The sequence below is a fragment of the Salarias fasciatus genome, chromosome 1 (genome assembly GCF_902148845.1).
Source record: "Salarias fasciatus chromosome 1, fSalaFa1.1, whole genome shotgun sequence".
In the NCBI taxonomy this organism is placed as follows: domain Eukaryota; kingdom Metazoa; phylum Chordata; class Actinopteri; order Blenniiformes; family Blenniidae; genus Salarias; species Salarias fasciatus.
The window spans coordinates 32370569-32442657 of record NC_043745.1 but is presented as its reverse complement, the minus strand read 5'-3'; the positions used below and the strand labels follow the sequence as shown (position 1 = coordinate 32442657).

General features: G+C 44.1%; 2 protein-coding genes across 2 annotated transcripts; both read right to left on the bottom strand.

Moving 5' to 3' along the window:
* Positions 1-7214: 7214 nt before the first annotated feature.
* Positions 7215-16960, bottom strand: LOC115387276 (para-nitrobenzyl esterase-like). Its single transcript, XM_030089972.1, has 9 exons — positions 16829-16960; positions 15316-15736; positions 11760-11867; positions 10868-11064; positions 9937-10136; positions 9798-9856; positions 8827-8994; positions 8134-8361; positions 7215-7997 (listed from the first exon to the last, which is right to left on the bottom strand). The coding sequence occupies exons 1-9, from the start codon at positions 16958-16960 to the stop codon at positions 7855-7857; spliced, it is 1656 nt and encodes a 551-aa protein (XP_029945832.1). The 3' UTR covers positions 7215-7854.
* A 29801-nt stretch (positions 16961-46761) lies between these two features.
* LOC115393933 (para-nitrobenzyl esterase) lies at positions 46762-64731 on the bottom strand. The gene is made up of 10 exons (XM_030099048.1): positions 64631-64731; positions 55914-56184; positions 52938-53358; positions 51306-51413; positions 50417-50613; positions 49486-49685; positions 49347-49405; positions 48376-48543; positions 47675-47902; positions 46762-47538 (listed from the first exon to the last, which is right to left on the bottom strand). Exons 2-10 carry the CDS (start codon positions 56175-56177, stop codon positions 47396-47398), a joined length of 1788 nt encoding a protein of 595 aa, XP_029954908.1. The 5' UTR covers positions 56178-56184; positions 64631-64731; the 3' UTR covers positions 46762-47395.
* Positions 64732-72089: the final 7358 nt, after the last annotated feature.

Sequence of the window (72089 nt, the reverse complement as noted above, 5' to 3'; positions counted from 1 at the left end):
TGCTTCAACATGTACTTCCCAATTGTCTCTTTCAAAACAATCTTTGCAGAAAGCTGCAGAAGAAACCAAAACGGCGGCTAAGCAACTCACCGTTCCCGTTTTAAATCGCAACTCGAGAGGAATAAGTGAAGTCTATGCGCAGAGGAAAGTAGACGCCCTCTCTGAGCGTCCCAAACTCTGTTTACAAAGGCTTCACGTCGTTGTGTCATTGAACCAAAAGGTTATTTAAACACCCCTCAATCTACACTATTTCCCTCATTTTTCCAACATTGACGATGAAATTCCTTCAGATGTTTAGTGGAAGGAGAGAGATTTTAACACATGGGGTTTTCATGGTGGTTGTTGTTCCTTAATGTTACTGTTTCTTTATTTGGCCACAAGGGAGAGTCTTCCTGTCCACAGACAGCAACAAAGGGACAATAGGCAATGCTGTATGCACACTGTGGCCGCAGTATATCTCAGCTTTTACCCAGCAAGCTATGGTTGACTGGTAACATTCACTTTCAAATGCAATATGCAACGCAATAGGCTATAGGAGAAGAGTGCCATAGCTGGGGAAATCACTTGTCATGGAGCATGGTAAGCTCTCAGTCAACCTTTTCAGTGACTACATTGTTATGATTCCAGAACCCAAAGGCACGCGGTAGAGAGTTAAGAATTGCCACGTTATGTCAGGCAGAGTGGCCGGAGGACCTAAATGCAAATCTGGTTCAACTCAGGACAATGTTAAATCCACTGGTCCTCTCTTATGCAAGGAAAACGCAGGAAACATGTCAAAGAGCACCGGCCGAGCGAGCAGCCGAGAGCACCAAGTGAGCGAGCCGACCAGCAGCACCAGGTTAATAATTGACCCTGTAACATCAGGCAGCGTGGTTACAAGTTAATTGTCAGAGGATATCTATCACTCAGAAGTGAACTGCCAGGGACACGTTCAGCTGGGCTTTCTGCAACATTTATTAAAGGAAAATGTCTTGTGTCGTCTCACTGCTCCCTTCAACACCCTAATTTCTCGTTTCTTGTGACCCAAACATGATTTTACACTTCACGAGTTGCTGTAACTGAATTACATATGCCATATGGCAAGAGAGTAAACGCACTAAACAATGTCTCTGACTATTGACTAAAGCTACTTTAAGCCGTACCGTCCTCGCAGGGTTTGACCATCTCACTGTTTTCACCATCTTCTGATAATAGAACAAAGAAGAAAGCTACAAGCAGGGAAAAGAGGAAAATATGCAACCGCCTCCTTCAAGGGCTGGAGTAGGAAGAAAAAAGTGGAACCTCTCTGCCCCGGAGGTATCGTCTTTAACCTGAGTGAGCGAAGTTATTATTGGGGATTTCCTGGGATGCAATTCCCCAGGTAGCTTTGTCAGTGCAATTAGACATAGATCCACATAGCATGCCACATATGTACAGTATAAATAATTGATTTGGTCCCCTTAGTCAACTATAAGGCAAATGTGAGATCTGTACAGGAAGGTAAGAACATTTGATTTTAAGCTTGAGACAATAGCAAATAGCAGCAAATCAATGAACAGCAGTCATGTTTTAATGCAACACATCTGAACCTGATGATGTGTTGTTGTCAGGATGTGACCTAAAAACATGTAGGACAGATTTACAGGACCCGGGCTGGACACCCCTGGTCCACAAGATGTCTTCAAAAGATGAGAAATTTCCAGGAGGAGTGAAAGGAGGAATGTCAGCAGCTGGAGGTTGAAGCTGAACCTCTGGATCTGGACCTGAGCAGGAGGAACAGTGAGGAGTCCTCCTGCATGAACTTCACGGCTCGTTTCCACACACACCTCATGACCTGCTCATTTACAGCTGGAAGACCCTCCTTCACTCTAAACGGACTCGTTTAGCCTTTAGTTTGTGCTGATCGTTTTGACAGACTGTGGCAGAGAACGAACTGCTTCAAAATATATCAAACCCTTCAATCAGGGATGTCAACGCTCACACCCTGAAAGTGAGACATGCACATTACAGTCCATTCACACACCCCACACCACACCTGACATTTCTCACACCAATAACATAATATAGAGATTTTTTTCATCATCATTATTATTATTTACTCTCTGCATTTCACGTTTGTGTAACAAGTTGCTGACTAAAGACACCAGCCACAGTAACATCAGGCTATTGTGTGGTTTTTCATAATTCAACCTAAAGTTTTTGTTTTTTGAGCTTTAGATAACGGACCTTTAAAAACCAACACATTTCTTAAATCATTCTTGTTCTGTTGAAGGTTGGATATTTTTGATCAGGATAAACACTTTTCTGGCGTCGATTATTTTATAGGTTTTATTATATGGCCACTTGACTCATTCTGACTGATTTTAAACTATTAAGTTCAACTTCATGAGTGAGCTCTTCTTATCCCCCGTACGTTAAGTCAGTTTTAAACCCTTAGTCATTGAAACAAAGCTCAATCTGAGAGACTTCATTTATCTCCAAACACTTTTCTGGCGTGAAATGAAAGTGGCTGCTTTTGCCTCTGTGCAGAAAAAAACCCCCCTGATTCTTCTCAAATGATCCCTTTAGCAGCAGTCAGGTCTCGCTCACAGTGAAATGTGGCAGCAGAGCAGGAGTGATTGCCTTCAGCCTGCTGGATGATATTAGCACGGATACAGAAACTTGTTTACTCTCCTGATACAAACATTCATCTACAGCAGAGAGCGAGCCGTGAGGTCTGAATTACACTGTGACTTATGAATGACAGCGAACTGTGTGTGTGTGTGTGTGTGTGTGTCCAGAGCAGAAGCAGATGAAGCCTTGCTGGAAGATATAAGAAGCACCATTAAAATCCCCTCCAGCCACAGTAAACAGAAGTGGTTCCAGGTCCTGATGCATCAGTCTGCAGATTACACAACAAGTTAATCTGGATCAGTTAGTCTCTCATGTCCTGCTCTGTCAGTGTTTAGTGCATAACAATCAAATATTGATTAATCTAAATTCTTCTCAGAAAGTTTCTATTGATCTACTGATGAATTCTGAAAAGGAGAATTTATTGCCAGTTCAATGTTTCATGAAAGATGACGAGTCTGATTTTAGAAGAAAATACGAATTTCAAAATTCTTTCAGCAACTACTTTAAAAACATGTATAAAGTCAGGAAGTTTTTAATAAAATGGACAACCCGGAAGACCTTCTTCTTCTTCTGGGTTAAAAGCGGGTAGACAGCAGTGCATTGCAGCTGGAGACACGTTTTTTTAAATGAATTGAAACAAGTCAGCAAATGAGAAAAAAAAAAAAACCCAACGTGAAGTGCTGACTGTAAAACCATTGACATGTTTCTATTTCACACTTCTATGTTTGATAGATACATTTTTATATTCACATCCACGTTCAGATGCTCATCTGGTTTATTTTGATGTTTCTTTTTGGATCTGTGTATGCTGATTTTGTGTGTGTGTGTGTGTGTGTGTGTGTGTGTGTGTGTGTGTGTGTGTGTGTGTGTGTGTGTGTTCTTGTATTTCTATCCTTGTCGGGGCCAAATGTCCCCACAAGGATAGCAAAACGTGGAACGACGTGCCTTGTGGGGACCTTTTTCCGGTCCTAAGTAGGAGAAACAGTGTTTTCTTGACCATGTTGTTGTTACTGAAAAAAGTAAAAGTGCAAAAACATTTCTTTAGGGTTAGGCTTTGTTGTGGTGTGGGTTAGGGTTAGGGTAAGGGTCAGGGTTAGGGGCTAGACATGAATGGGAGTCAATGGACGGTCCCCACAAGGATAGAAATACAAGACTGAGCGTGTGTGTGTGTGTGTGTGTGTTTTGAATCACCCACTGGAGACAAATAAAGTGGTGTGAACTGGACCAATGGTGGCTGGAATGAAACTCTTCTTTCTTTACCTCAACCAAACCTGAGGGGTCTTTTGAAGGAGATCGCACATGTGCAGCATGAAATTTTTGAACAATTACAACCTGCAATCAGTTGGAATCAACAAAGAAAAGAAGAAATTTGATGAATGAATTCATGATTCATTTAGGTTCATTTTTATTGAATAGTTTTTTTCAGTTCATCTTAATACAGTGCAGAAAAACACTTTGAGGAAGACAGGCAGCCTGGCAGACAGGCTGGTTCTCCTCGCTGCAGCCCCACCAGTCACACAGCAGCCCCACCAGTCACACAGCAGCCCCACCAGTCACACAGCAGCCCCACCAGTCACGCTGCAGCCCCACCAGTCACGCAGCAGCCCCACCAGTCACGCAGCAGCCCCACCAGTCACGCTGCAGCCCCACCAGTCACGCAGCAGCCCCACCAGTCACGCTGCAGCCCCACCAGTCACGCAGCAGCCCCACCAGTCACGCTGCAGCCCCACCAGTCACGCTGCAACCCCACCAGTCACGCAGCAGCCCCACCAGTCACGCTGCAGCCCCACCAGTCACGCAGCAGCCCCACCAGTCTCGTAGCAGCCCCACCAGTCACGCTGCAGCCCCACCAGTCTCGTAGCAGCCCCACCAGTCACGCAGCAGCCTCCTCCTCATCCTTTCTACTGACTGTGGTCAGGTTTCTTTCTTTTCCGGAACAACCGGCTCCAGAAACCCTTGGGCCGGCTGCCTTCCTCCTTGTCTGCTGTTTTCCCCACAGCCTCTTTTTTACAATCTGCTTCTCCTTCTTCCAGCACTTCCACTTCTGACGTAGTCATGTTTCCCTCTCTGGTGGTGACGACCTCCTTCATCCCAGAGCGTTTCTTTAAATGTAACACTGTCCATCTTCCAAATAAATCATTTTTCTCCATAACCACAACCTTCTTGGCCTCCTCTGTGGTGTTTCCAGCTTCCTTCTTCTCTCCTTTTCCACTGACCAGCTTCACGAAGCCTCGTGTTTTCTTCCTCCTGGCCTTTATGGTCTCCACCAAGATCCTGTATGTGTCTGTAACCTTGGCTTTCTCCTCCTGAAGAATCTGATTCTCTTCCTGAAGGAACTGCTTCTCTTCCTGCAGGGTCTTGTTCTCGTCCTTCAGGGTCTGCTTCTCATTTTGGAGGGACTGGATCTGATAATGCAGCGTCTTGGTCTCTTCCTGCAGGGTCTGGTTGTTCTTCTGCAGGGTCTTGTTCTCGTCCTGCAGGGTCTTGTTCTCGTCCTGCAGGGTCTTGTTCTCGTCCTGCAGGGTCTTGTTCTCATCCTGCAGGGTCTTCTTCTCGTCCTGCAGGGTCTTGTTCTCGTCCTGCAGGGTCTTGTTCTCATCCTGCAGGGTCTTGTTCTCATCCTGCAGGGTCTGGTTGTCCTTCTGCAGGGTCTTGTTCTCATCCTGCAGGGTCTTGTTCTCATCCTGCAGGGTCTTGTTCTCATCCTGCAGGGTCTGGTTGTCCTTCTGCAGGGTCTTGTTCTCGTCTTGCAGGGTCTGGTTCTTCTCCAGGAGGGAGTGGTTCTGTGTTTCGAGGAACTCGTTCCTCGCCTGGAGGGACTCGTTTTTCTCCTGGAGGACCTCCTGCTCCAGCGTTCCAGTTTTCTCCCTCAGTTCACTTTTCAAATTCATAATCTCCATTTCACGGTAACGAAGCGTCTCTAATAGTTCATCGATATGAGAGCGCATATCTAAAAGCTCCCGAGGAACGTTGAATCTCCGGGGAGGCTTTCTCGGAAATCCGCCTCTGAATCTGGGATCCTGACTCTGGGACATGTCTGAAGTGTTTGTCGCTAAATGTGTTTGAAATGTGTTGACTGTCGCTAAAGCTGCAGACCCACGAGATGCTTCCTTCCTCTCTGGAGCTCTGAAACAATGTGGACCAGATCAGCAGAGCTGAGCTGAAATGAGCAGAGCGCGTGATGATGTCATCAGAGCTGGAACCAGATGAGAGCCAGGCTCAGTGACGTCACACCCAGTGGTTTAACTAAGCAACAACCGCCGCAGAAAAGCTGTAATTGCGGGAAAATTCCAGCAGGGGGCGATGGTATTGGTTTCAACAAAAGCCCGCATTGGAATCCATTCAAGAATGCCGATTTTCAGAGTGCAAATAAACCCATACAGCGCCCGGTTTCAGAACATGTTCGGGCCTCCATCACTAGGTTCTACAGCCTTATTGGCTTTATCAGACTCTGATTTTCATATAAATCGTCTGTTAACTTTATTTTAGGAGTTAATTTTTTGCATAAATCGACCCGTCACAGCGCCTCATCTGTCCACATGATGCGGTCACGTGACACGCCGGGCCAATCACATTTATATCTGGTTTCAAACGCTCAGTATGGAGACGTCCTGCTCAAACCAACAAACAGGATTTCAGAACGCACATGCCCGAAATCTGATCATAAAATTAAGATCAGACAAATTTCAATACAAGACCAAGAGAATACCGTTAAAAAATGAAAGGTAAATTTTCCATTATTGAGGGAGGAATGGAATCCACACCTACATGGCCCTGTGTGGAGAAGTGTTCTCCCCCCAATCCTAATAAGTGGCTTTTTGGTTTAGTGTCATCTTGAAAATATAAAATTTTTCCCCCCTTTTCTAAACATTTTCCCCTATGTCTCAAGTTCGATTCAGGTAATGTATAAAAAAATAAATAAAACCTGAAAAATGCCATCAGCAGAGTGAGCACAGAGATACACACTGTCTCCCCCTCTTTCTGGGCTCTCCTCTCGTGACATCTGCTGGAAAGCTCCCGGTAGCGCAGCGATGGAGGCAGCAGCACACCGTCACTGTTTTATGACTTGGCAAGTAGAAAAGAATACAATAGAAATACTCCTTTCTTCCCTCAGGGAAATTGTCGTAGCACAGCTCTACACAGAAAAGGAAGACAGAATAAACAGCACCAAAGACAAAATACCAATATGACAGAATACATTTAAATAAGTAATATTGACTGTGAATACATACCGGACCAAGTGGTGACTGGTAAAAGAGATAAACAGAACAAACACTGTTCACGAGGAGGAGTGAAAGAGCCTGATGGTTACAGAAATAAAGCATCTCCTGTTGTTGACCAGGTGGTGAGAGACATTGTTCAGGATGAACCTCAGTGTGGACCGGATCCTGCTCTCTGAGACCACCAGCACAGACTTCACCCCCCACCATGCCACTGGACTTTCTGATGAGGTTTTTGATCCACAAATATTTGTATTCCTTGAAAAAGTCCACACACAGGGGACACACAAACCCCGTTCCTCTTCAGCTCCAGCGCCAACTCCTTGGTTTGAGCTGCAGCTGGTTCAACTCACACCAAGTGACAAAGTCATCATCACATTTTTAAAGAAAGTCTGCAACATGTGATGGATCAAACGCAAATTTATTTCTCTTTTAAAGTTCAACATATAAAACACAACACCCAAGTTAAAATCATCAACAATATATTGCAAAGCCAACAAAATATGAAAAACTGGAATTGGTTCAACATGAAGACGTGTGTAAATAAACACTTGGTGATTTTATTGACAGAGCTGCTTTTCAAACAGTGGAATAAGTCCGATAGCTTACGGTTACGAAGGAGGCGAGTTTGGCTTAACTCAGCAACTATGACTTCAAATACAGGAGTGAGAGCTTATGTTCACAGAAAAGTGCAAATATTTGGCAGGGAAAAGTCAAAGGTTGAGTCAGTGCAAACAGCAGATCTGGACAAGGAAACATCATGTGACACATCAGCTCCACAGGTTAAACACATTCAGCTCGTGTGTTTTCTGATCACATATCAAACATCCCCTGAAGCAAGTAAAGTAATCCCTTAAAAAAATCTTCACACAACTCAAATTAAGGCTTTTAAATACAGTTCCCATACCAATCACTCTGGTCAGCATGATCCCATTTTCACATGCAGCCACATACTTCCCTTCTAAATTACAAACACCAGAACTTTCCTTTCATTCCAATGTCGTTTGTTGCTTCCTGACCTTTACCTATTCAAGCTGCCAGATCAGTTCATCCACCCGTACTCAGACAGGCCATTCTTCTTCCACAGATCGCATCGAGCAGGTGAGTAGCTCTGGACCACTGTCAAGTTGTGTGACAGGAGAGCAGTGGCTTCTGGGAATTCCCGCCACGCGGCATCCATTTTACCTGTAAGATGGTCAGAAACTTTCAAAGCCTGAATGAAAGACCTGAATCACTGATGAGAGTGAAACAGTACAGATTTGAATTAGTTCTTCGATGTTTGTATTGATTGGATTCTAAAGTTTGCGAACACCATCCTCACCTGTTTTCACGAAGCTGAGGAGGTTCCGTTTGTAGAGATCCCAGAAACTCTGATCCTCGGTGGACAAAGTTTTACCCAGAAGAGGCTGCAGACCCCCGAAGAACGTCACAGCATCCAGGCAGTGGAAGGAGAAGCGACTGGGAAACGTCAGCAAGTCGCTGGTGGCATTGACGGGTCCTGATGGCGTGTGCGTCACGACGTAGCGATAGACTGGACTACTGAGAGCCGCTGGGGGAAGAAAAAGTATTGTAATAGACAAAGATTGACACAGCAGACACTGCTATATTGCAACGTTGACTTGGCCACAAAACAGATCAGATCAGATCACTTGTAGGCAAAAAAACAAAAATCAAAATTGAGTCAATTTTGCCTGCAGAGTGAACGGAGGCTTAGTTACTACAACTTTGTTGCTTATTGCTGAAACTGACTGAAAATAGACTAAAACTATCCCAGATAAAAATGACTAAAATGCAGCTAAAACTGAGAAGCATTTTCGTCCAAAACACTGCTACCTGAGTCTTGATGAACACCAAGAAAGTGGACCACATAGATGCAGTTCTCAGGTCTTTGCACTGGACTTGCAGTTTATGTTTTTATTTTGGAATAAATAAATAAATAAATAAATAAATAAATTCTGTTTTTGATTGAACATGTCTATGCACCCTTGTCATCATCTGAACTGCCCTCATTTACCTGCTGCCCTTTGGGCCACGTCGCTGAGTGGACAGCTGACCCTGAGGTCAGAGGTCATGGTGGTGTATGCCCTCTCGGGGCAGCGGTCTTTGGTGGGGCAAGGATCCGAGGTCGGGTACAAGCGCAGTGCTTCAGCGGGCAGCGTCTCATTGAAGGTTGAAAGTTTCTCTGAGAGGAGGCGGGACAAAGACGAGAATCGGTGACAAACACAGGAAAACGCAGCATGTAGAACATCGGCAGCAAACAGACGCAATTAAAATAGGTGCTGCTGAGGGAAAGAAAGTAACAAAAAGGTACAGAGACTACTAATACGGAGTAATAATTCATCCTTATCGAGATGCCAGTATGTGTATTATCCACATCGGAGAAGAGGGACTGAAATGTAATTGTGGCCCAAAAGAGTTTACATTCATGTTGTGCATGATCGCTGTTATTTCTGAAAACAAATCAAAGCAGTAAGAGAAGGACATGTCCTGCATGTTTGTATGTACTGCAAATCACTGCAATACTCAACAGTCCGAGCAAAAAATCATATTTTGTTCGTACAGCACTCAGACGAAAAGAGCTTCAAAGCATTTAAAACATAAAATCCTAAAAAAGGAAGCCTGTCCCTCGAAACCATCTGACCATATACAATACAGTAAAGCACACATAACACTACACTGACCGCACTCGCATGCGTGCACTCACACACGCAGCTGACAGTAGGCTGACATGGCATGGCACTGAAAATCATTGAGAACGGCACCATTGGGGCCGTCCACACTGGGAGAAGTCAAAAGACCTGGTTATCTTATGAATGTTTGTATGTACTACAAATCACATCGTCATTACAGTACTCAACAGCCCGACTGATAACCCGCGTTTCAGGATTTACAAAAGAAGCTCCTCTACTTTTTAAACTGAAATCAACTACTGCTTTTTGGTAACTTGCACAGCAGCGTCCTGAGCATCCACACAGCAGCTGGTACCTGTTACAAACCAGCGGTAGTCGTCCCAGGTCCATGAAGAGATGTTTTCAGCTGGAGGACTGGGGAGGAAACAGAAGTGAGTGAAGCCTGAGCTCAGCGTCTGTCAACCTTGAAGCACCTGAAACAGGACGCCTCTCACCTGAAGTCCGTCTCCTGCTGAGTCGACCCGATGAGGAACGGCACGTCGCTGTGACTCAGCTTCTTCTCCCACACCTCAAAGGGCGGCGCTTCCAGGAGGTAGCCGTCCACCGCCACCACCGGGCCGACGAAGAGCCCTTTAGTGGGAAGATCTAGTAAATCATCCGTCCCCCAGTAGGGGTACTCTTTCCACGGGATGGCCTGAGAAGAAGAAACGCAGGAATATGGGCCACCTCAGCAGGATGTTCGGAAAGGAACAATTTTTTTTCACAAATGCAAATTTTTTTAACAACCATGCAAAACCTTAACTCCACATTCACAAGTTTGCAATTTTCCACAGATTCTTCTTGCGGGATGGCAAAACCTCATTTACAAACACAAGCTGCAAAATTATGTGCAAACATTCATTTACAGATGCAAAATACTTATAGCCTAATAATGAGACCGTACGGGAACGCTGCCGTTTGTCGACACCCACACACTAACATGATTTTCGGCCATCGTGAGCAACAGCCTGAAACATTTACTGACATTTAAAATAACAGTGCTGTGATGCGTGATAACTGCAGCACTGATTATTCAGCCTCTCAGTCACAAACGTGGAATTAAAGCTTCTTAAAGCATTCCTTTTCTCTTCAGAGAATGGTCCGTCTGACATATTGGGACCAAGTTTCTGTATTCAGGTACACGACAAATGCATTCAAGATGTTTCATTTCTTTACTTTCACAGCGAAATTACACACATTTCTGTCCTCTGACGGTGAAATGTCACATTCAGCTGTCAAATTGATAAAAAAAAAAAAAAAGCAGCTTGTCTTCACTGACTGAAGATGAGTAACAACATCAGTATTTTATGAAATCTTCAAACATTCAGGGAGTTTAACCACTGGAGTTCAGTTAAAGACCTGCTGTGTCCTAATGTTCGGTCCTACCTGCAGGACCTTTTGGACAGACAGCCGTCGGAGGCAGGCGGCATCTTTGCAGCCCGTCTTGGTCAGAAACACTTTGTTGATTTTCTCGACTTCCTCCAGCGTTCCTTTCTGGACGGACGAGCCGCTCATGTCCACCGCCGCATGGAAAAGACCTTTGGCCAGCGGCGAGGTCATCAGAGTCCACACAGACGTCCCACCTTCGCCACACAAAGCAGAAGACATTTGAAAGAGCAGCTTTAACCAGGAGTTCAGGTTACCAATCACATGTCTTGGTTTCCAAGTTCTGCTGCAATTCTCGACTTCGATGAAAAATCACTGGGAAAAACTGAGGATCCCTTTAGTTTAAAAACACTTCTTGCAACAACTGTGGTAAAAAAAAAATCAGTTTGCAAATTAATCAGTGTTTAAGTTGGGATTTCACTTTGATCATTTCTGATTAACTTGTGGTTCTTTTTTTTTTGTCCCTTTAAAGTCATCATTGTCTCTTAGTTGTGTTTTGCATGTCTTTTAAGACCGTATTTGGATGCTATCACAGTAAACTTTGGGATTTTTGCCATCTTCTTCCTCCTCTTTTGGTTAATCTTTGATGATTTTTGTGATTGCATCTTTTTCTTTTAGTTTGTTGTCTTTTTGTGATACTTTTTGTGGTGTTTTTTTTTCATGTTTACTATAATTTCAAGGCTGGATTGTGTGGCGTTAGACCTTCATTAGTCTTTAGGGATCTGTGTCTCTGCCTCATAAGGCTTTTCAGTTTCTGCTCAATATGCATAGTCACTGTCCTCAAATATCAGAAAGCAACAACACCACTGAGCTAAGAAGAACATACACTTTTTTTCAGGGAAATGATTATTCAGCACAGACAAAACTTCAAGCAGTTTCAGTGGATTCATACCAGAGCTGTGTCCAACTATGGTGACTTTCTCAGGATCTCCTCCGAACGCTTGAATGTTTTTCTGCACCCACTGCAGAGCAGCGATCTGGTCCAGGAAGCCATAATTCCCTGGGGAGGAGGAGAAGGAGAAGGAGGAAGCAGGGAAGGATTGATGAGTGACGACAGCCTGCTTTGATGTGTCCTTGTTTCCGCCGTCCCATTTTCTTCATCAGAAACAAAAGTGGCTCTTCTGCAGTGGCTTTTCTGGCAGCCAAAACTAAATTTAACTCGTCTCCAGCTGAGGGAGCGAGGAAATGGGGCAGGGAATTAGGAGTATTCATAATTAGAAAGTGTGAGGAGTGCACGGGGAGGGGGACTCATCCATCCATCCATCGTGTCATGTAATGTCTAAACATTCACTGGGTCATTTCACATCAAGGCCACACTAGTCTGGTTTCCATGATGCAACAGAATTCACACTGCAAACATTCCTGCAGAACTCCATTCATCCAGATGGCATGAGCATCCATTAAGTATTCACAGCTTAATGGAAAGGTATGGACGTTTTCACAATTCAGTTCCAACACGAGCACAGCGTAAACACCATAAATATGAAAGTTCTGCTTAAATGGTAAACAGCTTGGCAGGAAATATCCAACATATCCATTATGAACTCTCACAGCGCACTGATGAAAGCTTCTAAAAGCTTCCACTATTCTTGATTTTCAGGGTCCAGATTAGTTTTTCTTAACTTTCCTCTATTCAAACTGTGGCGTTTTTTAATCACTTTTTTGCTGTAAATGCTGCAATATTTCACCTGTGCACAAACAATACCAATCCACGCAGAAAATCAAGCCTATACATCACTACAGTTTATAGGGTTTACATTTTTACTGCACAGCTGCAAAAGATTAGAATTCATACATAATCCACCTGTTTCCCATAATACTATTTCTGCCGTATTTATTTTGAAAACACAGGAGGAACTATGGTTGCAAAATTACAATTTTAACCACTGAAATGTTGCTGTCAATTATCTATACATAGTCCATAAATAATTTCTAGAAAAAGACACGTACAAATGAAGATTGTTGAACTTTAGCTCAGCAGTCTGGTTTGAGGACACAAGGAAAATCTTCAATGAAGGAGAGATAGAGCAACAAACATCTACAGTGTTGAATAACATGAAATTCTGTTCAACAGCCCTGTCCTCACTGTGGTGACAGTCAGAAAAACAGCTCTGCCATCAGGTGAGGTGCAGAGCTGATCTGAAAAGGGGGATTATTTCTGCTAGGAGGAGATACTGGATGCAGACTGAACACCAGCGTGAAACAGGGGGATCAGAACTGTTACCAGCTACAAACAAACCCCCTGCCCACCCTCCGCAGTCCACCCCTCCATCCTGATCAGCTGAACACTGCATGAGGCAGCCTGACACTGGATGGAGATGGTGAAGCATCAGGAAGGCTACTGGTTCAGACGGGGTCACAGGACTGCTTGTAAAAGCCAGTGCACACTGCGGGTGTCAACGTCTACATGTGTAAAAGCAATAAAGTAGGTAAAAAAATCATAACTTTTACTTTCTCTGTGAAAGTTTCTAGAAATGACTGTGCTGTATTTGGCACTTTATAAATAACGATGAACTGATATGAATTGAATGGGACCATTTAGTAAAATCAATAACTGTGCACGGGATTTTTTTCCCTCATTCTCCTCTCTGTCCATTTCTCACCTATATATTGTATTTTTAGGCATGAAAATGTTGCTTGAAAGCTTCAGATTCACTTTTTTTTTTCCTTTTGTTTGTTTGTTTTAAACCTGTCCTGTCCAGCATGGAAGCAGCAGAATGGGAGTCTGGCTGCTGTAATACACCTGACAGATTTGCTTTTCCAAGAGGAGTTTAAACTCCAGTGTTAAGAGGAGTTTAAAGCTCCTCTTATAAAAATGCTTTTTTTTTTTTTTTAAACTTATTTCGTTTATTTTGAGTGCTGATCCATGATATTGCTGGACCTGACAGGGGGACAGAAAGTGAAAGAAAAAGAAAGTGAAAAAAAAACAAATAAGTGTACAAGCAAGCTAACAACAACAAAAGGGGGCGAAGAGAAGGAAGAGAGCGCAAGGATAGACATTCTTTTTTTTTTTTAACTCCAGACAATGGGCTACTGCCCCTACATAAAGACACGACAGAGGGCATCTTCTGGACTTGTTGGAGAATTTAAAGGTGCCGTATCGGCAGGATTACCTTCGCAAGATGGCGATTTGACCAATCCAAGATGGCGATTTGAAACCCGGAGTCGTGCCCACCTCGGGGTGCCGAGCGGGGCCGGCAGTGTCACGGCCGGGTTTGATTCACCTGTGACCTTTTCACGGCGGGACTGGGGTCAAAGCCTTTTTTTTTAAGAATTAAGTAGAAACAGACAGTGTGATCCGTGGTGTTTTGATGACGTTATGTCCGACGAGGCAGGTAAATGTGCGGGCCTGGACTTCCTCATGCGTGTTCACGAGAAGCAGAGCTTTGAAGCGTGGCCCCTCGATCAGTCAGGATTGAGCTTCAGGGGCTCTTCTGATTGGTCAAACATACCTGGAGCGGTCGAGAATCCTTTTCAGCTCAGAACAGAGACAGATGGAAACGCTGCTACCTCGCGGTAGTGCAAATATACTACACTCCTAAAGGATTATCAATGGATACTCTAACATTTAATCCAAAGAAAACACAAACAAATTAGCATTGACTAGCAAAATCCTGCCTACAGCACCTTTAACTGGGGCATGCAAACTGAGGATTCAAGTATGAAATTACACCAAAGCATAAGGAGAGGCCTTCTACAGATCACCATTGGTCTAACCCACCACAAGAAAACAAGTTAACCGAGTCCACAGGTAGAATGTGAAAAGCAATTAAAGATCAGCACTATCATGAAAATATGTTAGTGGATAGTGATAGTGATCATGCATATATGACCCCTGACCCCTGAGAAGATTAGAAGGAGGCCAGAGAGACCCTCAGGACCCAGATAACCGGCAGCCACCCCAGAGCCCAGATCCGAGTCACTCCTCCAGGCAGACACCCACGCGCTGGTCCAGAAGGGGGTAGAGGAAAGCCTCGGCCGGGACCCCCGGTGGCCAAGACCGGCAGGAGCTTTTTATATTTTACTGGGCTCTTACTATGTTTATTTGCACTATGAAAATTTTCGGCATTTTTGAAGGGTTCCAATGAGACTTGGGTTCTTTTTGAAACCAACATCATCGCCCCTTGCTGGAATTTCCCTGGCATTACAGCTTTTCTGCACTGCTGCATTAACTTCATTTTTTACCAGTGGAGGTTGGTGTTTGTGTAGAACCAGGTACATGTAGGTTAGAAGTCCGTGTTACACATGGAGATTTTTTTTTTTTTTAACTTCGACCCTCCTAGTGCACACCGAAGAGTTTGTCTTCTTTTATTAATTACAGTAACATAAAAACACCTGTCTGACCTTTCATTGACGGACCTTCATTTTAAGGCATGAAAACCAGAAGCAGACAACCCCACAGACGCATACAAACTGTTTCCTGTAAGTTGGGATTCGGTGTTTCATACCCGACGTGTTCCTTGGAGACCCTTCCCTCAGCACCTCCAGAGCCAGGAAGCCAAAGGCGTTGACTCTGTAGTTGAAGCTCACGTAGACCACTCCCGTGTCGGCGGCCAGCTCCTCGGTGGGCGAGTAGCCCGGCTCGTTTCCGCTGAGCATGTGCAGGTAGCCCCCATGGATCCACACCACGACGGGCAGCCGGGCGCCAGGCTGCAGCGTGGGCGTCCACACGTTGATGAAGAGGCAGTCCTCTTGGCCCATCAGCCGCCCCGTGCTGGACAGCGGCCGCACCTGAGTGCACATGCTGCGGAAATGGCCCGCATCTGTGACCTCGCTGCTGCACGCCGGGGGGGCCGGTGGGGCCCAGCGCAGGGCACCCACTGGAGGTGCCGCATAGGGGATGCCTTTAAAGGAGTATGCTCCATTTTTCTGCAGGAAACAAAATAACTTATGATCAGGAATGATTATTTCTTCACTTTTTCACTGGGTTTTAATGCTCTGAACAGACTTACATCTCAGCTTTATTTTAAAATTAATTTTATTCTTTCAGTCTGTCATACCTATATTTCATTTTATATTGTTAAGCTAAATATGAACCATCTTTAACTTTTCATCCTATAACACAGATTTGTTACTGCTGACTGAACTTAATGGTAAATAGGCTCCACGTTGAAGCTCCTTATTTTCTTCAAAATAATTACTTTTGTTTACTCTGACAAGAACTGTTCTTGAAAAGTTACATTTTCAGTGGCTCTATTTGAAGAAAAACACTGTGTAAATGAACACCCAAAATGCATCTAAAGTGTTGAGTTGTGACTTCAAAATGTTGTTGTGTCAATGTAATATAAATACTTCATTAATCCCAGATGGAAATTCTTGGAACCAATTTCCCTCTGAGATTAAAGCTTGTGTCCGGAGTTTCCGTTCATTTCCAATGTATGTATCATTTTTCAACAGAGCTTAAATGTGTCAGTCTGGTTCGATACTACAATATAATATTAGCATAAAGCAATATAAAAATTTATTTATGAGCTCCGCCTTCGTCTCATAGACCCCCATCTTATCCGAAAAAGCGCCGGTCAGCGTCAGCCAAAGGATTTCGAGCTTCCGCCTTGTCGTGCTGTCAATCAAAGTGTGCACGCAGCCAGAGAGCATGCGCACTCACCCAGGCAGAGGTGAGTTAGCTACGCAGCAGCCGCCGCGCTTACCTCGGATATATCCACTGTCTGCTGAACATCCACCGTAAACGGCTAAACATGTCGGATGTTGTAAGACTCGGAGGCTCTCATTTTCACCCGACAGATCATTCGCGTGCATAATTAAAGGGGCGTAGCTTGGTCGCTCATGAAAGCAGAGGGAGGGCGGAACCTCCAGATGTTGGATTAAAAAAACCTCTCTCTTTCAAAACTCCGGACATGAGCTTTAATGAAGTACGGTACTTCTACTCTCTTCTGTTTACATGGAGTCTTAGAAAACACTGTGTGGGAACTGACTGTGACTGCATGAGAATTCTGAACTCACATGTCTCCCTTTGAAGTCACCGCAGTCTGTTGAAACCTGGGCAACATCAGGTGGCAGCGTCTGTGCCACGCAGCCCAGGTAGGTGGCAAGACAGGTGAGGAGGATGCAGCGACGGAACAGGGCCTCGTTCATTTTCACTCTGGAACAGAAAGTCAAAGTAATTCTACTTCAGGGGCCACATACAATCCTATTTCATCTTGAGGCGGCCAGACCGGTACAACAGTGGCATTATAACAACGTAATACCAAACTTCAATGGTTTTCTTTGCTTTGGTGAATCATTTTCCTTTCCAATTAAAATGCCTTGCATTTGTAATTCACTTCAGAACTTCAGCATCACATCAGAGGGAATCGCCTCCCACCAGAACTGCCACCTTAACGTGGTGGGGGACTCTGAGCGCCCGCATGATCCCAGGAGCTATGTTGTGGGGAGGGTTATGCCCCTGGTAGGGTCTCCCCTGGCAAACGTCCTGGGTGACGGGCCACACTGAGAGAAGTTCAAAAGCCCTTATGGGAAGGAATAAAACAAAGGTTGTGACGTCGTCCGGTATGGCGCAGCCAGTGCCCCACTCCGGAGCCAGGCCTTGGGTTGGGGCTTGTAAGCGAGCACCTGGTAGCTGGGCCTTTGCCCACGGGGCCCGGCCGGGCTCAGCCCAAAGGGGTGACATGGGCCTGACCTCTAGTGGGCTCGTCACCAACTCAATGAACCGCAAGGGCCCAGGTGCAATGTGGATTTGGTGGCAGCTGACGGCACTATGCCCGGCGACCCAGCTTGTGAGGGAAGCTGTGAGGTACCGGCTAGATATAGTCGGGCTCACCTCCACACATAGTCTGGGTCTTGGAATCCAGCCTCTTGATAAGGGCTGGACTCTCCACTTCTCTGACGTTGCCTGTAGTGAGTTACCCACAGTGGCATGGCTTTGCGTATAGCCCCACAGTTCATCCACCATGTGTTAGAGTTCGCCCCAGTGAACGAGAGGTTCGAATCTCTGCGCCTTGGGGTCGGTGACAGGCGCCTCACTTTTGTTTCGACTTACGGGCCGACGACCCGGCCTTCTTGGAGTCCCTGTGAGGGGTGCTGGACAGTGCTCCAGCTGGGGACTCCATGATTCTACTGGGGGACTTCAACACCCCCGTGGGCAGCGACAGTGACATTAGAGGGATAATTGGGTCGTATGGTCTCCCTGATCTGAACCCGATTGGTGTCCTGAACTGCAGCCCGACTAGTTGTGAAAGCAAAAACTCTGGACTGGGAGGAGATTGGGAGGCCATGGAGGAGGACTACCGATCAGCCTCATAGAAATTCTGGCAAACCATCCGGTGCCTCAGGAGGGGAAAGTAGGTCTCCACCAACCCTGTTTACAGTGGAGGTGGGGTGTTGCTGACCTCAAGTGGGGATGTTATCGGATGGTGTAAGGAATACTTTGGGGACCTCCTCAATCCCGCTGCCATGTCTTCTGTGGAGGGAATACAGGCTGAGGTCTCAGAGGTGGATTTACCCATCACTGAGCTGAAGTCAGCTCAGTGATGGGGGGTTTGGTGCAGAGGTGTGGGGGCAGCGCGGTACTCACATGCAGCGTCGGAGCACGGAGTGTCGGGTCGGACTGCCCCTTGTACGGCCACGGCACCCTCCGCTGCACACTGCTCCCTCGGCGGCCGCCTCGTTCGCCTATTCCCATTCAAACCGCGGCGCACAGACGACGCCATGACTGCATTTGCACTTCATGCCACTAGGTGCGCTGTTTGCATGTTCAACCTTATTTTACACAGACACCACAGAGGAAGAGGGGCGCCGCAGCCGCTGCAGGCTCTCTCTGCATGTTGTTAGAAAAAGACTGTGAGCCGGCAAGACGTGGTAAAATGTGCATTGATGCGATGCACCATTTTTTCAATAAAAGAGAAGAACCGAACGATTGTTTCCGCACATTTTCTTTACGTCGTATCAATTAAACTGTATCACAAGTAGTTTGTGTACTCAAAAGACCAAGATTCCTTGCGGATAGAACATGCGCAGAACAGTATTTCATGTCCTTTTCGACCGGGTTTTTAAATATGAATATGAGCATATTCAGGGTTTTGCACGTGTTTATATGGCTGTGCGCCATGTAATGTATCCGTCAATATTCCAGTTAATAAAGAGTTTTTGCCTTATATAAACGTACTTAATCTCGCGGCATTCGATCTCGCGAGATCGCAATGCCGCGAGATCTCGCGAGATCTCGCGACACGAGATCTTGTCCCATCCCTACTGGTAGGGCATAGGTGTTTATGGCCTGGATCTTATTTTTGCCATTCAGGTGGCTCTTCAGGACTTGTCTTACTCTCTGTAGGTATTTGGCTGTGGCTGACTTTCGAGCTGCCTCCTCATGGTTACCATTTACCTGTGGGATCCCCAGGTACTTGTAGCTGTCCTGCACATCTGTTATGTTCCCTTCAGGTAATTCAACTCCTTCAGTTGTGATCACCTTCCCTCTTCTAGATACCATTCGTCCACACTTATCCAGTCCGAATGACATCTCAATGTCATTGCTGTATATCCTGGTGAGGTGAATCAGGGAGTCGATGTCACGCTCATTCTTGGCATACAGATTGATGTCATCCATGTAGAGGAGGTGGCTGACAGTTGCTCCGCTCTTGAACCGGTATCCAAAGCCGCTCTTGGTAATGATCTGGCTGAGGGGCTTCAGGCCTATGCAGAACAGCAGGGGGATGCAGGGCATCACCTTGGTATATGCCGCATTTGATGCTCACCTGTGCCACTGACTTTGAGTTGGCCTCTAGACTTGTCTTCCACAGCCCCATTGCATTCTGAATGAAGCTCCTTAGAGTCCTGTTGATGTTGTACAGTTTCAAGCACTCCAGTATCCATGTGTGTGGCATTGAGTCATAGGCTTTCTTGTAATCAATCCAGGCAGTGCACAGGTTGGTGCTGCGGGCCTTGCAGCCTTGAGCAATTGGCTTGTCAACCAATAGCTGGTGTTTGGCCTCCCTGATGTTATTGCCAATCCTTTTTTGTGCTTTACTCATGTACTGATCCATGTGCCTACTTATCTTGGCCGCTATGATGCCGGATAGGAGTTTCCATGTGGTGCTGAGGCAGGTTATAGGCCGGTAGTTTGATGGTATTGTTCCCTTCTGGGCGTCCTTCATGATGAGGACTGTCCGACCTTGGGTTAGCCACTCAGGGTGGGTCCCTGATATTAGCAGCTGGTTCATTTGTGCTGCAAGGCGTTCATGGAGTGCAGTTAGCTTCTTAGGCCAGTAGGTGTGAATCTTGTTGGGCCCTGGAGGTGTCCAGCTCTTCATTTTGGCCGCTCTTGCCTGCACATCTGCTGTTGTAATTACTACTGGGTCTTGTTCTGGGAGGTTGCTGTGCTCTGCCTGCAAGCCTGCCAGCCATGGGCAATGGTGTTGTGTGACACATCTTTCTCCCAGATACTCTTCCAGTATTGCTCAGTCTCAGCCCTGGGTGGGTCTGCTGTGGTCTTACTACCCTGCCACTGAGAGTAGACCTTAGCTGGATTGTTGGAGAACACCCTGTTTATTCTCCTGGTCTCCGCTTCTCTCGTGTATCTCTTTAGGCGGGTAGAAAGGGCAGTGAGTCTTTGCTTAGCAGTCTCCAGTGCCTCAGTTATTGACAGCTTTCTGTATTTCTTGGGCAGTTCTTTCTTGAGATTCACCCCTCTGCTTAGTTCTGTGAGGAAGCTGACTTCTCTCCGTGTTGCCATGATTTTTGCCTCTAGCCTTCTTTTCCATGGAGGTTCTTATTCACTCCGGCTACTCATGCTGTTCATCTTGTAGTCAAGCATCTCTAGGATGACTGTCGCTGTTGCATATATCAGCTGATTGGTCTCAGTGATGGTGCTGGTAGGGATTGTTAGCAGTGCTTGTTCACATCTTCCAGTAGAGATTCCTATGGTACTTTATCATTACTTAGCCTTGGCAGCCAGGAGGGTGTTGAGTTTCCCCAGGACGTCATGATCTTCTCTCTCAGGTCAGCTGCTCTCCTGTTCAGCTCTGTTATTGGGGCTTGGTACCCAGTCTCACATGACCTGTTGTCCTGGCTCCCCCTTGATGTAGCATCTGGTACCGTGGGTGAGATGCTGGGCCTTGGGACCCATTCTTGTTTCACCTCCTCAATCTCCAACTGTGATAGTAAGTTCCTCTTGCAGATATTCGAGCACTGATTTAGTAGCTGCTTCGTAGTCAGCTTGGATGTTGGGTTTCGAAGTAACCATTGTTCCCACATTCTCTGCATATATCCCCTTTCACTGGGATTACTGCTGTAGTAGCATTCCATTAACGCTCTGTTCTCCGACCTGCTCCACGAGTGTCTTGTTCCAGTAACCAATTTGTCATCAGTATGCCCTGGTTCCACAACACCTGACGCGGACCTTGTTGACCCGGGCGACGTCCGGTATGACACTTTCATTTATGGTTTTGCTCATGCTGAGGTGTGGACATGTATGTGTTAAAGGCCTTGTCCAAGGGCCCAACTGGATTACCATACGCCCTGACCGGGATTCGAACCCCCGAGCTCCTGTTCCAAAGTCCGTGTCTTTGTGGGAGTTTTCGTATATTTCTATTCTATTCTATTCCATTTCAAAGCCATAGATGACTAAAGCAGTTTACTAACAGCATGATGATGTCTTCACCATGCTCAACTGTAGACTGACAAAGTTGTGAGGCTGCATGAAGAGTCACTTGGGTTTTCTCTCTGGAAAACTTCTCATCACAGTCTGATCAGTTCAATGTAACCACTAAAAAAGACACAAGACTTTCATTTTGACTAGTTGTTAAAGTGTCTCTTTCTTTAGAGGACTGGGACAAAGAGTCTCACTAGTAATCATTTACAATCTAATCTGCAACGCCCACTTATTTATTGATCTATATTTGCATCTATTTGTGCCCAGGTCAGATAACGCCTTTTTTTGTCGCTACTCGTTTTAAAACTAACTCTTAAAGGTATAATCGACGATTTTCTCGAAAAAGTCGAAGCCAAATGTCTGCTACTCGCTTTTTGAAAATGCGCATGCGCCAGACCATCCTACCTGCTCTGCTGCTCCTACGAGTGCACTTGACGCCATTACGCAATCTTTTTTTCCAGCGTGATTGACATGTTGGAGGACCAATAGTTGAGACTCGCATCACGCCACACATTGGCTAAAACATCGTCCATTATACCTTTAATGGTTAAACGATCAGTGTCGATTCCGTCAAACTTTGACTTTCTTGTTAAACAGGAACATTACTCAATAATTACTGTACTATGGAAGTGGGTTCAAAACAGGAATTCCTCTTTCAGTCACATGGCTATCTGCTGGTCAATTTCTGCACTGCTAAAGGACAACAGGCCTGAACGACATGTGATGTAAGACGGTGACATTTCTTGGCGGGATAAGGGAAACGTCCAGGTCAGCTATAAAAAGCAGGTTCTTCAGAGGACTTAATGCTATACCAGACTGCCACAAACTACAGTTCCCGAGAGAACTGTTGTCTTTAGGAGGTCATTCGAGGACAAGAATGTCACATCACATGCATGGAAAATTGCTACGTTTGCATACAACATGAGAAATCGAAGACATTTCTCTGCATCCGTCTTTTCTCTTGTTTGATGTGAATTTTGCGTCTGTGTTTTGTATCCCTACAGAGCAAGTTTCCTCCGGCGAGACAATGAGGACATCCTTGAACTGTGGAAATGCTCACTGAACTTCAAGTTGTTGTTTGGCAGCCTGACAAGCAATCTGAATTGTGGGATGTTATTTCCAGAGGTGCTGAACTCCACTGAACACTGTCGCAGTCGCCCCGATTGTCCAGCTGGACACAATCTGTCAGAAAAACATGTGGCATTCACAAAAGAAGCACCAATCATCAGCTTGTGGCTTGAGAGCTGCACAACTTTTCTTCTTCTATTTGGAAAATCAGCATCAATTGAAAATATCAACATTTAAACAACATTTCATTCCTTCTTGACAGAAATGTTCAGTTTCCTTGATAATGTTTCAAAGTATCAGACAAATTTTCAGAAGAAAAATGCATGTTGGTGTAAAATCACTCACAAGAAACCTAAAAGACAGACATGAATGGGTCTAAGAACAATTGTGGAGATATGCTAAAAGACGAACATTGTTTCTCTGAAACAGTTGTCATATTATGACTTATCCTGTCAAAGTTATACTTTATGTTGAAGTGGAGTGGGCCACACTAACAAAACTGATGTAAGTCTCAATGGGATGTTTCTGCTGAAATGGACTGAAAAAAGTTTGTAGTCACTTTTGACTGAACTAGTGAAAATAACTGAAAACCATACAACGTCATGAGATGTGTTGACTTTTTAGAGGAGCACTACAGTAATAATTATTAAAATTCTGGGCAGAAAGTGCAGTTACTCTGTCTGCATCTTATTTTACCCAGTGTTTTTGTCATGGTTCATGTTTTGTCCTGGCTGAGTTTGTGGTGTTTCACCTTCAATAGTATTCCATTCAATAGCTATGACTGAGTGTGACCCATTTTGAAACCTCTTGACTTCACAAAATAGTCTTCAGTTTGGAAGGATTTTCCTTTTGAAAATCAAAAAGGAAGACTCATCCAATCATCATTTATATATAGAGTATCTCTACTTAAAGAGAATGATAACATGATAAAACTGCTTCATTTTCAAGATTTTCTGATGACACCACTTGTAACCTGACAAAATTACACAAGAGGACATTTTTTATAATGGGTTTGAAAATAGACAGTTCTTTTTACAAAGAAATGGGAAATTACAGGAATAAAAACAGTGTTTGCAAAAGCTAATAATGCAAATATTTCATTTGATTTTTTTATGTTAAAATATTATGTAGTAAATTAATATATGACTGAAGTAGCATTTAAAAAAATCAGTTCTAAATATAATTGGACCAAAAGATAATAATACATCAATAGAGCCAAGTTAAGCAGTGGTTCATGGAAATGGACAAATGCATGGACAAACAGAACTACATTTCTTGGAAATTATATTTTTTAGCACGCTTTTGTAGTTTACTTATGCAAAACAATCATAGTCGTCATGTTCGTTCACTGGATATTCACTGTGCCGCACTCTCTATCTCTCAATCATGATTGTAAAAATAAAATAGCCTATCTGTTACTGGTAATTGATTACATTAATGGTTGTTACAGGGTTGTCAGAAATGCGACGACTGACTGCAGAGGAAGTCTATGATGCAAATCTTGGTTAACAGTTGTAATACAGAAAAACTGAGTAAGGAAAAAAAATAAAGATAAAGTTGTCTTCGTGGATGTACCTCATATGTATATAAATATCCTTATCTGAGCTTCATTACTTGGCATTAGTAGTGATAATTTAGTCAGATTTTTTACTAATGGGTCAAAGCAGATGTCAGAAATATGCTGGAGAATATTTTTTGTCTGAGAAGAAAACTTCTTAATCAATCATAATTCTGTTTAAAGAAGAAATCAACTTCATTGTTTTTAACTATTGGGCCTTTAAGTTTTTTCCACAGATATTCATTTAAAAAAAAAAAAACTGAATAAATTCACAATCACAACTAGATAGAATAGTTCTGCTGTGTTATTCAGAGACTACTACAAGGCGAAGTGAGAGTTTTTCGCTGAATTTCCTGCACTAAGTCCTGCTTCAACATGAACTTCCCAATTGTCTCTTTCAAAACAATCTTTGCAGAAAGCTGCAGAAGAAACCAAAACGGCAGCTAAGCAACTCACCGTTCCCGTTATAAATCGCAACTCGAGAGGAATAACTGAAGTCTATGCGCAGAGGAAAGTAGGCGCCCTCTCTGAGCGTCCCAAACTCTATTTACAAAGGCTTCACGTCATTGTGTCATTGAACCAAAAGGTTATTTAAACACCCCTCAATCTACACTATTTCCCTAATTTTTCCAACATTGACGATGAAATTCATTCAGATGTTTAGTTAATCATGGTTGTTGTCTGTGGAAGGAGAGAGATTTTAACACATGGGGTTTTCATGGTGGTTGTTGTTCCTTAATGTTACTGTTTCTTTATTTGGCCACAAGGGAGAGTCTTCCTGTCCACAGACAGCAACAAAGGGACGATAGGCAATGCTGTATGCACACTGTGGCCGCAGTATATCTCAGCTTTTACCCAGCAAGCTATGGTTGACTGGTAACATTCACTTTCAAATGCAATATGCAACGCAATAGGCTATAGGAGAAGAGTGCCATAGCTGGGGAAATCACTTGTCATGGAGCATGGTAAGCACTCAGTCAACCTTTTCAGTGACTACATTGTTATGATTCCAGAACCCAAAGGCACGCGGTAGAGAGTTAATAATTGCCACGTTATGTCAGGCAGAGTGGCCGGAGGACCTAAATGCAAATCAGGTTCAACTCAGGACAATGTTAAATCCGCTGGTCCTCTCTTATGCAAGGAAAACGCAGGAAACATGTCAAAGAGCACCGGCCGAGCGAGCAGCCGAGAGCACCAAGTGAGCGAGCCGACCAGCAGCACCAGGTTAATAATTGACCCTGTAACATCAGGCAGCGTGGTTGAAGGACTTAAATCCACATCAAGTTCAACTGAGGATATCTATCACTCAGAAGTGAACTGCCAGGGACACGTTCAGCTGGGCTTTCTGCAACATTTATTAAAGGAAAATGTCTTGTGTCGTCTCACTGCTCCCTTCAACACCCTAATTTCTCGTTTCTTGTGACCCAAACATGATTTTACACTTCACGAGTTACTGTAACTGAGTTACATATGCCATATGGCAAGAGAGTAAACGCACTAAACAATGTCTCTGATTAATGACTAAAGCTACTTTAAGCCGTACCGTCCTCGCAGGGTTTGACCATCTCACTATTTTCACCATCTTCTGATAATAGAACAAAGAACAAAGCTACAAGCAGGGAAAAGAGGAAAATATGCAACCGCCTCCTTCAAGGGCTGAAGTAGGAAGAAAAAAGTGGAACCTCTCTGCCCCGGAGGTATCGTCTTTAACCTGAGTGAGCGAAGTTATTATTGGGGATTTCCTGGGATGCAATTCCCCAGGTAGCTTTGTCAGTGCAATTAGACATAGATCCACATAGCATGCCACATATGTACAGTATAAATAATTGATTTGGTCCCCTTAGTCAACTATAAGGCAAATGTGAGATCTGTACAGGAAGGTAAGAACATTTGATTTTAAGCTTGAGACAATAGCAAATAGCAGCAAATCAATGAACAGCAGTCATGTTTTAATGCAACACATCTGAACCTGATGATGTGTTGTTGCCAGGATGTGACCTAAAAACATGTAGGACAGATTTACAGGACCCGGGCTGGACACCCCTGGTCCACAAGATGTCTTCAAAAGATGAGAAATTTCCAGGAGGCGTGAAAGGAGGAATGTGAGCAGCTGGAGGTTGAAGCTGAACCTCTGGATCTGGACCTGAGCAGGAGGAACAGTGAGGAGTCCTCCTGCATGAACTTCACGGCTCGTTTCCACACACACCTCATGACCTGCTCATTTACAGCTGGAAGACCCTGCTTCACTCTAAACGGACTCGTTTAGCCTTTAGTTTGTGCTGATCGTTTTGACAGACTGTGGCAGAGAACGAACTGCTTCAAAATATATCAAACCCTTCAATCAGGGATGTCAACGCTCACACCCTGAAAGTGAGACATGCACATTACAGTCCATTCACACACCCCACACCACACCTGACATTTCTCACACCAATAACATAATATAGAGATTTTTTTCATCATCATTATTATTATTTAATCTCTGCATTTCACGTTTGTGTAACAAGTTGCTGACTAAAGACACCAGCCACAGTAACACCAGGCTATTGTGTGGTTTTTCATAATTCAACCTAAAGTTTTTGTTTTTTTGAGCTTTAGATAAAGTACCTTTAAAAACCAACACATTTCTTAAATCATTCTTATCCTGTTGAAGGTTGGATATTTTTGATCAGGATAATAACTTTTCTGGTGTCGATTATTTTATAAGTTTTATTATATGGCCACTTGACTCATTCTGACTGATTTTAAACTATTAAGTTCAACTTCATGAGTGAGCTCTTCTTATCCCCCGTACCTTAAGTCAGTTTTAAACCCTTAGTCATTGAAACAAAGCTCAATCTGAGAGACGTCATTTATCTCCAAACACTTTTCCGGCGTGAAATGAACGTGGCTGCTTTTGCCTCTGTGCAGAAAAAAACCCCCCTGATTCTTCTCAAATGATCCCTTTAGCAGCAGTCAGGTCTCGCTCACAGTGAAATGTGGCAGCAGAGCAGGAGTGATTGCCTTCAGCCTGCTGGATGATATTAGCACGGATACAGAAACTTGTTTACTCTCCTGATACAAACATTCATCTACAGCAGAGAGCGAGCCGTGAGGTCTGAATTAAACTGTGACTTATGAATGACAGTGAACTGTGTGTGTGTGTGTGTGTGTGTGTCCAGAGCAGAAGCAGATGAAGCCTTGCTGGAAGATATAAGAAGCACCATTAAAATCCCCTCCAGCCACAGTAAACAGAAGTGGTTCCAGGTCCTGATGCATCAGTCTGCAGATTACACAGCAAGTTAATCTGGATCACTTAGTCTCTCATGTCCTGCTCTGTCAGTGTTTAGTGCATAACAATCAAATATTGATTAATCTAAATTCTTCTCAGAAAGTTTCTATTGATCTACTGATGAATTATGAAAAGGAGAATTTATTGCCAGTTCAATGTTTCATGAAAGATGACGAGTCTGATTTTAGAAGAAAATACGAATTTCAAAATTCTTTCAGCAACTACTTTAGAAACATGTATAAAGTCAGGAAGTTTTTAATAAAATGGACAACTCGGAAGACCTTCTTCTTCTTCTGGGTTAAAAGCGGGTAGACAGCAGTGCATTGCAGCTGGAGACACGTTTTTTTAAATGAATTGAAACAAGTCAGCAAATGAGAAAAAAAAAAACCCAACGTGAAGTGCTGACTGTAAAACCATTGACATGTTTCTATTTCACACTTCTATGTTTGATAGATACATTTTTATATTCACATCCACGTTCAGATGCTCATCTGGTTTATTTTGATGTTTCTTTTTGGATCTGTGTATGCTGATTTTGTGTGTGTGTGTGTGTGTGTGTGTGTGTGTGTGTGTGTTTTGAATCACCCACTGGAGACAAATAAAGTGGTGTGAACTGGATCAATGGTGGCTGGAATGAAACTCTTCTTTCTTCACCTCAACCAAACCTGAGGGGATTTTTGAAGGAGATCGCACATGTGCAACATGAAATTTTTGAACAATTACAACCTGCAATCAGTTGGAATCAACAAAGAAAAGAAGAAATTTGATGAATGAATTTATGATTCATTTAGGTTCATTTTTATTGAATAGTTTTTTTCAGTTCATCTTAATACAGTGCAGAAAAACACTTTGAGGAAGACAGGCAGCCTGGCAGACAGGCTGGTTCTCCTCGCTGCAGCCCCACCAGTCACACAGCAGCCCCACCAGTCACGCTGCAGCCCCACCAGTCACGCAGCAGCCCCACCAGTCACGCTGCAGCCCCACCAGTCACGCAGCAGCCCCACCAGTCACACAGCAGCCCCACCAGTCACGCAGCAGCCGAACCAGTCACGCAGCAGCCCCACCAGTCACGCAGCAGCCCCACCAGTCACGCTGCAGCCCCACCAGTCACGCTGCAGCCCCACCAGTCACGCAGCAGCCCCACCAGTCACGCAGCAGCCCCACCAGTCACGCTGCAGCCCCACCAGTCACGCAGCAGCCCCACCAGTCACGCTGCAGCCCCACCAGTCACGCAGCAGCCCCACCAGTCTCGCAGCAGCCCCACCAGTCACGCAGCAGCCTCCTCCTCATCCTTTCTACTGACTGTGGTCAGGTTTCTTTCTTTTCCGGAACAACCGGCTCCAGAAACCCTTGGGCCGGCTGCCCTCCTCCTTGTCTGCTGTTTTCCCCACAGCCTCTTTTTGACAATCTGCTTCTCCTTCTTCCAGCACTTCCACTTCTGACGTAGTCATGTTTCCCTCTCTGGTGGTGACGACCTCCTTCATCCCAGAGCGTTTCTTTAAATGTAACACTGTCCATCTTCCAAATAAATCATTTTTCTCCATAACCACAACCTTCTTGGTCTCCTCTGTGGTGTTTCCAGCTTCCTTCTTCTCTCCTTTTCCACTGACCAGCTTCACGAAGCCTCGTGTTTTCTTTCTCCTGGCCTTTATGGTCTCCACCAAGATCCTGTATGTGTCTGTAACCTTGGCTTTCTCCTCCTGCAGAATCTGATTCTCTTCCTGAAGGAACTGCTTCTCTTCCTGCAGGGTCTTGTTCTCGTCCTTCAGGGTCTGCTTCTCATTTTGGAGGGACTGGATCTGATAATGCAGCGTCTTGGTCTCTTCCTGCAGGGTCTGGTTGTTCTTCTGCAGGGTCTTGTTCTCGTCCTGCAGGGTCTTCTTCTCGTCCTGCAGGGTCTTGTTCTCGTCCTGCAGGGTCTTGTTCTCATCCTGCAGGGTCTGGTTGTTCTTCTGCAGGGTCTTGTTCTCGTCCTGCAGGGTCTTGTTCTCGTCCTGCAGGGTCTTGTTCTCATCCTGCAGGGTCTTGTTCTCATCCTGCAGGGTCTTGTTCTCATCCTGCAGGGTCTGGTTGTTCTTCTGCAGGGTCTTGTTCTCGTCCTGCAGGGTCTTGTTCTCGTCCTGCAGGGTCTGGTTGTCCTTCTGCAGGGTCTTGTTCTCGTCCTGCAGGGTCTTGTTCTCATCCTGCAGGGTCTGGTTGTCCTTCTGCAGGGTCTTGTTCTCATCCTGCAGGGTCTTGTTCTCATCCTGCAGGGTCTGGTTGTCCTTCTGCAGGGTCTTGTTCTCGTCTTGCAGGGTCTGGTTCTTCTCCAGGAGGGAGTGGTTCTGTGTTTCGAGGAACTCGTTCCTCACCTGGAGGGACTCGTTTTTCTCCTGGAGGACCTCCTGCTCCAGCGTTCCAGTTTTCTCCCTCAGTTCACTTTTCAAATTCATAATCTCCATTTCACGGTAACGAAGCGTCTCTAATAGTTCATCGATATGAGAGCGCATATCTAAAAGCTCCCGAGGAACGTTGAATCTCCGGGGAGGCTTTCTCGGAAATCCGCCTCTGAATCTGGGATCCTGACTCTGGGACATGTCTGAAGTGTTTGTCGCTAAATGTGTTTGAAATGTGTTGACTGTCGCTAAAGCTGCAGACCCACGAGATGCTTCCTTCCTCTCTGGAGCTCTGAAACAATGTGGACCAGATCAGCAGAGCTGAGCTGAAATGAGCAGAGCGCGTGATGATGTCATCAGAGCTGGAACCAGATGAGAGCCAGGCTCAGTGACGTCACACCCAGTGGTTTAACTAAGCAACAACCGCCGCAGAAAAGCTGTAATTGCGGGAAAATTCCAGCAGGGGGCGATGGTATTGGTTTCAACAAAAGCCCGCATTGGAATCCATTCAAAAATGCCGAGTGCAAATAAACCCATAAAGCGCCCGGTTTCAGAACATGTTCTGGCCTCCATCACTAGGTTCTACAGCCTTATTGGCTTTATCAGACTCTGATTTTCATATAAATCGTCTGTTAACTTTATTTTAGGAGTTAATTTTTTGCATAAATCGACCCGTCACAGCGCCTCGTCTGTCCACATGATGCGGTCACGTGACACGCCAGGCCAATCACATTTATATCTGGTTTCAAACGCTCAGTATGGAGACGTCCTGCTCAAACCAACAAACAGGATTTCAGAACGCACATGCCCGAAATCTGATCATAAAATTAAGATCAGACAAATTTCAATACAAGACCAAGAGAATACCGTTAAAAAATGAAAGGTAAATTTTCCATTATTGAGGGAGGAATGGAATCCACACCTACATGGCCCTGTGTGGAGAAGTGTTCTCCCCCCAATCCTAATATGTGGCTTTTTGGTTTAGTGTAATCTTGAAAATAAAAATTTTTCCCCCCTTTTCTAAACATTTTCCCCTATGTCTCAAGTTCGATTCAGGTAATGTATAAAAAATAAATAAAACCTGAAAAATGCCATCAGCCGAGTGAGCGCAGAGATACACACTGTCTCCCCCTCTTTCTGGGCTCTCCTCTCGTGACATCTGCTGGAAAGCTCCCGGTAGCGCAGCGATGGAGGCAGCAGCACACCGTCACTGTTTTACGACTTGGCAAGTAGAAAAGAATACAATAGAAATACTCCTTTCTTCCCTCAGGGAAATTGTCGTAGCACAGCTCTACACAGAAAAGGAAGACAGAATAAACAGCACCAAAGACAAAATACCAATATGACAGAATACATTTAAATAAGTAATATTGACTGTGAATACATACCGGACCAAGTGGTGACTGGTAAAAGAGATAAACAGAACAAACACTGTTCACGAGGAGGAGTGAAAGAGCCTGATGGTTACAGAAATAAAGCATCTCCTGTTGTTGACCAGGTGGTGAGAGACATTGTTCAGGATGAACCTCAGTGTGGACCGGATCCTGCTCTCTGAGACCACCAGCACAGACTTCACCCCCCACCATGCCACTGGACTTTCTGATGAGGTTTTTGATCCACAAATATTTGTATTCCTTGAAAAAGTCCACACACAGGGGACACACAAACCCCGTTCCTCTTCAGCTCCAGCGCCAACTCCTTGGTTTGAGCTGCAGCTGGTTCAACTCACACCAAGTGACAAAGTCATCATCACATTTTTAAAGAAAGTCTGCAACATGTGATGGATCAAACGCAAATTTATTTCTCTTTTAAAGTTCAACATATAAAACACAACACCCGAGTTAAAATCATCAACAATATATTGCAAAGCCAACAAAATATGAAAAACTGGAATTGGTTCAACATGAAGACGTGTGTAAATAAACACTTGGTGATTTTATTGACAGAGCTGCTTTTCAAACAGTGGAATAAGTCCGATAGCTTACGGTTACGAAGGAGGCGAGTTTGGCTTAACTCAGCAACTATGACTTCAAATACAGGAGTGAGAGCTTATGTTCACAGAAAAGTGCAAATATTTGGCAGGGAAAAGTCAAAGGTTGAGTCAGTGCAAACAGCAGATCTGGACAAGGAAACATCATGTGACACATCAGCTCCACAGGTTAAACACATTCAGCTCGTGTGTTTTCTGATCACATATCAAAACATCCCCTGAAGCAAGTAAAGTAATCCCTTAAAAAAAAAATCTTCACACAACTCAAATTAAGGCTTTTAAATACAGTTCCCATACCAATCACTCTGGTCAGCATGATCCCATTTTCACATGCAGTCACATACTTCCCTTCTAAATTACAAACACCAGAACTTTCCTTTCATTCCAATGTTGTTTGTTGCTTCCTGACCTTTACCTATTCAAGCTGCCAGATCAGTTCATCCACCCGTACTCAGACAGGCCATTCTTCTTCCACAGATCGCATCGAGCAGGTGAGTAGCTCTGGACCACTGTCAAGTTGTGTGACAGGAGAGCAGTGGCTTCTGGGAATTCCCGCCACGCGGCATCCATTTTACCTGTAAGATGGTCAGAAACTTTCAAAGCCTGAATGAAAGACCTGAATCACTGACGAGTGAAACAGTACAGATTTGAATTAGTTCTTCGATGTTTGTATTGATTGGATTCTAAAGTTTGCGAACACCATCTTCACCTGTTTTCACGAAGCTGAGGAGGTTCCGTTTGTAGAGATCCCAGAAACTCTGATCCTCGGTGGACAAAGTTTTACCCAGAAGAGGCTGCAGACCCCCGAAGAACATCACAGCATCCAGGCAGTGGAAGGAGAAGCGACTGGGAAAAGTCAGCAAGTCGCTGGTGGCATTGACGGGTCCTGATGGCGTGTGCGTCACGACGTAGCGATAGACTGGACTACTGAGAGCCGCTGGGGGAAGAAAAAGTATTGTAATAGACAAAGATTGACACAGCAGACACTGCTATATTGCAACATTGACTCGGCCACAAAACAGATCAGATCAGATCACTTGTAGGCAAAAAAACAAAAATCAAAATTGAGTCAATTTTGCCTGCAGAGTGAACGGAGGCTTAGTTACTCCAACTTTGTTGTTGATTGCTGAAACTGGCTGAAAATAGACTAAAACTATCCCAGATAAAAATGACTAAAATGCAACTAAAACTGAGAAGCATTTTCGTCCAAAACACTGCTACCTGAGTCCTGATGAACACCAAGAAAGTGGACCACATTGATCCAGTTCTCAGGTCTTTGCACTGGACTTGCAGTTTATGCTTTTCTTTTGGAATAAATAAATGAATGAATGAATGAATGAATGAATGAATGAATAAATAAATAAATAAATAAATAAATAAATAAATAAATAAATAAATAAATAATTTCTGTTTTTGATTGAACATGTCTATGCACCCTTGTCATCGTCTGAACTGCCCTCATTTACCTGCTGCCCTTTGGGCCACGTCGCTGAGTGGACAGCTGACCCTGAGGTCAGAGGTCATGGTGGTGTATGCCCTCTCGGGGCAGCGGTCTTTGGTGGGGCAAGGATCCGAGGTCGGGTACAAGCGCAGTGCTTCAGCGGGCAGCGTCTCACTGAAGGTTGAAAGTTTCTCTGAGAGGAGGCGGGACAAAGACGAGAATCGGTGACAAACACAGGAAAACGCAGCATGTAGAACATCGGCAGCAAACAGACGCAATTAAAATAGGCGCTGTTGAGGGAAAGAAAGTAACAAAAAGGTACAGAGACTACAAATACGGAGTAATAATTCATCCTTATCGAGATGCCAGTATGTGTATTATCCACATCGGAGAAGAGGGACTGAAATGTAATTGTGGCCCAAAAACCATTTCTAAATATAATTGGACCAAAAGATAATAATACATCAATAGAACCAAGTTAAGCAGTGGTTCATGGAAATGGACAAATGCATGGACAATCAGAACTACATTTCTTGGAAATTATATTTTTAGCACGCTTTTGTAGTTTACTTATGCAAAACAATCATAGTCATCATGTTCGTTCACTGGATATTCACTGTGCCGCACTCTCTATCTCTCAATCATGATTGTAAAAATAAAATAGCCTATCTGTTACTGGTAATTGATTACATTAATGGTTGTTACAGGGTTGTCGAAATGCGACTACTGACTGCAGAGGAAGTCTATGATGCAAATCTTGGTTAACAGTTGTAATACAGCAAAACTGAGTAAGGAAAAAAAATAAAGATAAAGTTGTCTTCGTGGATGTACCTCATATGTATATAAATATCCTTATCTGAGCTTCATTACTTGGCATTAGTAGTGATAATTTAGTCAGATTTTTTACTAATGGGTCAAAGCAGATGTCAGAAATATGCTGGAGAATATTTTTTGTCTGAGAAGAAAACTTCTTAATCAATCATAATTCTGTTTAAAGAAGAAATCAACTTCATTGTTTTTAACTATTGGGCCTTTAAGTTTTTTCCACAGATATTCATTTAAAAAAAAAAAACTGAATAAATTCACAATCACAACTAGATAGAATAGTTCTGCTGTGTTATTCAGAGACTACTACAAGGCGAAGTGAGAGTTTTTCGCTGAATTTCCTGCACTAAGTCCTGCTTCAACATGAACTTCCCAATTGTCTCTTTCAAAACAGTCTTTGCAGAAAGCTGCAGAAGAAACCAAAACGGCGGCTAAGCAACTCACCGTTCCCGTTTTAAATCGCAACTCGAGAGGAATAAGTGAAGTCTATGCGCAGAGGAAAGTGGACGCCCTCTCTGAGCGTCCCAAACTCTGTTTACAAAGGCTTCACGTCATTGTGTCATTGAACCAAAAGGTTATTTAAACACCCCTCAATCTACACTATTTCCCTAATTTTTCCAACATTGACGATGAAATTCCTTCAGATGTTTAGTTAATCATGGTTGTTGTCTGTGGAAGGAGAGAGATTTTAACACATGGGGTTTTCATGGTGGTTGTTGTTCCTTAATGTTACTGTTTCTTTATTTGGCCACAAGGGAGAGTCTTCCTGTCCACAGACAGCAACAAAGGGACGATAGGCAATGCTGTATGCACACTGTGGCCGCAGTATATCTCAGCTTTTACCCAGCAAGCTATGGTTGACTGGTAACATTCACTTTCAAATGCAATATGCAACGCAATAGGCTATAGGAGAAGAGTGCCATAGCTGGGGAAATCACTTGTCATGGAGCATGGTAAGCACTCAGTCAACCTTTTCAGTGACTACATTGTTATGATTCCAGAACCCAAAGGCACGCGGTAGAGAGTTAAGAATTGCCACGTTATGTCAGGCAGAGTGGCCGGAGGACCTAAATGCAAATCTGGTTCAACTCAGGACAATGTTAAATCCACTGGTCCTCTCTTATGCAAGGAAAACGCAGGAAACATGTCAAAGAGCACCGGCCGAGCGAGCAGCCGAGAGCACCAAGTGAGCGAGCCGACCAGCAGCACCAGGTTAATAATTGACCCTGTAACATCAGGCAGCGTGGTTACAAGTTAATTGTCAGAGGATATCTATCACTCAGAAGTGAACTGCCAGGGACACGTTCAGCTGGGCTTTCTGCAACATTTATTAAAGGAAAATGTCTTGTGTCGTCTCACTGCTCCCTTCAACACCCTAATTTCTCGTTTCTTGTGACCCAAACATGATTTTACACTTCACGAGTTGCTGTAACTGAGTTACATATGCCATATGGCAAGAGAGTAAACGCACTAAACAATGTCTCTGACTATTGACTAAAGCTACTTTAAGCCGTACCGTCCTCGCAGGGTTTGACCATCTCACTGTTTTCACCATCTTCTGATAATAGAACAAAGAAGAAAGCTACAAGCAGGGAAAAGAGGAAAATATGCAACCGCCTCCTTCAAGGGCTGGAGTAGGAAGAAAAAAGTGGAACCTCTCTGCCCCGGAGGTATCGTCTTTAACCTGAGTGAGCGAAGTTATTATTGGGGATTTCCTGGGATGCAATTCCCCAGGTAGCTTTGTCAGTGCAATTAGACATAGATCCACATAGCATGCCACATATGTACAGTATAAATAATTGATTTGGTCCCCTTAGTCAACTATAAGGCAAATGTGAGATCTGTACAGGAAGGTAAGAACATTTGATTTTAAGCTTGAGACAATAGCAAATAGCAGCAAATCAATGAACAGCAGTCATGTTTTAATGCAACACATCTGAGCCTGATGATGTGTTGTTGTCAGGATGTGACCTAAAAACATGTAGGACAGATTTACAGGACCCGGGCTGGACACCCCTGGTCCACAAGATGTCTTCAAAAGATGAGAAATTTCCAGGAGGAGTGAAAGGAGGAATGTGAGCAGCTGGAGGTTGAAGCTGAACCTCTGGATCTGGACCTGAGCAGGAGGAACAGTGAGGAGTCCTCCTGCATGAACTTCACGGCTCGTTTCCACACACACCTCATGACCTGCTCATTTACAGCTGGAAGACCCTCCTTCACTCTAAACGGACTCGTTTAGCCTTTAGTTTGTGCTGATCGTTTTGACAGACTGTGGCAGAGAACGAACTGCTTCAAAATATATCAAACCCTTCAATCAGGGATGTCAACGCTCACACACTGAAAGTGAGACACGCACATTACAGTCCATTCACACACCCCACACCACACCTGACATTTCTCACACCAATAACATAATATAGAGATTTTTTTCATCATCATTATTATTATTTACTCTCTGCATTTCACGTTTGTGTAACAAGTTGCTGACTAAAGACACCAGCCACAGTAACAGGCTATTGTGTGGTTTTTCATAATTCAACCGAAAGTTTTTGTTTTTTGAGCTTTAGATAAAGGACCTTTAAAAACCAACACATTTCTTAAATCATTCTTGTTCTGTTGAAGGTTGGATATTTTTGATCAGGATAAACACTTTTCTGGCGTCGATTATTTTATAAGTTTTATTATATGGCCACTTGACTCATTCTGACTGATTTTAAACTATTAAGTTCAACTTCATGAGTGAGCTCTTCTTATCCCCCGTACGTTAAGTCAGTTTTAAACCCTTAGTCATTGAAACAAAGCTCAATCTGAGAGACTTCATTTATCTCCAAACACTTTTCTGGCGTGAAATGAACGTGGCTGCTTTTGCCTCTGTGCAGAAAAAAAACCCCCTGATTCTTCTCAAATGATCCCTTTAGCAGCAGTCAGGTCTCGCTCACAGTGAAATGTGGCAGCAGAGCAGGAGTGATTGCCTTCAGCCTGCTGGATGATATTAGCACGGATACAGAAACTTGTTTACTCTCCTGATACAAACATTCATCTACAGCAGAGAGCGAGCCGTGAGGTCTGAATTACACTGTGACTTATGAATGACAGCGAACTGTGTGTGTGTGTGTGTGTGTGTGTGTGTCCAGAGCAGAAGCAGATGAAGCCTTGCTGGAAGATATAAGAAGCACCATTAAAATCCCCTCCAGCCACAGTAAACAGAAGTGGTTCCAGGTCCTGATGCATCAGTCTGCAGATTACATGGCAAGTTAATCTGGATCAGTTAGTCTCTCATGTCCTGCTCTGTCAGTGTTTAGTGCATAACAATCAAATATTGATTAATCTAAATTCTTCTCAGAAAGTTTCTATTGATCTACTGATGAATTCTGAAAAGGAGAATTTATTGCCAGTTCAATGTTTCATGAAAGATGACGAGTCTGATTTTAGAAGAAAATACGAATTTCAAAATTCTTTCAGCAACTACTTTAAAAACATGTATAAAGTCAGGAAGTTTTTAATAAAATGGACAACCCGGAAGACCTTCTTCTTCTTCTGGGTTAAAAGCGGGTAGACAGCAGTGCATTGCAGCTGGAGACACGTTTTTTTAAATGAATTGAAACAAGTCAGCAAATGAGAAAAAAAAAAAAACCCAACGTGAAGTGCTGACTGTAAAACCATTGACATGTTTCTATTTCACACTTCTATGTTTGATAGATACATTTTTATATTCACATCCACGTTCAGATGCTCATCTGGTTTATTTTGATGTTTCTTTTTGGATCTGTGTATGCTGATTTTGTGTGTGTGTGTGTGTGTGTGTGTGTGTGTGTGTGTGTGTGTTTTGAATCACCCACTGGAGACAAATAAAGTGGTGTGAACTGGACCAATGGTGGCTGGAATGAAACTCTTCTTTCTTTACCTCAACCAAACCTGAGGGGTCTTTTGAAGGAGATTGCACATGTGCAGCATGAAATTTTTGAACAATTACAACCTGCAATCAGTTGGAATCAACAAAGAAAAGAAGAAATTTGATGAATGAATTTATGATTCATTTAGGTTAATTTTTATTGAATAGTTTTTTTCAGTTCATCTTAATACAGTGCAGAAAAACACTTTGAGGAAGACAGGCAGACTGGCAGACAGGCTGGTTCTCCTCGCTGCAGCCCCACCAGTCACACAGCAGCCCCACCAGTCACACAGCAGCCCCACCAGTCACACAGCAGCCCCACCAGTCACGCAGCAGCCCCACCAGTCACGCAGCAGCCCCACCAGTCACGCTGCAGCCCCACCAGTCACACAGCAGCCCCACCAGTCACGCAGCAGCCCCACCAGTCACGCTGCAGCCCCACCAGTCTCGTAGCAGCCCCACCAGTCACGCAGCAGCCTCCTCCTCATCCTTTCTACTGACTGTGGTCAGGTTTCTTTCTTTTCCGGAACAACCGGCTCCAGAAACCCTTGGGCCGGCTGCCCTCCTCCTTGTCTGCTGTTTTCCCCACAGCCTCTTTTTTACAATCTGCTTCTCCTTCTTCCAGCACTTCCACTTCTGACGTAGTCATGTTTCCCTCTCTGGTGGTGACGACCTCCTTCATCCCAGAGCGTTTCTTTAAATGTAACACTGTCCATCTTCCAAATAAATCATTTTTCTCCATAACCACAACCTTCTTGGTCTCCTCTGTGGTGTTTCCAGCTTCCTTCTTCTCTCCTTTTCCACTGACCAGCTTCACGAAGCCTCGTGTTTTCTTCCTCCTGGCCTTTATGGTCTCCACCAAGATCCTGTATGTGTCTGTAACCTTGGCTTTCTCCTCCTGAAGAATCTGATTCTCTTCCTGAAGGAACTGCTTCTCTTCCTGCAGGGTCTTGTTCTCGTCCTTCAGGGTCTGCTTCTCATTTTGGAGGGACTGGATCTGATAATGCAGCGTCTTGGTCTCTTCCTGCAGGGTCTGGTTGTTCTTCTGCAGGGTCTTGTTCTCGTCCTGCAGGGTCTTGTTCTCGTCCTGCAGGGTCTTGTTCTCGTCCTGCAGGGTCTTCTTCTCGTCCTGCAGGGTCTTGTTCTCGTCCTGCAGGGTCTTGTTCTCATCCTGCAGGGTCTTGTTCTCATCCTGCAGGGTCTGGTTGTCCTTCTGCAGGGTCTTGTTCTCATCCTGCAGGGTCTTGTTCTCATCCTGCAGGGTCTGGTTGTCCTTCTGCAGGGTCTTGTTCTCATCCTGCAGGGTCTTGTTCTCATCCTGCAGGGTCTTGTTCTCATCCTGCAGGGTCTGGTTGTCCTTCTGCAGGGTCTTGTTCTCGTCCTGCAGGGTCTGGTTGTCCTTCTGCAGGGTCTTGTTCTCATCCTGCAGGGTCTTGTTCTCATCCTGCAGGGTCTGGTTGTCCTTCTGCAGGGTCTTGTTCTCGTCTTGCAGGGTCTGGTTCTTCTCCAGGAGGGAGTGGTTCTGTGTTTCGAGGAACTCGTTCCTCGCCTGGAGGGACTCGTTTTTCTCCTGGAGGACCTCCTGCTCCAGCGTTCCAGTTTTCTCCCTCAGTTCACTTTTCAAATTCATAATCTCCATTTCACGGTAACGAAGCGTCTCTAATAGTTCATCGATATGAGAGCGCATATCTAAAAGCTCCCGAGGAACGTTGAATCTCCGGGGAGGCTTTCTCGGAAATCCGCCTCTGAATCTGGGATCCTGACTCTGGGACATGTCTGAAGTGTTTGTCGCTAAATGTGTTTGAAATGTGTTGACTGTCGCTAAAGCTGCAGACCCACGAGATGCTTCCTTCCTCTCTGGAGCTCTGAAACAATGTGGACCAGATCAGCAGAGCTGAGCTGAAATGAGCAGAGCGCGTGATGATGTCATCAGAGCTGGAACCAGATGAGAGCCAGGCTCAGTGACGTCACACCCAGTGGTTTAACTAAGCAACAACCGCCGCAGAAAAGCTGTAATTGCGGGAAAATTCCAGCAGGGGGCGATGGTATTGGTTTCAACAAAAGCCCGCATTGGAATCCATTCAAAAATGCCGATTTTCAGAGTGCAAATAAACCCATAAAGCGCCCGGTTTCAGAACATGTTCTGGCCTCCATCACTAGGTTCTACAGCCTTATTGGCTTTATCAGACTCTGATTTTCATATAAATCGTCTGTTAACTTTATTTTAGGAGTTAATGTTTTGCATAAATCGACCCGTCACAGCGCCTCGTCTGTCCACATGATGCGGTCACGTGACACGCCGGGCCAATCACATTTATATCTGATTTCAAACGCTCAGTATGGAGACGTCCTGCTCAAACCAACAAACAGGATTTCAGAACGCACATGCCCGAAATCTGATCATAAAATTAAGATCAGACAAATTTCAATACAAGACCAAGAGAATACCGTTAAAAAATGAAAGGTAAAGTTTCCATTATTGAGGGAGGAATGGAATCCACACCTACATGGCCCTGTGTGGAGAAGTGTTCTCCCCCCAAATCAGATTCAAATCAAATCAGATTTTATTTATATAGCACTTTTCATATTAATAAAAACAACGCAAAGTGCTGAACATTAAAAACAGTCATAAAAACAAAAAGAATAAAAACCGCGCCATCAAACAGTATGCACCACACACACACTCACCCTCACACTCACACTCACCCTCACCCTCACCCTCACCCTCACACTCACCCTCACCCTCACCCTCACACTCACACTCACACTCACACTCACACTCACACTCACACTCACACTCACACTCACACTCACACTCTACCATTAATTCGCACAGAACAGAGGAGACATGGCATGGCACTGAGCATCTTAGGGAAAACGCCACCAGTGGGGCCCCCCACACCAAGGGAAGTCGAGGGTCAATTAAAACTGGGGCTCCAGCGCCCGACCCCCGACCCCGACAGACCATGGGAACTCGCACACCAAAGTGTGGAGCCCCCAGGCCAGCCAGGACCAGAGTACCCGGGCACAGTAACCCCAGCATTGGACCAGCACCAACTCCCGGTGTGAAGGACCCCCCTGAGGAAACACTGGAATTAAACAGCTAAAACATAATAAAATATGACACAAAATTAAAATAAGATAATAAGATAGGATTATAAAGTAAAAAAGTAAAACAAGTTGAATGTGCATAATAAAATAGAATAAAATTACATAAATAAGAATGGAATAAGAGGACTATAAAAGGTCAGTTAAAAGCCTGATTAAAAAGGTGTGTTTTCAACCTCCCTTTAAAAATATCAACGGTCTCTGCGGTCCTGAGGTTCTCTGGCAGGCTGTTCCACAGGCGGGGGCCATAATGGCCAAAAGCCGCCTCACCATGAGTCTTGGTTCTGGCTTTAGGAACACACAATAAGGCACTGCCAGAGGACCTCAGGGCCCGCGAGGGTCGATAGGGTAAAAACAGATCAGCTAAATAAGAAGGCGCAAGGCCGTTAAGACATTTAAAAACTAATAAGAGAACCTTAAAATCGATCCTGAAGCGGACAGGGAGCCAATGCAGCGACTGTAAAACCGGTGTAATGTGGGCCCGCCCCCTGGTCCTCGTCAGCACACGAGCGGCTGAGTTTTGTAATAGCTGTAAGTTTGAAATATTCTTTTTGGGAAGACCAGAGAGCAAGGCATTACAGTAGTCTAATCTACAGGAGATAAAAGCATGCATTAGCACCTCTGTGCTGGCCTGAGAGAGAAACGGGCGGACTCTAGCTATGTTCTTAAGATGATAAAATCCAATCTTAGTTATGTTTTTTATGTGTGGAATAAAATTTAGCTCAGAGTCAAAAATCACGCCCAGGTTCTTAACTGATTGTGCTGGTTTAAAATCCCGTAATTTTGGTAAAATCTTCTCTCTCTGACCTTCAGGACCGATAACTAAAACCTCAGTCTTGTCCTGGTTGAGCTGTAGGAAATTCACTGCCATCCATGACTTGATGTCTGAGATACAGTTAAAAAGGGTTTCTATTGGCCCTGAGTCATCAGGAGACACGGCGATGTACAGCTGAGTGTCGTCAGCGTAACTATGGAAACTGATGCCGTGTCTCCTGATGACGTCCCCAAGTGGAAGCATGTAGAGATTAAAAAGTATAGGACCTAAAATTGAACCTTGGGGAACCCCACACCTAATTTCATGGGTTCCTGAGGAACAAGTATCCAAACTTACATAAAAACATCGATCTGTGAGATAAGAACTGAACCAGTTAAGAACAGTACCAGAGAGGCCCACCAGGTGACTCAGTCTATTTATTAAAATGTGGTGGTCTACTGTATCAAATGCAGCACTCAGGTCCAGTAGAACCATCACTGTGAGCTTTTTATTATCTAAGTTCCACCTGATATCATTTAAAATCTTTAAAAGGGCCGTCTCGGTACTGTGGTTCACTCTAAAACCAGACTGATGTCTTTCTAAAATGTTATTAATCATTAAAAAGTCATTGACTTGGTTAAAAACCAGTCTTTCTAAAACTTTACTTAAAAATGGTAAGTTGGATACTGGTCTGTAGTTATTAAAAACATCGGGGTCTAAATTGCTCTTCTTCAGAAGGGGCTTCACCACCGCCGTTTTAAAGGCAGTGGGGAAGACACCCGTCTGAAGAGAGCTGTTCATGATATTTAAAATCTGTTCCTCAAGGAATCCATAAAGTGATTTGAAAAGTGGTGTGGGGATGGGATCTAAAAGGCAGGTTGTTGATTTTACTTGGGAGAAAACTCGACCAAGAGTCCTCGCATCAACCAGGTCAAAACTGTCCAGTGTTTCCTCAGGCATGGACAACGGTTCAGCTGTGTTCACTGATAAAACCTGTTGGGGTAAAAGACTAGACCTGATGTCCATGATTTTAGTTCTGAAGTGGTCTGCAAAGTCTTCACAGAGAGCGTCTGTTGGCTCCTTAAAAGCTTTATTAAAATTAGTGCCAGTTAAAATGTTGAAGGTGGAGAAGAGGAACCGGGGGTTGTCTTTATTGTCTGAAATAAGTTTAGAGAAGTGGGAAGTTCGGGCCTGTTTAACTGCATTATTGTAAATTTTGAGTTGTTGACGTAGAATCTGGTGATGTACAGTCAACTTGGATTTTCTCCACCTTCTTTCAGCACTCCTGCAGTTTCTTTTCAGTTTGATGACTATATCATTTCTCCTCCACGGGGGTTTGGAATGGCCCTTGATTGTTTTAGTTAAAAGTGGAGCGACTGAATCCAGACTGGACTTCAGTTTACTGTTAAAATCGTCAACAATAAAATCACAAGATGCAGGTAAAATCACTGCAGGAGTGCTCTGTAAAATCTCTATAAAATCTGCAGCCACTTCAGAAGTAAGGTAGCGTCTCCTCACTGTTCTCACCGGGGCTTCCTGCTGGTTAAAACTGGTGATGTTAAAAAACACACAGTAGTGGTCAGACACAGCCAGGTCAACAACAGAGGACACACTGATGGACAGACCGTGGGTTATAACCAGGTCCAGGGTGTGTCCTCTGTTGTGAGTTGGCTGTGCGACATGCTGTTTAAAATCTAAACAGTTTAAAAGGTTTAAGAATTCTCTGGACATAGAGTCCGAGTTGTCATCAAGGTGTAAGTTAAAATCACCAGTTATTAAAATTCTACTATATTTAGAATGAATTATTGTTAAAAGTTCTGAAAATTCACAAATAAAAAGACTAGAGTATTGAGGGGGTCTGTATACTGTTAAACACAGGATCTGGGGACTGCTAAAAATAAAGGCGTGGTGCTCAAAGGATGTAAAACTGTTAAAAGCTACTGCACACGCACTAAATGAAGTTTTTAAAATGGAAGCAGTCCCTCCACCCCTCTTACCCTGTCTGGTTGAAAATAAAAAGCTAAAACTCGGTGGGGAAGCCTCAGTGAGGATAACAGGTGCATCGGTGCCAAGCCATGTCTCAGTTAAAAGCAGACTGTCCAAGTTATTATCTAAAATAAGATCATTAATAATAAAGGATTTGTTTAAAAGAGAGCGCACATTCAGCAGGGCCATGTTAATGGTGGTGGGCGGACTGGATGTGCGCTCTCGGTGAAGTTTCACTGTTAAAAGAGTCTTTTTGTGTTTAAGAACAGTCCGGGGGATGTGGTGTCTGCACGAGGTGATAACTGGGATGCTGTGGATGGTGTGTGGTGTGTCCGGGGGCAGTGGAGGTGTGTGAGGGGTGTGTGTGGCGTGTGGTGGATGGGGGGGGCTTGCAGGTAGTCAGTCAGTGGGGGATGTGTGGACTGTGTGCTGAATGTTACCTGCTAAAATGGAGCTGCCCAGCGTGCTCGGGTGAAGTCCGTCCTGATGATAAAAAGCTGGGCGGTTCCAGAAAAGGTTAAAATTATCAATGAAATAAAAGTTGGAGGCTGTGCAGGAGCGCTGAAGCCAGGTGTTGAGGCCGAGCAGTCTGGAGAAGCGTTCAGCGCCCCTGCAGAAGGTCGGCAAAGGTCCAGAGATAAAAACCGACCTTCCACAGCTCTCCAACAGGTTAAAAAGGTCCTTAAAATCCTGCTTGGTGACCTCTGACTGCCGCCGGGCCGTGTCGTTAGTCCCGACGTGGACGATGACCCGGCGGACAGTGGAGGGGAGGGACTGCAGGAGCTCCGGGAGATCGTGTAGGATCGTGGGGACAGTAGCACCAGGAATACACCGCGTGATGGCGTTAAAAAAGCGAATATTCCTGATGCTACTGTCCCCAACCAGGAGTGTCGTGGGGGAAAAGAGGGGACGGGGCGGGGGCGGCTGTGGGGCGACGTCGTGGGTGTCCGGGGCGGCGGTGTCAGCGCCCAGGGCTGGGGAGCGCTCCGCCGGTACAGCGACGCCGCCGGCAGCAACCTCGCTGCCGGAGCGGTGGTCCTGGCCCTGGTTCTGGCTCTCCCCGCGGTGGTGGCTCACGGAATGCCTCCTCACCGCCTCCCTAATCAGCCTCAGGCGGGCAGCGGAGGCCGCGGTCCGGGGCGATCGCCGCCGCTCCGGTACCGGCGGGGAGCGGCCCGGCTCCCTGGCCGCGGCGGGGACATCCTTCTCCGGGACAGCGGCGGGGAGCTCCTTCTCTGAGGCCGAAGTGGAGTTGGCCCGGGCCGCGGCGGAGTGATCCGTGGCCGCGGCGGGGAGCTCCTTCTCCGAGGCCGAGGCCGAGGTGGAGGTGGAGTTGGCCCGGGCCGCGGCGGAGTGATCCGTGGCCGGGGCGGGGAGCTCCTTCTCCGAGGCCGAGGAGGAGAGGGCCGCGGTGGAGGGAGCCGTTTCCGGGGCCGGGGTGTAGCGATCCAGGGCCGTGGCGGAGCGACGGCAGTGCTTGGCGGTGTTTGGTGGCGTGGCTTCCGGGGTGTCGTGGCGGCGAGCGGCGGACCCGCCAGAGGACGCGGGAGCAGCAGCGGCCGCAGCAGGCCGCGGACCCTCACCACCCGCCGGGCTGTCATATTGCGCCAGGGCGTGGAAGCGGTTCGAGAGGGGCAGTGGAGGCAAAGCCGCGGTGGACTTAGGCTTGTGGCCCCGCACCACCACCTCCGCCCAGGAGCGCTGATGGTCCGGTGTTGAGCAGGAGGGAGCCCAGGGAGCTGGAGCGGTGGTGGTCATGAAGGACGTGATGATCATGGATTGCCCTTCGGCCAGCGTCCGGGCCTGCTCCAGCAGATCGTCTTTTTCCCTGAGCTCCTCCGACAGCCGGCGGATGTCCTCCCTCAGGTCGGAGACGATCCTGTCCGCCTTCACGACCAGGGGGTGCAGGCGGGGTCCGCGGTGCAACGCTGCGGCCATGTTGGGCTGGCGGCACGGCCTCGCACACCGGTACCCACGGGCACACGCCTCAGTCCCTGGTGCCCGGGTTCACTACCGGTGTAACCGTGCCGCCGTCTTGCCGCCTCACCGCTCCTACCGGCTCGCCACTCGTGAGCCGCCGCTCCGCCTCGGATCCAAGCGTCAGTGCTGCTGCGCGCTCTCTCAGTGCTGCTGCGCGCTCTCTCAGTGCTGCTGCGCGCTCTCTCAGTGCTGCTGCGCGCTCTCTCCACTCTCCATCCTAATAAGTGGCTTTTTGGTTTAGTGTAATCTTGAAAATATTAATTTTCCCCCCTTTTCTAAACATTTTCCCCTATGTCTCAAGTTCGATTCAGGTAATGTATAAAAAAATAAATAAAACCTGAAAAATGCCATCAGCAGAGTGAGCGCAGAGATACACACTGTCTCCCCCTCTTTCTGGGCTCTCCTCTCGTGACATCTGCTGGAAAGCTCCCGGTAGCGCAGCGATGGAGGCAGCAGCACACCGTCACTGTTTTACGACTTGGCAAGTAGAAAAGAATAGAATAGAAATACTCCTTTCTTCCCTCAGGGAAATTCTCGTAGCACAGCTCTACACAGAAAAGGAAGACAGAATAAACAGCACCAAAGACAAAATACCAATATGACAGAATACATTTAAATAAGTAATATTGACTGTGAATACATACCGGACCAAGTGGTGACTGGTAAAAGAGATAAACAGAACAAACACTGTTCACGAGGAGGAGTGAAAGAGCCTGATGGTTACAGAAATAAAGCATCTCCTGTTGTTGACCAGGTGGTGAGAGACATTGTTCAGGATGAACCTCAGTGTGGACCGGATCCTGCTCTCTGAGACCACCAGCACAGACTTCACCCCCCACCATGCCACTGGACTTTCTGATGAGGTTTTTGATCCACAAATATTTGTATTCCTTGAAAAAGTCCACACACAGGGGACACACAAACCCCGTTCCTCTTCAGCTCCAGCGCCAACTCCTTGGTTTGAGCTGCAGCTGGTTCAACTCACACCAAGTGACAAAGTCATCATCACATTTTTAAAGAAAGTCTGCAACATGTGATGGATCAAACGCAAATTTATTTCTCTTTTAAAGTTCAACATATAAAACACAACACCCGAGTTAAAATCATCAACAATATATTGCAAAGCCAACAAAATATGAAAAACTGGAATTGGTTCAACATGAAGACGTGTGTAAATAAACACTTGGTGATTTTATTGGCAGAGCTGCTTTTCAAACAGTGGAATAAGTCCGATAGCTTACGGTTATGCAGGAGGCCAGTTTGGCTTAACTCAGCAACTATGACTTCAAATACAGGAGTGAGAGCTTATGTTCACAGAAAAGTGCAAATATTTGGCAGGGAAAAGTCAAAGGTTGAGTCAGTGCAAACAGCAGATCTGGACAAGGAAACATCATGTGACACATCAGCTCCACAGGTTAAACACATTCAGCTCGTGTGTTTTCTGATCACATATCAAACATCCCCTGAAGCAAGTAAAGTAATCCCTTAAAAAAATCTTCACACAACTCAAATTAAGGCTTTTAAATACAGTTCCCATACCAATCACTCTGGTCAGCATGATCCCATTTTCACATGCAGCCACATACTTCCCTTCTAAATTACAAACACCAGAACTTTCCTTTCATTCCAATGTCGTTTGTTGCTTCCTGACCTTTACCTATTCAAGCTGCCAGATCAGTTCATCCACCCGTACTCAGACAGGCCATTCTTCTTCCACAGATCGCATCGAGCAGGTGAGTAGCTCTGGACCACTGTCAAGTTGTGTGACAGGAGAGCAGTGGCTTCTGGGAATTCCCGCCACGCGGCATCCATTTTACCTGTAAGATGGTCAGAAACTTTCAAAGCCTGAATGAAAGACCTGAATCACTGACGAGAGTGAAACAGTACAGATTTGAATTAGTTCTTCGATGTTTGTATTGATTGGATTCTAAAGTTTGCGAACACCATCCTCACCTGTTTTCACGAAGCTGAGGAGGTTCCGTTTGTAGAGATCCCAGAAACTCTGATCCTCGGTGGACAAAGTTTTACCCAGAAGAGGCTGCAGACCCCCGAAGAACGTCACAGCATCCAGGCAGTGGAAGGAGAAGCGACTGGGAAACGTCAGCAAGTCGCTGGTGGCATTGACGGGTCCTGATGGCGTGTGCGTCACGACGTAGCGATAGACTGGACTACTGAGAGCCGCTGGGGGAAGAAAAAGTATTGTAATAGACAAAGATTGACACAGCAGACACTGCTATATTGCAACATTGACTCGGCCACAAAACAGATCAGATCAGATCACTTGTAGGCAAAAAAACAAAAATCAAAATTGAGTCAATTTTGCCTGCAGAGTGAACGGAGGCTTAGTTACTACAACTTTGTTGCTTATTGCTGAAACTGACTGAAAATAGACTAAAACTATCCCAGATAAAAATGACTAAAATGCAGCTAAAACTGAGAAGCATTTTCGTCCAAAACACTGCTACCTGAGTCTTGATGAACACCAAGAAAGTGGACCACATAGATGCAGTTCTCAGGTCTTTGCACTGGACTTGCAGTTTATGTTTTTATTTTGGAATAAATAAATAAATAAATAAATAAATAAATAAATAAATTCTGTTTTTGATTGAACATGTCTATGCACCCTTGTCATCATCTGAACTGCCCTCATTTACCTGCTGCCCTTTGGGCCACGTCGCTGAGTGGACAGCTGACCCTGAGGTCAGAGGTCATAGTGGTGTATGCCCTCTCGGGGCAGCGGTCTTTGGTGGGGCAAGGATCCGAGGTCGGGTACAAGCGCAGTGCTTCAGCGGGCAGCGTCTCATTGAAGGTTGAAAGTTTCTCTGAGAGGAGGCGGGACAAAGACGAGAATCGGTGACAAACACAGGAAAACGCAGCATGTAGAACATTGGCAGCAAACAGACGCAATTAAAATAGGCACTGTTGAGGGAAACAAAGTAACAAAAAGGTACAGAGACTACTAATACGGAGTAATAATTGATCCTTATCGAGATGCCAGTATGTGTATTATCCACATCGGAGAAGAGGGACTGAAATGTAATTGTGGCCCAAAAGAGTTTACATTCACGTTGTGCATGATCGCTGTTATTTCTGAAAACAAATCAAAGCAGTAAGAGAAGGACATGTCCTGCATGTTTGTATGTACTGCAAATCACTGCAATACTCAACAGTCCGAGCAATAAATCAGATTTTGTTCGTACAGCACTCAGACGAAAAGAGCTTCAAAGCATTTAAAACATAAAAACCTAAAAAAGGAAGCCTGTCCCTCGAAACCATCTGACCATATACAATACAGTAAAGCGCACACAACACTACACTGACAGCACTCGCATACGTGCACTCACACACGCAGCTGACAGTAGGCTGACATGGCATGGCACTGAAAATCATTGAGAACGCCACCATTGGGGCCGTCCACACTGGGAGAAGTCAAAAGACCTGGTTATCTTATGAATGTTTGTATGTACTACAAATCACATCGTCATTACAATACTCAACAGCCCGACTGATAACCTGCGTTTCAGGATTTACAAAAGAAGCTCCTCCACTTTTTAAACTGAAATCAACTACTGCTTTTTGGTAACTTGCACAGCAGCGTCCTGAACATCCACACAGCAGCTGGTACCTGTTACAAACCAGCGGTAGTCGTCCCAGGTCCATGAAGAGATGTTTTCAGCTGGAGGACTGGGGAGGAAACAGAAGTGAGTGAAGCCTGAGCTCAGCGTCTGTCAACCTTGAAGCACCTGAAACAGGACGCCTCTCACCTGAAGTCCGTCTCCTGCTGAGTCGACCCGATGAGGAACGGCACGTCGCTGTGACTCAGCTTCTTCTCCCACACCTCAAAGGGCGGCGCTTCCAGGAGGTAGCCGTCCACCGCCACCACCGGGCCGACGAAGAGCCCTTTAGTGGGAAGATCTAGTAAATCATCCGTCCCCCAGTAGGGGTACTCTTTCCACGGGATGGCCTGAGAAGAAGAAACGCAGGAATATGGGCCACCTCAGCAGGATGTTCGGAAAGGAACATTTTTTTTTCACAAATGCAAATTTTTTTTAACAACCATGCAAAACCTTAACTCCACATTCACAAGTTTGCAATTTTCCACAGATTCTTCTTGCGGGATGGCAAAACCTCATTTACAAACACAAGCTTCAAAATTATGTGCAAACATTCATTTACAGATGCAAAATACTTATAGCCTAATAATGAGACCGTACGGGAACGCTGCCGTTTGTCGACACCCACACACTAACATGATTTTCGGCCATCGTGAGCAACAGCCTGAAACATTTACTGACATTTAAAATAACAGTGCTGTGATGCGTGATAACTGCAGCACTGATTATTCAGCCTCTCAGTCACAAACGTGGAATTAAAGCTTCTTAAAGCATTCCTTTTCTCTTCAGAGAATGGTCCGTCTGACATATTGGGACCAAGTTTCTGTATTCAGGTACACGACAAATGCATTCAAGATGTTTCATTTCTTTACTTTCACAGTGAAATTACACACATTTCTGTCCTCTGATGGTGAAATGTCACATTCAGCTGTCAAATTGACAAAAAAAAAAAAAAGCAGCTTGTCTTCACTGACTGAAGATGAGTAACAACATCAGTATTTTATGAAATCTTCAAACATTCAGGGAGTTTAACCACTGGAGTTCAGTTAAAGACCTGCTGTGTCCTAATGTTCGGTCCTACCTGCAGGACCTTTTGGACAGACAGCCGTCGGAGGCAGGCGGCGTCTTTGCAGCCCGTCTTGGTCAGAAACACTTTGTTGATTTTCTCGACTTCCTCCAGCGTTCCTTTCTGGACGGACGAGCCGCTCATGTCCACCGCCGCATGGAAAAGACCTTTGGCCAGCGGCGAGGTCATCAGAGTCCACACAGACGTCCCACCTTCGCCACACAAAGCAGAAGACATTTGAAAGAGCAGCTTTAACCAGGAGTTCAGGTTACCAATCAGATGTCTTGGTTTCCAAGTTCTGCTGCAATTCTCGACTTCGATGAAAAATCACTGGGAAAAACTGAGGATCCCTTTAGTTTAAAAACACTTCTTGCAACAACTGTGGGAAAAAAAAATCAGTTTGCAAATTAATCAGTGTTTAAGTTGGGATTTCACTTTGATCATTTCTGATTAACTTGTAGTTCTTTTTTTTTGTCCCTTTAAAGTCATCATTGTCTCTTAGTTGTGTTTTGCATGTCTTTTAAGACCGTATTTGGATGCTATCACAGTAAACTTTGGGATTTTTGCCATCTTCTTCCTCCTCTTTTGGTTAATCTTTGATGATTTTTGTGATTGCATCTTTTTCTTTTAGTTTGTTGTCTTTTTGTGATACTTTTTGTGGTGTTTTTTTTCATGTTTACTATAATTTCAAGGCTGGATTGTGTGGCGTTAGACCTTCATTAGTCTTTAGGGATCTGTGTCTCTGCCTCATAAGGCTTTTCAGTTTCTGCTCAATATGCATAGTCACTGTCCTCAAATATCAGAAAGCAACAACACCACTGAGCTAAGAAGAACATACACTTTTTTTCAGGGAAATGATTATTCAGCACAGACAAAACTTCAAGCAGTTTCAGTGGATTCATACCAGAGCTGTGTCCAACTATGGTGACTTTCTCAGGATCTCCTCCGAACGCTTGAATGTTCTTCTGCACCCACTGCAGAGCAGCGATCTGGTCCAGGAAGCCATAATTCCCTGAGGAGGAGGAGAAGGAGAAGGAGGAAGCAGGGAAGGATTGATGAGTGACGACAGCCTGCTTTGATGTGTCCTTGTTTCCGCCGTCCCATTTTCTTCATCAGAAACAAAAGTGGCTCTTCTGCAGTGGCTTTTCTGGCAGCCAAAACTAAATTTAACTCGTCTCCAGCTGAGGGAGCGAGGAAATGGGGCAGGGAATTAGGAGTACTCATAATTAGAAAGTGTGAGGAGTGCACGGGGAGGGGGACTCATCCATCCATCCATCGTGTCATGTAATGTCTAAACATTCACTGGGTCATTTCACATCAAGGCCACACTAGTCTGGTTTCCATGATGCAACAGAAATCACACTGCAAACATTCCTGCAGAACTCCATTCATCCAGATGGCATGAGCATTCATTAAGTATTCACATCTTAATGGAAAGGTATGGACGTTTTCACAATTCAGTTCCAACACGAGCACAGCGTAAACACCATAAATATGAAAGTTCTGCTTAAATGGTAAACAGCTTGGCAGGAAATATCCAACATATCCATTATGACCTCTCACAGCGCACTGATGAAAGCTGCTAAAAGCTTCCACTACTTCTTGATTTTCAGGGTCCAGATTAGTTTTTCTTAACTTTCCTCTATTCAAACTGTGGCGTTTTTTTAATCACTTTCTTGCTGTAAATGCTGCAATATTTCACCTGTGCACAAACAATACCAATCCACGCAGAAAATCAAGCCTATACATCACTACAGTTTATAGGGTTTACATTTTTACTGCACAGCTGCAAAAGATTAGAATTCATACATAATCCACCTGTTTCCCATAATACTATTTTTGCCGTATTTATTTTGAAAACACCGGAGGAACTATGGTTGCAAAATTACAATAATAACCACTGAAATGTTGCTGTCAATCATCTATACATAGTCCATAAATAATTTCTAGAAAAAGACACGTACAAATGAAGATTGTTGAACTTTAGCTCAGCAGTCTGGTTTGAGGACACAAGGAAAATCTTCAATGAAGGAGAGATAGAGCAACAAACATTTACAGTGTTGAATAACATCAAGTTCTGTTCAACAGCCCTGTCCTCACTGTGGTGACAGTCTCTGCCATCAGGTGAGGTGCAGAGCTGATCTGAAAAGGGGGATTATTTCTGCTAGGAGGAGATACTGGATGCAGACTGAACAGCAGCATGAGACAGGGGGATCAGAACTGTTACCAGCTACAAACAAACCCCCCGCCCACCCTCCGCAGTCCACCCCTCCATCCTGATCAGCTGAACACTGCATGAGGCAGCCTGATACTGGATGGAGATGGTGAAACATCAGGAAGGCTACTGGTTCAGACGGGGTCACAGGACTGCTTGGAAAACCCAGTGCACACTTAAGAGTTTCTCTTCCTTTATCTATTTCTGTAATGGCGAAAACACTCGCCTGACCTTTCATTTTAAGGGATGAAAACCAGAAACGGACAACCTCACAGACACATGCGAACGACTTCTTTTAAGTTGGGATTTGGTGTTTCATACCCGACGTGTTCCTTGGAGACCCTTCCCTCAGCACCTCCAGAGCCAGGAAGCCAAAGGCGTTGAGTCTGTAGTTGAAGCTCACGTAGACCACTCCCGTGTCGGCGGCCAGCTCCTCGGTGGGCGAGTAGCCCGGCGTGTTTCCGCTGAGCATGTGCAGGTAGCCCCCGTGGATCCACACCACGACGGGCAGCCGGGCGCCGGGCTGCAGCGTGGGCGTCCACACGTTGATGAAGAGGCAGTCCTCTTGGCCCATCAGCCGCCCCGTGCTGGACAGCGGCCGCACCTGAGCGCACATGCTGCGGAAACGCCCCGCGTCTCTGACCTCGCCGCTGCACGCCGGGGGGGCCGGCGGGGCCCAGCGCAGGGCGCCCACTGGAGGTGCCGCATAGGGGATGCCTTTAAAGGAGTACGCTCCATTTTTCTACAGGAAACAAAAGAACTTATGATCAGGAAAGATTGTTTCTACACTTTTTCACTGGGTTTTAATGCTCTGAACAGATTTACATCTCAGCTTTGTTTTAAAATTCATTCTACTCTTTCAGTCTGTCATACCTATATTTCATTGTTTTCTGTTAAGCTAAATATGAACCATCTTTAACTTTTCATCCTAAAACAGACTTGTCGCTGCTGACTGATCTCGCTGTTTAGAGTAAATAGACTCATATAAAACATCTGTCAGGAGATATTTGTGTTTGAAGCTCTGCTTTGTGAGTGTTTCTGCAGGAGAAGCTCAAACATCTGAGCTGTGAGGTTAAAAACTGGACCTCTGGAGGAATGTGTGGATGTTTATGTGAACTTCGTCTCGGGCTGGGGGGGGGGGGGGGGTCCTGCAGCTTGTGCTCTGCAGCCGCAGGCAGATCCCCAGCTTTTCTGCAGCAGTGCTCCACAGCTTCACAAAGTATGCATGAATGAACACTGTCAGTCAATTTTTTAAATCAATCGAATAAATATACAAATAAACAAATAAATAAATACATGAATGAATGCTTTGTCAACCAAAATAGAATGTCAAATAATGAAAGGGCTAATGGTAAAAGTGTTTAAATGACTAGAACAGCTACAACAGCTAAAACAATAATAAAAGTAACAATCATGAATTAAATGTTTTTACATTAAATGAAAGAAAAATAAACAACAGTTTTGGTAAATATGGCAATATACACGTTTATAGGCTCCGTTATGATTGCTTGTGTATGTAATTCCCTTTTTTTTTGAGTCACCTGTTACCATTTTATCTTAAAATAATGGACTGAATTAATGTAGTGAGGTTGAGAGCAGCCACTCCAAAATCTAATGATCCCATTTCAAAATAAAGTCTTCTGGGACTCAAACTACTCTTAAAAAATCAAATGAGATTTTAACATGAGACCGACATGAATTTCCCTAAAACATTTGTTTTAGAAACAGAGTAATTTAATAACTTTAGTTAATCGAGATTAAGTGGATTATAATGAAACAACGTGATTACCGAACAATTAACTTGAATATCTTTGAAAATCCTCCTCATGTGTTTGGAGATTAACAGTAAACGGCTGCTAAAAGCAGAAGCCCAGAAATGTCCACAAAATGTCCTCCACATTTAGGCCCTGTTTAAATGACATTTCACATGAAAACGTGTCGTTTTCACGTTTTCGTTTCAGAAAAGTTTCACATTTACAGTGTTACGTCTGCGGTCATCTAGTGTGAGCTCCTAGGAGGAGGCAGGTGATTTACGGTGCACTGCTAACGGCGCCAGGAGTCAGACATTCAGAGGGGCAGGCCAGCGCTTTGCTGCTTACAACCGCTGATCACATGTAACTGTAAATAAAACATTTATTTCTTTGAAAATGCTTTGGTGTGGCTGTCTGAAGAGCTTAGAAGGGCATTTCACGCTGCGTTCCAGTAGCTCCTCGGCTGCACACAGCAACAGCACAACCGCCGGCAACAGTGTAGTTCATATGTTGGGCCACTAGTAGGAGCTGTTGTTTGCTTGCTGTCATAAAACCAAACATGTATGCAGACAGCTATGCGCTATAAAAATTAAGGATGGCGAGTGCACAGACATTCGTATGGACAGTTAAAGGTGCTGTAGGCAGGATTCCGCATCTCCGCCATCTTGCTTAGGGTTACCTAAGTAAGATGGCAATTTGACCCATCTAAGATGGCGATTTGAAACCCAGCACAGCCAATCCTGTCCCGTTTTCTCTGACATCACGCCCTTACGCAAGTTAAGCCCCTCCCACAAGTACGTGCGACGAACGCCCCTCGACCAATCACAGTTAGAGCCTCAGGGGCTCTTCTGATTGGTCAAAGATACCTGGAGCTGTTGAGATTCCTTTTCAGCTCAGAACAGAGACAGATGGAAACGCTGCGCCCTCATGATAGTGCAATTATGCTACACTCCTAAAGGATTATCAATCGATACTTGAACATTTAATCCAAAGAAAACACAGAAAAATAAGCATTGACTAGCAGCATCCTGCCTACAGCACCTTTAACCAAGTAAGATTGTTATTACAGGTGACTATCAACTAGAAAATTACCAAGTTTCAGGAGAATGTGGACTGGGAGTCATGACACTGGAGGAAAACATTGCTGTTCATCTGTTACCACATGTGCAGAAGAATTAGTTACATGAGTAGAAGCAGAATTTCAGAAAAGTTGTATTTTCCGTCTTTTGCTCTGACAGGGGCTGGTTTTGAAAAGTTGCATTTCAGTGGCTCTGAACACTGTTGTTGTATGAACAGACACCCACAATGCAAAGAAAGTTTAGTGTTTTCACTTGAAAATGTTTCTGTGTAAATAAAATATCAATACATTACTCCTCAGGGAGGATAAAATAGTTACACAAATTTCCCTCTGGAATTAAAAAAGCATTTCTATTCTCTTCTGTTCACACAGAGCCTGAGGGGGAAAACAAAAACACTGTGTGGTAACTGGCAGCTTGTTTCTTCTTTAACATGACCAATATTTTTGACAGCATAAGTCTGAACTCACGTGTCTCCCTCTGAAGTCGCCACAGTCAGTCGACACCTGGGCGAATTCAGGCGGCAGCGTCTGGGCCACGTAGCCCAAGTAGGTGGCCAGAGCGAGCAGGGCGACCACGGCCAGGCAGATGAGGAAGATGCAGCGCCGGGACAGCACCATGAGGGGGCTGATGTACTGCCTGTGACGGACGTACTGGACCTCCTCCTCGCCCTCCTCCTGAACCAGGTAGCGGTACTCCGTCCTCTCTGGGACCTCATAGGCGTCCTCGTTCATCTTCACTCTGGAACAGGGAGTCACATTCATTTCACTTCAGGGGCCACATACAGTTTGTGTGGTATTTTGGGAAGTTGTACTGGAGCCTCTTGCAGACCAGTTTTAGACCCCACACGCCTTATGTTTCACACCTCTGGAACAACCCGATGGGACCTTCAGATCCTCAGAAAGCTAAAGTTTAACACTTGTCTCAGCTAAATGGAGTCTCACTCCTCCAGTACAGAGAAGCCAAGTTTCGAATCCCATCACTGTTGGAGACAATCGTGTTTATACGTGGGGTGCCGTAGAGCTTCACTCCTCTGTTGGGGACGCACTGATGGAAATATTCCTCTGAGGAATATTAAATCTAACATGATCAGGGGTCATGGAACCTGAGAAGGCCAATATTATTCTCGCTCTATATTAATGATATGCCACTTGCATGCAAAAACACTCATATACAACTATATGCAGACGATGCTGTAATATTAACATCAGCTAAATCAGTTCAAGAGATTGCCCAAATTCTTACAACAGAACTAACCCACATCTACGACTGGCTCAAGAAATTGTGTCTCAGTCTGAATATCAAAAAAACTGTCTGCATGTATTTTTCTAAGACACCAAAGGTCATAACGCACTCCGGTATTTTCCCAGGAGGAGAGGAACTCGAACTTGTAAACGAGTTCAAGTACCTAGGAGTCACTCTGGACTCTACCCTTTCCTTCAAGAGTCATGTAAACGAGATTTTGAAAACAATGAAATTCAATATTGTGAATTGTAAAGCAATCAGGTCATCAACAACTACAGAGGCAGCCAGAGTTTTTATGCATGCAATGTTTTTTTCTCGTTTTGAATATGGGTTCACTAACTGGTCATTTACTACCATAACTGTGCTCGGTCAGGTGGAGTCGCGTGCCACAGAATCGTTCAAGCGTAAACCCGGCTTTAGATAGCAAGTGCGATATTGATTAGCTTTTCATTGTGAACTGAAAGTTAAGTTTTGATCAGCTAATGCATGTGACTGTTTCTTCTGTGGCTCCTTTTTCCTCCTCTCACACGCACCGCGCGCGCACACCCGCGCGCATGCGGCTTCGGTCTCATTAGACACCACACGGGACCCGGCTGGAGCCGCGCCCTCATGCGTGTGACAGTCGGAGCTACACGGTGTTTCTCTCTGCTTTATTAATATCCAACCCGCGACATTTTCCACGAAGAACATAACGGTGTGTTTCCACCGGATGCGACGCAAGTTTATCGCGCAATGAGATTACATATGAAGTCAATGTAATTACGCGATTGTCGCTCAATCTGGAGCAGCGAGCGTTTCCAGCGAAAATTCGCTCGCTGCTTTCCGCTCGTGTTGAAATAATTGAACTTTTCAAGCGAATTCGCTCGTTGACGCACCAGGAAAGCCTATCAGCTTCCTCCTGATAGCCCTGGAGGAGGAGGGCTTGGAATGACGCGATGCCGCGGTGAGGGCTTTTTGCATATTCTTTCCAGCGATAAAACTCGAGCATCTAGCGCGGCGCACTTTTATTTGTCGCGCGAGTGATTTCGCGTTCACCACTTCTGGTGGAAGCACAGTGTAAAGCGTCCGTCGAATACGCGGATACGTCCATGGCCATTCCCGCGTGTCGCCCGCCCGACTCACGGGAGGAAGGGTCAGGCGGAAAGCTCGTGCTCTCGATCGCCTCTCACTGCATGCACGCACGCACGCACGCACACACACACAGTTTGCATGCTTTGAATCTGTTCAGATCTGTTATTAGAAGTAGACAATTTTAATAAATGCCCATTACCTGAACTGGACGATTCAGAGTGTTTGTTTTGGTTGTGTTCTGTGACCATGTTGATGGTTGTAGCAGCTCAGTGCTCCATCTTACGCTTCTCTGATAATTTAACAGTTGTTTATCCAAAGATTAACAACCAGCTTTCCATTTTGAGACTGAACGTTGGTAATGGTCCTCTTCAAGGCGTTTCCCCCCCGGAATTATTGGTTAAATAAACCACAAGTTCATTGAATGCATAATTCACAACTTCTTTCAGCTCACTTTCTGTAATTTACCCTTTTCCAGTAATTGGTCATTTGTGGCATTATTGATTATTTAATAACACCTGGTTAATCAGTGATTTGATGGTTAAATCACTCTGTGATCCACTCATGCCTAAATAGCTGATTATTTGACATTAACAAATAAATAACCATTTACTCTGATTAATAATAATTAATATTGGGTTAAATTACTTTGTGCTCACTTTAAACATTTTAAACATTTTATTACGCCGTAATTGATTGTTATTGGTGATTCATTGTTAATGACCTGCAATTATTAACTGGTAAGTAACAATTTACTCAAATTAATAAGTTACTAAATTACTTGAAGTAATCAATTACTCCCGGTAATCAATACTAACAATATAATACAAATTAAAAACCCTAAACCCTACACCTCTTATGTCCATAATGGGCTCTATGCACAACTCAACCACTTCCTGAACTTCAGGAGGCTCCTTGTTTCCTGTCTTTCATGATAGAATGAGCTGATTAATGCAGGTGTGTCTGTTGTTGTTACAGAGGTCAGGGATTTTTTTTTTCTTTTTCTGCATAGTGTGTTCCCTCCAAGTACCCCCTTAAAAACACGATTGAAGGAAAAGTTGCTGCTCTGAAGTTGTGAAGCTGCATAAAGAGTCACTCTGGCTTTTCTTCGTCACTTCTCAACACAGTGTGATGAATTCAATGTAACGACTGAAAAAGACATTTTTTCATTCTGTCTAGTTGCTAAAGTGTCTCTTTCTTTGGAGGATTTGAACAAAGAGTCTCAACAGTAACCATTTACAATCTAATCTGCAACGCCCACTCATTTATTGATCTATATCTGTACATTGTAGAGATCAATGTAGGTATTGGAGAGCTTTGGTGTGCACAGGTCAGATAATGATAACATTATGCTTATTCACTGTTTGTGTTTTTACCAACCAATGTAACATCTTGAAGCCCTCTGAGGCAACTGTTGTTGTGATACTGGGCTATACAAAAATAAATTGATTGATGGATTGATTGATTGATAATGCTTTTTTTTTCCCATTTGCAAGTTTTAAAATTTGCTCCTACTGGTCAATCAATCAGTGTTTAGACTAACTTTGACTTTCTTGCTAAACAGGAACATTACTCAATAATTACTGTGTGCTTCGAAAGTGGGTTGAAAACAGGAATTCCTCTTTCAGTCACATGGCTATCTACTGGTCAATTTCTGCACTGCTAAAGGACAACAGGCCTGAACGACATGTGAAGTCGGACGGTGACATTACTAGGCAGGATGAAGAAAAAAAACGTCCTGGTCAGCTATAAAAAGCAGGCTCTTCAGAGGACTTAATGCTACACTGGACTGCCACAAACCACAATTCCAGAGAGAATTGTTGTCTTTAGGAGGTCATTCGAGGACAAGAATATCACGTCCGATGCGTGCAAATTGCTCTGTTTGCAGACAACATGAGAAATCTAAGACATTTCTCTGCATCGGTACTTTCTCTTGTTTTTGTTTGATGTGAATTTTGCGTCTGTGTTTTGTATCCCTGCAGAACAAGCTTCCTCCGGCGAGACAATGAGGACATCCTTGAACTGTGGAAATGCTCACTGAACTTCAAGTTGTTGTTTGGCAGCCTGACAAGCAATCTGAATTGTGGGATGTTATTTCCAGAGGTGCTGAACTCCACTGAACACTGTCGCAGTCGCCCCGATTGTCCAGCTGGACACAATCTGTCAGAAAAACATGCGGCAGTCACAAAAGAAGCGCCAGTCATCAGCTTGTGGCTTGAGAGCTGCACAACTTGTCTTCTTCTAAATCAGCATCAATTGAAAATATCAACATTTAAACAACATTTCAGTCCTTCTTGACAGAAATGTTCAGTTTCCTTGATGATGTTTCAAAGTATCAGACAGATTTTGAGGAGAAAAAATGCATCTTGGTGTGAAACGATGGGATGTTTTTGTGGAAAAAAGAGGAACTAACAAAAAACTTTGTGGCCCCTATTGAGCAAACGTGTAAATAGATGAAAATCATGTAATCTCATGAGATGTGTTGACTTTTGAGAGGAGCACTACAGTAATACTTATTAAAAATTTTGAAGAGAAAGTGCACTTACTTCATCTCTGCATATTATTTTGCCCCTGATAGTTTCCTAAATGTGATTTATTTTAGTTCTACCTCACTATAATGTTTCAAAACTGGCAAAAATAGTGTGCTGTGTAGGCCTACAGTCAGCTGGGATCGGCTGCCCAGAGTTTATTATATAAACAGTTTTGCTGCTTTTTTTTTGTAATCATGCGGGAGGGGAAAAGGTGTCTCAAACACATACGTGTGAGCACACACGCACCTGTTGTAACTGTAAAAACAGTTTATCACTATAGATATGTCAGCAATAGTATTACAGTCAATGGCAATGACCCTGACTGTGATCCATTCTGAAACCTCCTGACTTCAAAAAATAGTCGTAATTTGATCTAAAACTCATTTTGGAAAGACTTTCCTTTATGAAATCAAACTAGAAGCCTCAGTATTCGATCATTACCTTGGCTGAACACAGAGGTCAAGTCTCTGCTGGATGCCAGAGATGCGACGTTCCGGTTTGGTGAGGCAGCAGCTCTCAGAGAGGCCAGAGAACAGCTGACCAGAGGCATCAAGAGGGCCAAGGCCACATGTGCTCAGAGAATCCAGGGGTATTTCTCTACCAATGACCTCCGGAGAATGAGGAAGGACATTAAATGCATCACAGACTACACCGGCAGAGCTGCTCGGTGTCCAAGAGAAACTTCACTTCCTGATGAACTTTACAGCTTCTCTGGCCAGGTTCGAGGACTCAATGACCTCTGCCAGCAAACAGACTCACTCCACCACCAGAGGAGGAACCCCACAGGGTGATAACTGCTGAGGCGGAGCGGTACTTGAGAGAGATTAACCCCCACAAAGCAGCCAGAACTGACAACATCCCAGGCCGGGCCCTAAGAGACTGTGCTTCTCGGTTGTCTGTGGTGTTAACGAACATTTACGGCATCTCTCTGTCCCAGACTGCATGAAAACATCCACCATACAGCCTGTCCCTCACAGCTCCACACTGACATGCCTGAATGGCCGTCAGCCTGTGGCCCAAAACCCCGATAGTCACCAAAAGACTTGAGAGGCCCGTCTCTTAAACTGTGCGCTGAGCCCCCTACTGTTCACCCTGCTGACATACGAGCCGTCGCATCGTGATGTTTGCGGACGACGGAGCAGTTGTGGGATGCATCAGCAACACACATGAGTCCAAATACAGAGAGGAGGTGGAACATCTGGAGCGCTGGTGCACAGACAACAACCTCTCCTTCGACGTGAGGAAGACGAGAGAAGGCTCTGCACAGGGAGGTGAAGGCTGCACAGCGGATCGTCTGGAGCAGCCTCCCCGCCGTCACGGACATCTACAAGTTAAGTTGTAGAAAGAGGGTCGACTGCATCACGAAGGACCCCACCCACCCTGATCACGCACATTTTTCCCCTCTTCCCTCTGGTAGAAGGCTGAAGAGCATACAGAGGAGAACACCAGCTTCTTTCCAACAGCTGTGAGGCTGCTGAGCTCTGGGACTACTCTGTGAGCTGCTCCGACAGGAAAGACAGACACTTCATGTGCAACAGCGAAGAGGAGAATCATGGAACAAATGACCCTCACCTAATGACATCACTGTGGCTGATCTTTGGCACGACAAAACCTTTAGAACTCCACTTACTCGGCTGCTGATTTCTACTTTGCTGTGTAATGTGTATAGATTAGGATAGCGTTGTAAATAATATTTTATTAATGTTATCTTTATTCTCTATGTTTAACACCTTGTTTGTTTTTCTACATACTTTTTATGGCGGATACTTTGACCTAGGGCTGGGCGATATGGCAAAAAAAATGATCACGATTTTTTTTTCCATATCATTCAATCTCGATTAAAATCACAATATGCTATATTGTTTTTAAAACAGTTTTAAAGCATCTGCACTGAAAACTAGAACTATAGAATAGTTTAACATTTTATTAACAAACCAAGCAAATAGCAATGCAAATTAAATAATATAAACATAGAAAAATATATGAACAATCTCACCTAACAGTGCAGTAAATGGGAAAAAAAATCTAGCACCAAGACAATAAAATCTTGCGATGCACCGTTTTTTCAGTAAAAGAGAAGAACTGAATGATTGTTAGTTAAAGTGTGACAGTTTCCAGCCCTGAGGATTTTTGTTGCTATAAAAGATTAAAAAACTAAAGAAACCCTCTGGGGATAATGAAGGTGCTTTAGAATGTAAACATTATTTTCAAGTTATGATGCTAAATATGCTGCTGCCATCATTAATGCTTGCATCAAATATACAAAATTTAAATAATCTAGATTGGACAGATTAGATTTAAAATGTAACGGTGCAAAACTACAATAATATAAAAAAAAATAGACAAAATTAATCATTTTTCTCCTCTTACAATGTTGCTCGTACGGTGCAGTGGCCTAAAAAGACAGCACTGGCTACGTTTACGTGCAGTCAATATTCGTGTTAAGATAAATATTCTGGTTTCTGAAACATTTGGAATAACCCCAGGGAGATCCTCATCCAGACCACGGCCACAGGCGACGCCATGACTGCAATTGCCCTTCATGCCACTAGGTGCGCTGTTTGCATGTTCAACCTTATTTTACACAGACACCACAGAAGAAGACCGGCGCTGCAGCCGCTGCAGGCTTTCTGCATGTTGTTAGAAACAGAGCGTTAGCGGCAAGAAGCGGTGATATGTTCAATGATGCGATGCACCGTCATTTTCAGTAAAAGAGAAGAACTGAACGCTCGTTAGTTGAACTGTATCACCAGTAGTTCCTGGACTCAAAAGACCAGATTCTTTGCGGATCGGTGAGCGAGCAGCGGTGAGCGAGCAGCGGTGCGGGTGGAGCAGCCTGTCCTGTCAGCAGCAGCCTCATCTTCAGAGGATAACGCCGAGGCATGGCTGACTTCATCTGCTTCGCTGCTCCACGTTCAGCTTCATCTCTGTTTATTTCTCAGACAACTTGCAGGCAGAAGTTGAGCAGGAAAAAGTCGACTGTGTCACGCACATTTCTGCCATGTCTGATCGAGTAAATGTGCTCACGGCTGATCACCGTGATCGACTGGAAATTAATCGCGATCACCAATCACGATCATATAATCGCCCAGGCCTACTTTGACCTCAGTTACTAGTTTAATTCTTTTCTTAGATAAGAATGACAAATAACTCTCCTCTGAACTTTGATATCTTTATTTTAAGAGAATTACAAAACTGCCTCGTCTTCAAGATTTTCTGATGAAACCACTTCTAAACAGCCAAAATTACACAACAAGATATTTTTTAATGAGGGGGCCTGAAAAAGGGCATTTTTTTTTTCAAACATTAATTTTTACTAATGGGAAGTTACTGGAATACAAAATGGTGTTTGCAAGAAACAATAATACAATTACTTATTTTATTTTTTCATGCTGCAATATTTGGCCGATACTGTAGTAAGTTCATATATGACTGAAGAAGCATTAAAAAAACAGAATGCTATAAATGTAATAGAAGCACGTAGTACAATAATACATTGATAGAGCCAAGTGATGCAGTGGTTAGTGCAGATGAATGAATGCATGGACAAATAGAGCTACATTTCTTGGAAGTAATATCTTTTAGCAGAATATTGCAGTTTTCTTATGACAAATTAAAACTCTCATAGTTCTCATATTCATTCACTGAGGATATTCACTATAGAACACTGTCCACCTCCCAATTATGACTGTAAAGACAATATATCTGTTATTGGCAAGTGATTACATTGATGGTTGTTATAGGGTTGTCAGAAATAACTACAGTGGAAGTCTATGATGCAAATCATAGATAACAGTTTCAATACTCAAAAACTAAGGATAAAATAAAGGAAAAGTTGTCTTAGTGAATGTACCTCACATGTATGTAAATGTCCTTATCTGTGCTTCAGAATGTAGTACTACACGAAGTACAGATACACATTACTTGGCATTATTTGTGATAATTTTGTCAAGTTTTTTTTTCCTGTGTAACAGTTCATCAAAGCAGATGTCAGAAATGTGATGGAGAATAATTTCTGTCTCAGAAGAAAACTTTATAATAAACATCATTCTGTTTAAAGAAGAAATCAACTTTGGTGTTAAACTTATGCGCGTTTACTTTTTCGGACAGATATTTATTGTTCAAAAAACTGAAGAAATTACGGCACAAGTACAGTTAAGTTGCGTTCCGTAGTATTTTGAGAGTAGTCAGAAGGAAAAGACGAAGTGGGAGAGTTATTTGCTGACTTTCTGCCAGTTTCCTTTCACTCGTTTCCTCGCCGCGAACTTCCCCCGATTGTCTCTTTCAAAACAAACTTTGCAAAAACCTGCAAAAGAAGCCAAAGCGGCGGATAAACAACTCACCGTTCCCGTTATAAATCCCAAACCGAACCGAGCAGGAATAAATAAAGTCAACACGCAGGAGAAAGTGGACGCGCCTCCCAGTGTCCCAAACTTTGTTTATGGACGCTCTACGTCATTGCGTCACTTCCTCTTAGGTACCACTGACCATAGATATATATGTCATAGACCATAGACACATACGCTTAGAGTGCTGGCTGTGGATGGACGTGCCTCAGCGCCGCCATCTTGTGAAGGTGGTTGGAGAAGCAGTACTCCACCTAAAAGTAGAATTATTAACTGAATTTTCCAGCAATTTACAAACGATTTGATTTGTCAAAAACGTTACCTATGCAACCATGAGACAGGATGCATGAATGTTTTAAAAATACCAGTTTTACCATCCAAATACATTATGACTGGAAATGATCCTGTGGAAACACTTTGCACTGGTAATACACACATTAAGAATAATATTGAGTGAGTTGGTGGTGAAATAGTGAAATAAACCCAGACAGGAAAGATTAAATCCCCCCCAATCTGCATCAGTGCTCTTTCCGTAATCTCAGCTTCAGCTTCATATATAGCTACTGTATTAATCCCCAGAGGGAAAATTCTTTTGCCCGTTACATAGGCACATCATTTCAGACTATGCCTCCTAAGGGAATCATAATTATGAATTGAGGAACCAAAAAAAAAAAAAAAGCAGACCTGCACACACATAAAGCAATGACATGAGACAATTGCTTTAGTTCAGCCCCGTCACAGCATTCACGCATGTCAGTGGACCCACCACTGTCCATCAGCAGAAGGAGGAGGATATGTTTGATAGGTGAGGGGTGTACTGTTTGATCTCAGTCCTCCATCTATTACACAGTTATCTATAGCTTTCTAGTAAAATAACTAACTTGAGACAGAGACAGTTCCTGATTTCTTTTAATTCTATTTATGTCTGTGTAATAAACAGCCCGCCGAATATATGCCACAAATTGATCGATTTGTTCACTTTTATGTGATTCCTCTGTAGACTTGGTACACTGTAAAAGATCGCCTCCGCAAAGAGGTTTCAGCTCCACTCTGTAGCACCAGTGAATGCAGCATCTATGTATGTTTGTGATATCCAATTTAACACAATTTTTTTTTTTTAATGAAAGTAGTTTTTGTTCTTTAAAGCGACACTAAGGAACTTTTCAACCTTAATAAAACATTTTAATATCTTTTGTGATGATACATCGACTTACAACTAGTTGAATGACCCCTCTGTCACGGGCTGAGGGCGTCAGTATTGACTTGGACTCAGCAGCTGTGAGGAGGGTGGTAGGAACCCTGCACACTGAAAAACTCCAAATGTGCAGACTGCTTTACGGCATGCGTCACATCATGATATAACATTGTTTAGCCACCATTAGATTCATTACCTTGTCATTATCCATCCTTCTCACAGCCACTGGAAACAAATGTAGGCGAGTTCAGTCCGACAGCATGCCACCGGGAGCAGCATTTTACGACGCCACGCGCTAGTCCTCATGGGAACTGTGGTGTTCGTTCAGGCAAAACACTACCACTTTTGTCCACTGGCGCCGCCAAAATCAACGAAAACTGAAAGTTCCTTAGTGTTGCTTTAAATGTTGCTGTTCCTTTATTAGGCCATAAGGGGGAGTTACTGTCTAAGAAAGTGCAATGTTTGAATGTCCACAGACAGCAATGAAGGGACGACGTAGGCAAGAGGCTACACTATGCCCCACACACACTGTGGTCTCAGTGTATCTCAGTCTTTACCCGGCAAGCTATCATTGACTGGTAGCATTCCCACGCAAATGCAATATGAAATGTAGGGGGTTACTGTGAGAAAATCTGATGTCTGATTCTGAGCTGGAGAAAAACGGAGGAGGATCTGTCACAGAGAAGAGTGCCGTAGTGCCGCTGCAGTTGGGGAAACCACTTTGCATGTGGCATGATAATCACTCAGTCAACCTTTTCAGTGACTACATTGTTGTGTTTCAAGAACCCAAAGGCACGCGGTAGAGGGTTGATAATTGCCATGTTGTGTCAGGCAACATGGTTGGAGAACCTAAATGCAGATCAGGTTCAACTCAGGATAATGTTAAATCGGGTGGTTAACTTCTAATGCAAGAAAACATGAAGGAAACATGACAAAGCACACTGAGTGAGCCAGCAGCTGAGATTCAATTCAATTCAGTTCAGTTCGGCTTTATTTGTATAGCATCAAACACAACACCGTCATTTCTACCCACTTTTACAGAGAAAGGTCAACAGTTCAACATGAGAAAGCAAAAGCAAATGTGGAAAAGAAAAAATCCCTTTTAAAAAGAACAAACCTTTGTAGAGCCAGACTCAGAGGTGGTGGCTTTCTGTTTTCCCGGTTGGGGTGAGGGAACGAGAGAAAAGTAGAAGACAGACAGACTGATTTTCTTAATCAGCAAAGCGCTGCTCCACTCGCTGCAGATGGATTGCATCAGGAGGATTCAGACCACCAACTTCAGGGATCCTGAAGGGACACTGAGGTAGGTAGATAGATAGATAGATAGATAGATAGATAGATAGATAGATAGATAGATAGATAGATAGATAGAGAGAGAGAAATTGAGAGAGAGAGAGAAAGAGAGGGAGAGAGTTCCTAGAGACATTCAGTGTGGTTACATGGGCGTTTTTAATTCAGAATTGGTTTATTCCGTATTAAGCAATTCAAAATGTTAACACGGGAAAAACGATGAATTAAATCCTCTCTAACGCTGCTGGCTGTGAATGTTCTAATTGGACGAGGGCGGCCATGACGTACTGACGTCTCCCGGAATGAAACAGCATTTTTCTCTTCTTTCTTTCTCAATTAACTTTGATGCAACAGCTTTGAAAATGCCCGCATTGTTCTGCTCCTGTCCATCTGCATCTTTTCATTATATCCGTCTCTGTTGAACAGCGGGCTGTGGGCCGCCATCTTTGAATATTGTGTCATCACGGCAGAGCATGCGCAATACGACCGGAGTAAAGTCGCAGCTAATTTACATATAATTCTGCTCCCAAAGGAAAATAAACAGGCTGATATATATATAGATTCAAACTTAATTCCAAACAAAGTTTTCAGGCATATACATGGTCATTTTAGAGCAAAATTCGGCTTTATTCGGATTTAAAAAGGAATAAAAAGTCCAATGTAAATTCAAAACTGGGCCCTGAGGTCAAAAAGGTTGAGAAGCCCTGATGTAGACAAGCAGCAGTTGAATGAGGACATTCGGGTAATCATGTCGTCACCGGTCAAATCAGGTTTCAAATCATTTCTTCCAACTCTCATTTGAGCATGTAAATGGTACATTTTGTGTCATCTATCCTATATTGCTTATGTAATTGGATGCTCTTTTTGTCTTTCCTTCTCTTTGATTGTTTGTTTTGATTCTTACATGCTCGAAATAAAGATTCAAAAACCAAAATTTTGAAAGTGTAGTATGCATCCTCAGAGAGTGAATTTGACATTGCTGTCCTCAAGATGTATTTTTGATCAGCAAAACGCACAGAAACTGAATTTCTTTTTAGTTTTCTTTATTACATATAATACGTACATTATGAATTTGTGTATTCCAGTTTTGTCTATTACTGTTTGCTGCAAAGCGGCTGTGGAAGATTCCGGAAATAAAGTTGTTTTTATTGAATGAGTCTGACAGAGAAGTTCAGAGGCGATGGGGAACTAAACAATAATTTAGTGTTACTTTAAAACAGAAGTTGTTTCGCCCGCGTCCGCTGGGATCAGGTGTTCTCTTGCAGTGTTTTCACGTCTCATTTAACCGCAGAGAAAAACAGCCTCATCTGCCTCATTGCTCACTTATCTACCTTTCAGTCTGTTATTCGCCACAGTCAATGAAGAGCATCCACAATAAGCTTGGAGACCTTGGATGTGGCTCTGTGACCACCAAGGTAACAGAAACCACATTAGTGGAATCGATGCAGATCAATGTTGAGGACGGCCCGAGCGGTCCCGCTTAAATGCTTTCTCTAATAGTTTGATCAGGGAAATAGACCGAGAGCCCCCGAGGGCCAGGTTTGGGCGCTGTCAGCCATTTTCAGCATCGATCCAACACGAAGAGACGCAGGAACGACTTTGAATATCAAGCACGGAGGGAATAATTAATTTGGCCTCATTGATTTGGTGTCAATTTAACCACCAACAGTCCAACTGCAATGAAGCCATTTGTTTGCTGTTTACGAGTCACCTGTAACTACTGGAGAAATAAAGTGGTGATCAGGTGGATTTATTTTCACTCTTTGTTTCTTTGTGTTTGTTTTGAATCAGCACTTTGGAAGTGCTGGGTCTTTTGTTTGTTTGCTTGTTTGTTTGTGGGGTTTATTTGTCCAAATGTTATTGATTTCAAAGTTTGCTTCCCACAAGAATAGAAAATATTCATCTCACAAATACACACACTAAAAACACCAAAATTCACTCACTCATTCCCAGGAACAAAGAAAATACAGTTCATGAAGTGGTTACACACGAAGTTTCCCGTCCCACCCAACCCAGAGGGTTACATGTACCAGAACATAACTTTATTATGAAATAATCAGCCAACAAATGGACAAATAATAATAATGTTCATAGAAAGAAAAAAGCCACAAAAAAAAAACAAATAACAAAAAACAAAAGAGAGGTAGAAAAAAAAGCAGGGAGTCTTTATCTTGCTATAGAACATTAATGATAACGATCAAGGTGGATTCCCAACATTTCACCAAAAGCTTTAGAGAGAATTTCTCAAAAGTCAAACAGATTTGGACCAAAGCCAAGAACACGTGCGTCGAGGCTGCTGGCTGGCCTCTACATCGAGGGCATCGGGGGTCTGCGTTTGGATCAATACTTGCCAATTCAGCACGAGTTAAGTAACTTCTGTGCTCTAATGAAGTTGCATTTATCCATGTTTTGCCAACGTTGAGAATGCATGTATCAAAATTTATACAGTCTGATTGGCCATCAGCTAAAATGACTCCAAGATGAGAGTCTCAAGGCTTTTTAAAAAAAAATTCAAGAGAGTGATTTGATGTTGAAAATGAATTCAGGAATCTGAGATGTCATTCCTTTTCAAAACAGGTTCAGTTCAAGAATATAACCAAAACTGAATAAGCTGGTTTTGTTAGGAAATTAATCAAATGTCCTCTATATAAAACTCTTCAAAACTCTTCAACTCTTCAGGTACTTAAAAAAAAAAACAGTCCTTCTATAGCTTCTGTAGAAATAGCTGATGAGAATGAGCTTAGAAAGACATGGACTGATCAAACATAACCCTGAGATTTCTCAGGCAGGGTAAGTAAGTAAGGTACTTTATTGGTGATTATACAGTGACTGTACAATGAAATTTGTTCTCTGCATTTAACCCATCCATCGATACCACTGAAGCATTCCGTAGGAGCAGTGGGCAGCTGCGGGGAGCGCCCGGGGAACAGGATATGTCGGTTCCTCTGTCAGGGTTTGACAGAGGAACTGACAGAACCAAGAAGGCTTCTAATCTGGGGGATCTTATTGCCAGGTGCAAATATCAAAATGTTTGCTTTGCTTGAATTTATCTGCAGGTAGTTTGAAGAGAGCCAGTCTTTGATGTATGACACTCAGATTCAAGCCGATCAATCAGTACAGAGTGATCGACAGTGTTAAATCCAGAACACAAGTCCAGCAGGACCAGGACTGCGTAGTGACCGGAGTCTGCAGGCATCATATCATCACTGTAAACTCTCAAAAGAGCAGTTTCAGAGGAGTGATTTTTTTGAAACCCTGATTGATATTAGTCATATAGATTGTGCCGCTCCACAATCAGCCACCACTCTTTGCAATTTTCAACATGAAGGGAGGTTTTGAAATGGGCCTGTAGTTTTTAGTTCAATTCAATCCAGCTTTATTTATATAGCACCAATTACGACACAGTCATTTCTATCTTTTTTAGCCTCAAACTTTAAAAGATATGTTCATACCTTCCTTTGCATGATGTCAAATCATTTATAACAAGTTTGAACAGCCATTTTCTGACTCTTCTGAACACTGTGGCACCAACTAAAAAAACTTTAGGGACACACAAAAAACCATTTTTTATGGATAAATGCTGCCCTCTGTAGCTTTAGGATATGCTGCAGGAAAGCTGAACATCTATAAAAAATCACTAAACTACAAATTGGCACTCAGAGAGCGCAGACCTCCGCCACAGCTCAAATCAGTCACCAACAACCATAAGAACACCATATATAATCACACAACATTGTGATCGGGGGTGTGATCGGAGCAGAGCGCTGCGGCGTGCGGTGCCTCTCTCTGTTGCCCTGTCGCCCTCTCTCCCTGTGTGTGTGTGTGTGTTTATCTGAAAAGGAAAACTGAAAAGCAACATAATTTATGTTATTTTACTTAATTTTAATTTGAAAATTGACCAGATTCTCTCGTATTTTCCGTTCCCGACTTCCTGTCTGGTGCGATCTGCTCTGTCCAGCTTTACAACTGGCGGTGCACGGCGCGCACGGCTCGCGGAGAAAATAGAGAGGAGCGGAGCGGCCGCGGTCCACGGCACGAACTGCTGCGCACGCGGCGCTGTCCCACACCTCTTGTATGAACCATCAGATAGGTTAACAGGGGCGCCGATCTGACAGTCGGTGCGCGGCACTTCCACTTCCGCGTCGGAAGCGGCGCGTCCTGTGTGAACCAGGCGTTTGTCCCCCCTGTCGGCGGGCCTGCCCAACCATGTGAAAGACTCCCTATCTCTCAATGATAAAGAATCCTTTGAAAAATTCCTGGATCCAGACAGTGATGTGGATCATCACCAAAATTTAATGGATTCTAAGTTAGCCCAAGACCCACCTTTCCACAAAGTTTCATTCTAATCTGTCCATTACTTTTTCCGTGATCTTGCTAACAAACAAACCAACCAACCAACAAACCAACCAACAAACCGACATGATTACATAGCCTCCTTGCAGACGTAATAAGAGTTGCACAGACTCTACCTGAAAGAAATGATGACAGGGTTGAATGAAATAAAATAAACAGGCTCGAGCTTCTTATTTTAAAAAATCTTGTTTCTTATAATAAGAAAAACCCAAAGTCCTGTTTAACATTATTGAAAATCTTGTGGCACCTGTGACTTGACTGTGTACACACAGGCAGAGTGCAATAACTTCTTTTCTTGGAAAAAAAAAGTGCAAGAAATCCGGGACACTATCAAACCTCCATTAAAGAGTTTATGTCCTGCATCATCTCCTTCACACTCCAAGTCCTCTTTCTCTGCTGTCAGCCTGCAGCGGGTGAAGGTTTTAGCCTGCAGGATGAAACCCTCATCAACCCCTGCTGACATTGTGTCTCCAATACTTTTCCTAAATGCTTTTGACACTGTTGCTCCTTGGGTTGTGATGCTAAAATCTGGTTCAATTCCCACCTACCTCAAACATGCTGTGGTCCACCCGATTGTCAAAAAGCTAAACTCAGACCCTGGGGAACCTAAAAACCACG

Coding starts and splice junctions, on each gene's coding strand:
- LOC115387276 (XM_030089972.1), bottom strand. CDS start 16,960: ATGAACGAGGCCCTGTTCCGTCGCTGCATCCTCCTCACCTGTCTTGCC. Junction 15,737..16,828: donor GTGACTTCAAAGGGAGACAT/GTGAGTTCAGAA, acceptor TGTTTCCTGCAG/AAAAATGGAGCATACTCCTT. Junction 8,362..8,826: donor CGTGGCCCAAAGGGCAGCAG/GTAAATGAGGGC, acceptor TTCTTCCCCCAG/CGGCTCTCAGTAGTCCAGTC.
- LOC115393933 (XM_030099048.1), bottom strand. CDS start 56,177: ATGAACGAGGACGCCTATGAGGTCCCAGAGAGGACGGAGTACCGCTAC. Junction 50,614..51,305: donor CATAGTTGGACACAGCTCTG/GTATGAATCCAC, acceptor TGTGTGGCGAAG/GTGGGACGTCTGTGTGGACT. Junction 47,903..48,375: donor CGTGGCCCAAAGGGCAGCAG/GTAAATGAGGGC, acceptor TTCTTCCCCCAG/CGGCTCTCAGTAGTCCAGTC.